Raw genomic sequence first — 72,089 nt, 5'->3', positions numbered from 1 at the left:
ACAACTCCTCACTTATGTCCACTTATTAAAAAATACATGAAGAGTCATGCTCTCCCCCATAATTAAGCATGTTAGACTAGATGAATTATTCTACAGCATTTGTAAAAACAAAGAAAGTAGATATTTCAAGAACATATTAAAATATTGGGCAAAGTTACCTGGTGATATACAGGCTATAATACTTCACTGTTGTACAAACACTGACAGAGACAGCACTCCTGTCCAAAGGAATCATTCAGTTTTAAATCCCATTCTACAGGGGTTTGTCATTCTCCTGTTTAGAAATTTGTCTACTGATGAGAAGTATTCAACTAGCTGTTTTGCTCCCATCAGAAGTATCAAAAACAAAAGTTGGATCATTAGGTCACACCAACATTTTTGTGCCAGCTGTCAACCTGGAATGAATCTTCCTAGCCAAAGGAGAAAATCATAGGACCAAGAATTTATACTAAGAACACTGTTATGAAACTTTACTCCACAAAAGCCTGGAGTTCTTTCCATCTAGGAGAAGGAGAACATACCAGTGCATGTTTGCAGGCTTGTAGCCTCAATACAACCACTGTTATGAAGCCAGATTTATTACTCAGAGTGTCAAAGAAATCTTTTTAAGACATAGTATCTGTTATAGAACTGTCTATTCCTTTTTATCATTATTATCACTGCAGAAATATGGACTGTAGCTAAGGCTACATTTCTTTCATGTTGACTTGCACAGTTGTCAAAAAGTACCGTTTAATGCACAGATGGCCTTGTACAAAAACTACCATACTCAACATAGAGGCATTCAGATTTATTTGGTAACTGAAATGTGGTAATCTGTGAAGTTATATGTTAAGATTAAAGTGAAGATGACCCAATAAACCACAGATTCTTCAAGTTCATTCTAAGTAGCATAGCTTTAAGAGAAGATGGGTCCAACTTTGAAACTGGCATACTTTCTGTTGGTTTAAACCTCATTTTTCAATAATTGAATCTGTCTACATTATTTTTAGACTAGTTTTGCAAATTTCATAGGAGCATATGAGAAATTATCATTTTTCTGAGGATATCAAGGCACCAACAACTTACAGCCAAGCTCCAGCAACTTTTCATATCTGAGATAAGAATGGCTTTCCAGGAGCACTACTACACCCATGGAGGATGTGGGGAGCTTCAGTAAGAAGCTGAACAGAATCTGAACAAGATCAGGTTTAGAAACCCTCCTTGGCTCACTTCCTGGAAGCTATCATGCCAGCACAACTGCAAACAGGTCATAAAATGTAGCCTCAGGACAGGAGTCATGCTAAAATTGTCCAAGAACTGCTTTTTAGTCAAGTGCCACCTGATTTCTCTCTGACCAAATGACTGTTTGTGTCCCTCTGGCAGCCATCACTTCCACCACAGCCAGTTTCAACAGAAAGTTGACAGAAAGGCTTAGATCTCTGATATAGCAAGTTCCCACTTTTTCACAGAAATTGCTAAACACAGAAGAGAGAAAAAATGGGAATTTCTGTGCCAGAGAGAAAAGCCTCAACTCTATTAACATAGAAGAATTCTTATAGAATTCATCCCTGAAGCACAAATACATAGGAATTAATGTAGTTTTATTATTATTATTTATTTATTTATTTATTTATTTATTCCCACACTCAGACTGCTCCTAACATGTGTATAGTGGGATGTTTGTATAGGTGTTCCTTACAAAAATATAAGGTTGGTGATTAGGCAAGCAGCTAGTCAGCTTGCCCAGCCTGCTGCAAGCTTGTAAAAAGCTGAGGGGCAGACACATTTGGGGCTAAATGCCTGCCCACCTATTTCACTGCATCTTCATGGCTTTAGACCGTCAGTGAATCTAGATAGAACTGAGTGGGATACAACTCAACCATTTGGAAACCAGGACTCTTCTGATGAACTGTGTAGCTTTCACGTATAGGCTTCAAAACATACTGACAAGGAACGGATGGGAGCTGCATTTCTCGACCTGAAAAGATCTGAAGCTTTGTTATGGCTTTGTCCCAGAGAAGAAAGACAAGGTGAAATCCCTTCTCTCAGCACACACACACATATTTCAAGGTTGTAGGAACAATTTCTGAAGTATAAGAACAGTTAAAATTTTATGTGATAGTACTTGTGTCTCATGGGTTGTTTAAGGAGAGGAAAAAAAAACATTTCAAATGCAAAATTTGACATGCAAAAAACACATGCAGAATGTAATGGAAATTTAGAAAACCAAGATGGCATTTCTGCATGGGAAAAAAAAAAAAAATAAAAAAATAAAACTGTCGTCAATAAATTCTGAAGTTCATCTAGACTTTCAGGAGCAAGTGCATTTCGCAGTACCTACAATAAGCCATAGTGCTGGAAATACAGGAGATATATCAGCAAGTGCAACCAGGTGCACTAAACCACAAGGTTAAAAAACCTTCAACACTAAGCACTACTAATACCTAGCTGATACCGCAGAAATCTGACGATAAGCAGCCAAGGCAGAGAGGTTTTAGGGTATAAAGTAATTAATCAGGAGAAAGAAAAAAAAAAAAAAAAAGAAACGGAGACAGGGCGCATTTCGCGCCCGTGCCTGTGGGTGGCACAGCAGGCGCAGGAACCCGGCTGACGGGTACATTCGGCTCCGGGGTCTGCGAATTTCTGGGGTCTGAGATTTCTGTGCCATTAAACGAAGAGGACAGCGAGACTTTGTGCGCAGCTGCGTTACCTGCGCCCCTCCGGAGGCCGCCCTGCAGCCCGAGCTGGGTCCGGGGGGTCTGGGGGTGGGAAGAGCATCCCTGGGACGAACGTGAGCCTGGGCAGGTGCATGAGCAAGCTTTGTGAAAACTTTCACAACAAGAATTCACAAGTAAGAGAAATTCACTGGGAGCCATGGCTAGGATGGGGGTCTTACATTTTACCATTTCAGTTCTTTAGGACAGTTTGGTTTTTACTCATTTTCCCTGCTTTGCATGAGGAAAGGTACTGCACATGGCAGAGTTGTTTTGTCATCCAGTAGCATCTTGCACCTGGAGTCTAAGACAAAAAAAAAAAAAAAAAAAAAAAGGGCTTATTGAGCATAGTTTCTTCTCTCAGACACTCCCAGTGATAAATTGCAGTAGACCATCCTCCAATTTAAAACCTGTACCAGATCCTGCCCCCACTTTTTCAGCTCCCAGGCTGTCCCACACTAAGAAGTACACTAAGAAGATAAAAAAGCTGCCTAAATTGTGGACTCAAAATGCTTCAAGTTCTGTTAACAGCTCTGGGTGCCTGCCATCCATTGCCCACAGATGCAGATGTCATGGTTTGGTACATAACTCCTTTGTTTACCAGCAGTCAGAGTAACCACCCCATCACTCTATATAGCACAATAGTTTGATTCTAGTTAAGCTTTCTCAAAAAAAAAAAAAAAAAAAAAAAAAAAAAAAGTACACAGGGTGGTACCTTTCTTCCCTGTAAGAACACACCCCACAGAACAGATCATAGCATGGTCAAGGGAGATACCAGAGCTAGAGGGAGTGTCTTTACAAACAAAACCAGTAGTTCTGTGGGAATTAAGGTGGAAGGAATTTCAGAAGGTCATCTAGGACAATTTCCTAGGTCATAACTTCAAATTTAGATTAGCTTGCTCAAAACTTACCCAGTTTTGAAAGGCTGCAAGGATGGAGATTTTACTGCCCCTTGGAGCTTTGCCAATGTTGAATCATTTTGATGGGGAAAAAGTTTTTCCTTACATTGGGTCAGAGAAGATACAGGAGTCATCATAGCAAACCTGAATTTGCAGGCTTAGAATTTTGTATTACCCATGTCAGAAGACCTAGACTGGAGCTATGCACAATCGTATACCTTAAGAAAAATATGCTGCATTTCTTCTACAGTTTCCTGCAGCCTTAAACAGCCCCATTGAGATATACTTCCAAAACTGATATTTGTTTAAACGCTGTGTAATGCTGGTGATACTCTAAGGAGAATAATATTTGCAAATGTACATGCAAAGGAACCAAATATTTGCACAGTAAAGCCATACTGCACGGTACCACTAAGCCCTCTGTTAGCTTTCACAAAGGGAAGTATACACACTCCTCTAGTAGGATGAGAGGGAAGTGTGCATCTGATTTCAGCTGAGTTGTGTCTGAGTTGCTTGACAGAAGCAAAGTTTCCCCAGTTAGGTCTGCCTGCTGGCATGTTGGGCAACACTGGGATGTACAGTTCTACTACAGTTCTAGCCTAAGCATCTTCACCAGCTACTTCTGTGCTGCTGTCGTCAGACGCTGTATCAACATAATTTGTCTCAGCCTCATAAACCTGCACAGTAGCTGCAATGTAACCTTACTCATTTTAAGCTTGATTTTTAAAGATGTTCATTCCTCATGAGCTGTCTGATAAGGCCATGACTAGTTTGAACACTGAAAATTTATCTGCTCACCACATTCTAGTTGTAGTCCTGCAAAAGCTCCTTTACACAGAGGTCTAGTGTAGTAATACACAGATCATTGCTATGATATGATATATTTACTCATAGCCTTGGGAAATTCATCATGTTTGCTTACTTTGGATCAGAACTCTGCTTTTGAAGTTAATCTGATCATACCAACTTACTGTGGCAGTCTCATAGGGGGTCGGTCTTAACTCCTTCCAGGTGAGACAGTGTTCATGAACTCACCTATTTCCAAGGCTTCCTTCAGTCTTCACATCCCCCAAAAGTACATTATTTGTGAGTTTGATGTCCAACAGAGCACCTCTCTTCATTGTCTCCTTTATTACTTGGGCAATCAGTGCTCTCCAGGAACCCCCTGCATTACTGGTGCCCTGCTGTGTTCCTCCAGCAGATATCAGCATGGAGGAAGTCCCCCCATGAGGACTAGGGCCAGTGGACATGAGACTGCTGCTAGCTGTCTGTAGAAGACTTCACTTCCTTATTCTTCCCGGTCAAGCAGCCTATCACAGACACACCCACAACAGTATCAGCCTTACCTGTATGCTCTTTAATCCTCAGTCATAAGCTCTCAGATAGTTTACCACCCATCCCCAGGCAGAGCTCCAGGCACTCCAACGGGTTTCTCACACAAAGGGCAGCTCCACCACTTCATCTTCCCAGCCTGAGGAGCCTGTATCTTTCCACTGCAACACTCCGGTCATGGGAGACATTGCACCACATCTCTGTGATCCCAGTGGGGTTACAGAACTGCAACTACACACAGATCTCTAACTCTCCATGCTTATTTCCTATGCTGCATGCATTAGCGTACAGGCACTTCAAACAGGCAACCCAGTATGCTGATTTCCCAGAAACGGTTCGTGGTGTTTTTTTTTTTTTGTTGTTTGTTTTGTTTTGTTGTTGTTGTTTTGTTTTGTTTTTTTTTTTTTTTGTTTTTTTTTTTTTTTTCCATAACAATACCTTGTCCACATTTGCTTACTCACATGCAAATGCTGTAGGTGACCCCACTTAAGACCCATTTTGTTGATTTTGTGTTCCTTTCTGTTATCATCACCACAGGCCCTTTGGTCATCAACCCTGCCTTCATTCCCTCATAGCGCTACTGGTAGCTTATCCCCCTTGCCCATCATTCCTAGTTAAAAGTCCATCTTACCAGGTCAGCCATCCTGCTGGAAAAGATTCTTTTTCTGCTTAGTGACACAGATCCCATATCTCCCAGGTACTCTTCAGACAGAGTCTCATGGTGATAGAAATCCAAACCCTGTTGCCAACCCTGCCTAATCAGGGGGTAGATGCAACAAAGCTCCAGGCACCCTTGGGTCAGGGACAGCTGACCAAGCCTCTTAGAAGCTGCTAGAACTTATAATAAAATGGATTTTCATTATGTGCCTTCAAAACAGTTTGATGCCATGAAATTTGTATTTCCTGATGGAATACTATTCTGCCAGGACAAAAAAAAAAAAAAAAAAAAAGCTCTATGAATTTCTTTGCAAGTATCAAAAGAAATATCAAAAGATTCATGAAGACTCCTAGAATGTTATTCATCTAACAGCCTTCAATATTACATCAATATTTCATTCAGAGACAACATCAATCAACACTTGATTTCTGGAGATCCTGTATATGATAAAATATTCTTTAGTGCATTGTTCAAAAAATGTTTTGCTGGTACTTTCTTGAAAGCTAGCCCACAGAAAAATTATGAACTGACATTTCTAAAGCAGGAATTTAAAATTTTGTGAGCAAAATCATCATTTTTTAATCTTTCCAAATATGTGCTCTGAAGATTGAGACACTAAACTACTAAGTAATTTTTTCCGTAGTGAGATCGTCTTTTGCTCCATGTGACTTAACAGCTCAAAAAATTTTGCCCTAAAAATGTTCTTGTGTGCTTAAAAATGTACTTTGACTTGCAAAAGATTTGGTTGTAGTGTTTCCACAATGTGTGATACTAGCCCTTTAAGACTTTGAACTTCCGTATCCCAGATAAGACTGCCATTCTTTCAATTTCTTGGTTGTACATAGCATATAAGCTGATCTCTAATTTTGGTCTCAAATGTTCCTTCCATCTTCTTGACTTGTACTCTACTGCACTACCTGACTCTAACCATACTTTGAGTACCTGAGCCCTGTTACGGCTCCATACACTTTCTCTATTCCAGCCTCAAGCTGCACTTTATACCCTGAAATCTGCTAATACACTACATAAGCCAAAGATATTGTATAACCATTGATAAAATGGGCAACCTGGAAACTGCCTTTGTTGGTTTTTTTTTTTTTTTTTTTTGTTTTGGTTTGGTTTGGTTTGGTTTGGTTTTTTGTTTTGTTTTTTTCCTTCATTTGGTTAGTTTGTTTTATTTTTGTTGTTATTTGTTTTCTCTCTGTGTGTGTGTATGCACGTGTGTGTGTGTGTGTGATAATATCAATTTTAAAGCTGTCAGGAACACAAAGGAGCAATTCAGAGAAGAAATTATAAATCTCTATGTTATCCAAGAATTATGCAATGAAAACAGAAGCTGTTGCAGATGCAAAGCAGTAACTCCTCTGACTTCTGAATACTTCCTTAATTTTTGCAAACATTAAGTGTTTAATTTTGTGTTTAATCCCCTTGCACTGGGCCATCTGGTTTGAACTGTAGCATTACATCAGTGCTAGAATTCACCTGATTTCCTTAAAGACCTCCAAACATTTCTGGAACTTTCAGCTACTAACAGACTCCACCAGCTAGCTTACAAGGGTCCTTGCTCTAACAGTTTGTTCTACACTTGTTTCATGCAGTGCCTGTTAGTCCTAAGGAATGGAAATACCTCCTTTTTTCAATGGGATCTTTTGCCAATGAGAGCTGGCTTGAGGCTACTTATTCAGACATGCAGCACCCACCTGACAGGACACACCTTTCCATTTTCTCCCTTCAGTGGCAGTGGTAGCTGACGCTGCAGCATGAAGTAAGTTGCAGTACTACAAAGGATGGTTGTGCTAATATTGAAAGAAAGAAGGGAGAGCCTTGTAAAGGACATGCTAAACAAGGCGAGCAGGTTGCTTCACTACAGTTTGTCACAACCCCAAACTCCCCAGCTGGAAAATGTCATTTTGTGCAGTTTTTTTCATTTTGAAATTAAATATTTCAGACACTGAGTATGAATATTGTGCCTCACTCAGTTCTAAAGTGTCTCATCTGCTCAAGCATAACACAGATCTTCTGGATCACAAAGAAGAGACCCAAACCCTCCTATGGCCCCTGCTGTGGAGAGTTTACAGTCAGTAATCAGGAAACGCTCTGCCTTTCACCTTGAGATAGGATACAAAGTTTGTTCTAAAGCCATGGACTGCAGAAGCCAGAGCACTCTAAGCCTTGAGATTGGCAAGAAGCAAAGCCAACTTCTGCCTATGTTTTCTCAGGAGCTTTCTGAAAGCAAAATGCCATTGAATGCTTTAGTTGCAAACCTATTATTTTTCTGTGAAAGCATGGTTCCTTGGAAAATACCAAGAGCTATCTTCTTACTATTTCCTCTACAGAGAAAGGTCAATCTTCCACACTTCAGGAAACTCTAGCTACACTGGCACAGGAATGGCAGACAGGAATGCTGCAGGCTCAAGTGTTTACATGGGTAAAAACTAATTTTGCAAAAATCAATGATTCCTTCTAAGGTTTCTTAGTACTATTGACAATCAATTGTAATGTCCTTGCCTGTGGACTCAAAACGTATTTCATTCAACCTAACAGAAACAAACTTTCCCTATACTCCACAACTGGCTCAGATAGATGTGAATTTGTACATTCCACAACCTACGTGCCTCCACAGCCTTAATTTCAAAGCTGATGTAAACCCAATATTCTCGCTTCAAATTAAGCCATTTTTTTTTCCCGCCCTTTTCCTTCTTTAAGCACTTTTGTACCTTTTCAACTTTTTTACTGACCATGTCTTGCCTAAAACATTCTTTCTTTAGGTGAAGAGGGCAAAGGGATCTAGTTGCTTTGTTAATTTCTTTTTCCTATTGCCAAAAAGGAAATGTTGAATTTTGCAGAAAGAGATAGGAAAATAAATTTAAAAAAGGGTAAAAATGGATAAGCTAGAGGACTGGAATTATAGAATTGTGGTGAAATTCAATAGTGTAAAGTAGGACAAACTTATGAAAACACTTAAGAAAATCCTAGTATGAATCAAGAAAAGCATTTCATGCAAATTGTAAAATACAAATTACTTTGCACTAGGTATCAGTATGCTTTCCTTTGAAATACTGTGTATGACTCTTATGCCAGTGTTTGAAGAAGATGAATTATAACTGTAACAGATGCAGAGCAAACACATGTAGGATGATCCAGGAAGGAGATGTTTTATCATATAAAGAGACTAAAAAAAAATGCCTACTTTATTTAGCCTGACAAAAGTGAAGTTGAAAAAGGAATATGATTGCTTCTTTTATTCCCCAGGAGGGAAAACACAAAGGAGGAGGTACATTTAAGCTAAAAGACAATGTTGACAGAAGAGCATATGGTCTGTTTATTTATATTCTCCAAGGAAGGATGTGGGCTGAAAATTTAGGAGAAATTTCTAACAATCCAAACTATGAAGTTCTAGAACAACCTTTCAGGAATACGGGGGCAAAAACACTATTTTTGGTACAAAACTTGACCAGTTCTGAAATTGCAGGATTTAATGGACTGCTTGCAATTCTGGGAATACAGATATGATGTTAAAGTAGTCATAGGAGGCCCTGGACTTGACATTGTATTGGAGTTTTTAAAAAGAGGGCTGGGGAGGAAGAGAAGAAAAAGAGGAGGAGAGAGAGGGGTGAGAATATGGAATGCTTTAAATTTTCAAAAGCGATGCTCTGAAAGTCACCAGTATTTCTTAGTGATGGGTTATTTTGTAAATAATGTTGCTCAGTAAGTTAAAATGTGTCAGAGAGCATAGATCAAGCTTTTTAATTACTGTTAGTATGGGCTATGTTTTTTTCTTTCTTTCTTTATTTATTTATTTATTTTTGACTGACTGACCAAGTGGAAAAACTGAAAATTGAAAAATTGAATATATCCTGTAACAGCAAATCTCAAGAATAACCTCATGCACTTTTACTGCACACTCCTAACACTGGAAATAACCTTCTGCAATCTAGCAGTGGATGGAAAGTAAGAGAAATGGTGGAGAGCCTTCAGCCAGGCCATCTTTTTCTTTACTCTCAGCTTTTTCCACTGTCATTCCCTTTCCATCTGCTTCTTTTTATCTCTTTTTTACACCTTTTTTCTTTATGGGGTTTGCTTTTTGGAATTTTCCTCTTTTGGTCTGCTTTTGCTGTTAAGAGATTGGGAGCAGGGAAAGATATCATAACTCATATGGTAAAAAGAGAGGATCATAAGACTAGAGAAGATGAATGTAGGCCTACAGGGTGTGTGGACTGTGTGTGAATGAGAAATTGCTGTAAACAACATTATTGGAAGCTACTCTAGAGCAGAGCTGAGAAACACTTGCAAGGTTTTTCCACACCATTTATCAGTCAAAGTTCACTGAATTTTTCCTGTTACTACCGATCTTGAAGCAATGTAATCACCAGAGCTAAACAAAGGTAAACAAGGTCCTATGCCAGAACTGCTACATTTTGGCTAAAAACATAGTAGGAAGCAAGCAAAGTATTCAGTCTCCAGTGTAGATTACAATGGAGCTCCGTAATGTGCAAGTATTTATTGTGTGACATTTCATAAACCATAAAGCGTGACTTGTCGAGGCGATCGGCTCCGGGGCAGAAACGTTCTTCAGCGGAGCAGGGGATCAGCACAGGCAGGGCTTTTTTTCCGGCATCAAGGCCACTCAAGGCAGCCAAGGGCCGGCAGCCCTCGGGAGCCGGAAATGCCCCTCTACCCTGACGTTCAAAGGCAGCACCTAGGGAGCGTGAGCAACCAGGACAAGCAAACAGGGCATGGTGCAGCGCGGCAGTTCGCACAGGCAGGGTGAGCAGGGAGGGCCCCCCACCCATAAGAACAAATCTTCTAATGGCTGTCTTTCCCTAGCTAAGCCGCAATAGTCTACACCAGTCAGAGAGCTCTCTCTAGGAAGTCTGTAACCACCCAGACTGACTGCCCGCTCAACAATGTGGCAGTTCAGGTCTCTGGATGCAGGGAGTGCCTGAGCCTGTTGCTGCCCTCTGAGGGTGGTGGAGACACCGTGTGTGTGAGGTGTGAGCAGGTGGATGACCTGGTCCGCCTGGTGGCAGGGTTCAAGGAGGAGGTGAAGAGGTTGAGAGGTGGAGAGGACCTGGGAGTATTGGTGGATAGTCAGCTGAATAGGAGCCAGCAGTGTGCTCAGGTGGCCAAGAAGGCCAACAGCATCCTGGCTTGACTAAGAAACAGTGTGGCCAGCAGGGCTAGGGAGGTGATCATCCCCCTGTACTCGGCTCTGGTGAGGCCGCACCTCGAGTACTGTGTTCAGTTTTGGGCCCCTCGCTACAAGAAGGACATCGAGGTGCTTGAGCGAGTCCAGAGAAGGGCGATGAAGCTGGTGAGGGGCCTGGAGAACAAGTCCTACGAGGAGCGGCTGAGGGAGCTGGGATTGTTCAGCCCAGAGAAAAGGAGGCTCAGGGACGACCTTATTGCTCTCTATAGGTACCTTAAAGGAGGCTGTAGAGAGGTGGAGGTTGGTCTATTCTCCCACGTACCTGGTGACAGGATGGGGGGGAATGGACTAAAGTTGCACCAGGGGTGTTTTAGGTTGGATCTTAGGAAGAACTTCTTTACTGAAAGGGTTGTTAGACATTGGAATGGGCTGCCCAGGGACGTGGTTCCGTCACCATCCCTGGAGGTTGTTAAAAGACCTTTAGATGTTGAGCTTAGTGATATGGTTTAGTGGAGGACTGGTTAGTGTTAGGTCAGAGGTTGGACTAGGTGATTTTGGAGGTCTCTTCCAACCTAGATGATTCTGTGATTCTGCAGTTTCATCATGATAAAGCATTTTGGACAAGAAAAGCAAGATATTTTGTACACACATAGTTGTGCCTGCAGACAAACACATTCCAGGTCATCATTATGTCGGTATTATAGTACCAGTATTACATTACTAATATATTATATTATCCTGTGCAAGGATATTGAGACAGCACAAATACAATAGGACATTGTTATCGGAAGCAGGTTTTCTGCAAACTTGAACAATTATTTGAGTACAGAACACAAAGGCTACTCTTCCCATGAACTTAAATAACACAAAGGACTGAGGAGTAACAACACTATGACCCTGCTTACTGAAGGAGAGGCTGCCAAGGCTTGTCCAGTCCTCAGACTCTGATTTTCCACGTAGGCACCAATGATGCTGCCTTGGGAGATCTGAAGGATATCAAGCATGATTGCATGGCTCAGGGGGTGATAGTCAAGGTCATGGGGATCCAGGTGGTATTCCTGTGGATTCTCTCAGTAAGGTGGAAGGCCTTGAGGAGGAGTAGACAGATCACAGAATCACAGAATCACAGAATCACAGAATTTCTAGGTTGGAAGAGACCTCAAGGTCATCGAGTCCAACCTCCAACCTAACGCTAACAGCCCTCCACTAAACCATATCCCTAAGCTCTACATCTAAACCTGCAGGTCAACAACTGTTTGTACATCTGGTATTTGCAGCAGGGTTTTGGCTTCAGGATCATTTTGTTTTGTTTTGTTTTGTTTTTCCAGCAAGGTCCTCTTTGAAAGAGCCAAGATCCATATGACCAAGAGAGGCAAAAGTATCTTCACCAACAGGCTGGCTAACCTGGTAAGAAGAGCTCTAAAGAATGAATGATTAAGTAGTCAACAACATGGGGCTGAAGTGGGGTCACCTTAAGCATATGCACTTGTCCTGGTTTCAGTTAGCACAGAATTAATTTTCTTCCTAGTAGCTGGTGGAATGCTGTGTTTTGGCTTAGAATGAGAAGAGTGCTGATAACACCCCGATGCTTTAATTGTTGCAGAGCAGTGCTTATACTAAGCCAAGGACATCTCAGCCTTTGCTCTGTCCTGCCAACGGGCAGGCTGGGGGTGCAGTAAGAGCTGGGAGGGGACAGACCCAGGACAGGTGACCCAAACTAGCCAAAGGGGTATTCCATACCATCTGACGTCATGCTAAACAATATATAGGGGTGGCTAGCCGGGGGGAGGGGGCCGGACTGCTCGGGGTTAGGCTGGGCATCGGTCAGCGGGTGGTGAGCAATTGCATTGTGCATCACTTGTTTGTACATACTATTATTACTTTCGTATTATCCCCATTGTATCATCATTATTATTATTGTTATTATTATTTTTGTTATTTTTTTTTTTTTCCTGTCTTATTAAACTGTCTTTATCTCAACTCACGGGCTTCACTTTCCATTTCTCTCCCCCGTCCCAGAGAGGGAGGGGGGAGGGTGAGCGAACGGCTGCGTGGTGTTTAGCTGCCGGTCGGGTTAAACCACGACAGTCTTTTTGGCGCCCAACGTGGGGCCCGAAAGGTTGAGATAACGGCAGATCTGATCAGAGTGTGTTAAACTAAAATTGGTGTAAGGATTAGACCTGCTTAATAGTCACTTGTCATGATGCTGATTGCTTTAATCACAACTCTGCTGCGCCTGTTTTCCAAATTGAGTATTATAGTACATTATTTTCCGTATTTGCTCTCTGTAGTGTTGTTTCTCCTCTCCGGGCCCTGGTTTCAGACCATTATGGTACTAAGTGTTATAGCAATGGCTTATGAGACGATAAGATATCTGGTCATGACTCTAACTTGGTATTTATACTCAGTAACATCGTGGACTCTGTACTTTGGAAACAGCATCTTGGGAACTATTAGCAATTATACCTATTGTTTTTCTCCATTAGAGAGTCAATCTGTGGAGGGGAAAGGGGAGGATATTTTTCCTTACTTGCTTACTCTCCCTTTCTCCTTCACCACCCCTGTATCCTCCTGGGTCACTCTGCCTTCCTCCTTCACCACCCTCTTATCCCCTGAGCTTGTTACAATAGCTCTCCAAGATATTGAATATTTCTGGAATACTCAGAATACCATAGTCTTGTTGTTCTGCCTCATGAATGCACTTCAGATTCTGCTTAAAGTTAAACAACTACTTATGAAGCTCATCCGGAGATCTGCCCGGAGGCAGTATAGTTGTGGGTGGCAGGGAGTATGGGTGGATATGGGCAGGCATCTAGAGCAGTTGGCACCCCCAGTGTGTTGGAAATTCACCCCTGAACAATGGCAAAATCCTCAAAAACTGGCAGAATGCTTGAAAAAAAGGTGTAATGATTCTGGCAGTTCCAAAGTAACACAAATCATTGTAACGTGCTGGGGCCTGGCTCATGCCTATCGAGCTGCCATTGATACTGCTGTCAACTTAGTGACAGCTCCTGCAGCCGCTCCAGTCCCAGCTCCTGCAGCCGCTCCAGTCCCAGCTCCTGCAGCCGCTCCAGCTCCAGCTCCTGCAGCCGCTCCAGTCCCAGCTCCTGCAGCCGCTCCAGTCCCAGCTCCTGCAGCTGCTCCAGTCCCAGTTCCTGCAGTCGCTCCAGTTCCAGCTCCGGCCGCTACTCCAGTCCCAGTTCCTGCAACTGCTCCAGCTCCAGCTCCTGAAGCCGCTCCAGCTCCAGCTCCTGCAGCTGCTCCAGTCCCAGTTCCTGCAGTCGCTCCAGTTCCAGCTCCGGCCGCTACTCCAGTCCCAGTTCCTGCAACTGCTCCAGTCCCAGCTTCTGAAGCCGCTCCAGCTCCAGCTCCTGAAGCCGCTCCAGCTCCAGCTCCTACTGCTGCTCCAGTCCCAGCTCCTGCAACTGCTCCAGCTCCAGCTCCAGCTCCTGTAGCCGCTACAGCTCCGGTTCCTGCAACTGCTCCAGCTCCTGTAGCCGCTCCAGCTCCTGTGGCCGTGTCAGAGAAACGAGCTGTAGCAGTGCAAGTTGACCCTGCAGAGGGCATTCCAACCCCTGTGGCAGACCCTGTAACAAAGTCAGAGAAACGAGCAGTAGCAGTGCAAGCTGCCCCTGTAGAGAAGGTGAAAATATGGTACAGAAATTCAAGTCGTTTAGAACGCAGAGAGTCTTCTGCCAATCCAGGTAAGGCTTCTGCCAAAACTAAGTATAGAGATGACGAAGATGATGACGACGCTGGGCCGTCAAGGATTCAGGAGGAGGAAGATGAGGATGCCGAAAGAGCAACAGTAACTACCCGAAGCCTAAACGAGCGCGAGCTACGAGATGTGCGAAAAGATTTTGGTCGCTGTATAGGTGAGCAGCTTGTCACCTGGCTGCTCCGGTGCTGGGACTCTGGAGCCAATTGTGTGGAATTAGACGGCAGGGAAGCCAAGCGGCTGGGATCCCTTGCTCGAGACGCCGGCATTGACAAAGCAATTGCAGATGGAGCACGACCCACCAGCCTCTGGAGGCGTCTCCTCTCAGCTGTGAGGGAAAGGTATCCCTTCAAGGAAGATATTTTATGTCTACCAGGCAAGTGGACCACTATGGAGAAGGGAATCCAGTACCTGAGGGAATTAGCCGTACGGGAAGTGATTTATGAGGATCCAGACCTCAATCAAACATCCACAGATCCAGATGAAGTCAAGTGTACACGACCCATGTGGCGGAAGTTTGTACGGAGTGCACCATCATCATATGCCAGCTCATTGGCAATAATGGCCTGGAAAGAGGATGAGGAACCCACAGTGGGTGAAGCGGCTAAACAACTCCGGCAGTACGAAGAAAGTCTCTCCTCTTCCTTACAGGCCTGCGTCTCAGCTGTGGAGAAACTTTCTGAAAAGGTTCACCAACTTGAAGAGAATCTATTGTCCTCCCCACCTGAACCAACCAGTGCCCACCGACCAAAGGAGAACACTTGGGAGAAACTTTCTGAAAAGGTTCACCAACTTGAAGAGAGATTATTCTCCTTCGCACCTGTACAAAGCAGTGTCTCAGCTGTCAGGGGTAGGCGTTCACCCACACAAGGAAGACGATATGGTGGGTACTCACCCCGTGCCACCCTGTGGTTTTACTTACGAGACCATGGAGAGGACATGAGAAAGTGGGATGGAAAATCTACCGCGACCCTAGAGGCACGGGTACGTGAGTTGCAAAAGAAAACAATCAGGAAAAAGGGATTCTCCAAAAAGTTTGCTGCTCCAACTTCCAGCAGACAGTCCTTCAAACACAGAAACGAGGAAGATTCTGACCAGGATTAGGGGGGCCCTGCCTCCAGCCAGGGGGAGGAAAGGGACAATCGAGTTTATTGGACTGTGTGGATTCGATGGCCTGGCACATCACGCGCACAGAAGTATAAGGCTTTAGTAGACACCGGTGCACAATGTACTATAATGCCATCGAGCTATAAAGGACCAGAGCCCATCTATATTTGTGGAGTGACAGGGGGATCTCAGCAGTTGACTGTATTGGAGGCTGAAGTGAGTCTGACTGGGAATGAGTGGGAAAAGCACCGCATTGTGACTGGTCCGGATGCTCCATGTATCCTTGGCATAGACTATCTTAGAAGAGGATACTGCAAGGACCCAAAAGGGTTCCGGTGGGCTTTTGGTATTGCTGCCTTAGAGACAGAGGGCATTAAACAATTATCTACCTTGCCTGGTCTCTCAGAGGACCCCTCTGTTGTGGGGTTGCTGAGGGTCGAAGAACAGCAAGTGCCAATTGCTACCACAACTGTGCACCGGCGGCAATATCGCACCAACCGAGACTCCCTGATTCCCATCCATAAGCTAATTCGTCAATTGGAGAGCCAAGGAGTGATCAGCAAGACTCATTCACCTTTCAATAGTCCCATATGGCCAGTGCGAAAGTCTAATGGCGAGTGGAGACTAACAGTGGACTATCGCGGCTTGAACGAAGTCACGCCACCACTGAGTGCTGCAGTGCCGGACATGCTGGAACTTCAGTATGAACTTGAATCGAAGGCAGCCAAGTGGTACGCCACAATTGATATCGCTAATGCATTTTTCTCCATCCCTCTAGCAGCAGAGTGCAGGCCACAATTTGCCTTCACTTGGAGGGGAGTCCAATATACTTGGAATAGGCTGCCCCAGGGGTGGAAACACAGCCCTACCATTTGCCATGGGCTGATCCAGTCTGCACTAGAGCAGGGGGAAGCTCCTGAACACCTGCAGTACATCGATGACATTATTGTGTGGGGTGACACAGCAGAGGAAGTTTTCGAGAAAGGGAAGAAAATAGTCCAAATCCTTCTGAAAGCCGGTTTTGCCATAAAACAAAATAAAGTCAAAGGACCTGCACGGGAGATCCAGTTTTTAGGAATAAAATGGCAAGATGGACGTCGTCAAATCCCAATGGATGTGATCAACAAAATAACAGCTATGTCTCCACCAACTAACAAAAAAGAAACACAGACTTTCCTAGGTGTTGTGGGGTTTTGGAGAATGCACATCCCAAATTACAGTCTGATTGTAAACCCACTCTACCAAGTAACTCGCAAGAAGAATGAGTTTGAATGGGGCCCTGAACAACGACAAGCCTTTGAACAAATCAAGCAGGAAATAGTCCATGCAGTAGCCCTTGGGCCAGTTCGAACAGGACCAGATGTAAAGAATGTGCTCTACACTGCAGCCGGGGAGAACGGCCCCACCTGGAGCCTCTGGCAGAAAGAACCTGGGGAAACTCGAGGTCGGCCTCTGGGGTTTTGGAGTCGGGGATACAGAGGATCTGAGGCCCGCTATACTCCAACTGAAAAGGAGATATTGGCAGCATATGAAGGAGTTCGATCTGCTTCGGAGGTGGTCGGTACTGAAGCGCAGCTCCTCCTAGCACCCCGATTACCGGTACTAGGTTGGATGTTCAAGGGAAGGGTCCCCTCTACGCATCATGCAACTGATGCTACATGGAGCAAGTGGGTTGCACTGATTACTCAGCGGGCTCGAATAGGAAACCCCAGTCGCCCAGGAATATTGGAAGTGATCATGGACTGGCCAGAAGGCAAATACTTTGGGATATCATCAGAGGAGGAGGTGGGTCGTGCTGAAGAAGCCCCACTGTACAACCAGTTGCCAGAGAATGAAAAGAAATATGCCCTGTTCACTGATGGGTCCTGTCGTATTGTGGGGAAGCATCGGAGATGGAAGGCTGCTGTATGGAGTCCTACGCGACGAGTTGCAGAAGCTGCTGAGGGAGAAGGTGAATCGAGTCAGTTTGCAGAAGTGAAAGCCATTCAGCTGGCTTTAGACATTGCTGAACGAGAAAAATGGCCAGTTCTCTATCTCTACACCGATTCATGGATGGTAGCAAATGCCCTGTGGGGATGGTTACAGCAATGGAAGCAAAACAACTGGCAGCGTAGGGGCAAACCTATCTGGGCTGCTGCATTGTGGCAAGATATTGCTGCTCGGGTAGAGAACCTGGCTGTGAAAGTACGCCACGTAGATGCTCATGTGCCCAAGAATCGGGCTACTGAAGAACATCAAAACAACCAACAGGTGGATCAGGCTGCTAAGATTGAAGTAGCTCAGGTGGACCTGGATTGGCAGCATAAAGGTGAATTATTTATAGCCCGATGGGCCCATGACACCTCAGGCCATCAAGGTAGAGATGCAACATACAGATGGGCTCGTGATCGAGGGGTGGACTTGACCATGGACGCTATAGCACAGGTTATTCATGACTGTGAAACATGTGCTGCAATCAAGCAAGCCAAACGGTCAAAGCCTCTTTGGTATGGAGGACGATGGCTGAAATATAAATATGGAGAGGCCTGGCAGATTGATTACATCACACTCCCTCAAACTCGCAATGGCAAGCGCCACGTACTTACAATGGTGGAAGCAACCACCGGATGGCTGGAAACATATCCTGTGCCTCATGCTACCGCCCGGAACACCATCCTGGGCCTTGAAAAGCAAGTCCTATGGCGACATGGCACCCCAGAAAGAATAGAATCAGATAATGGGACTCACTTCCGAAACAACCTTATAGACACTTGGGCCAAAGAACATGGTATTGAATGGGTGTATCACATCCCCTATCATGCACCAGCCTCCGGGAAAGTTGAACGATACAATGGCCTGTTAAAGACTACCTTGAAAGCAATGGGCGCTGGGACGTTCAAAAACTGGGATACGCATTTGGCAAAGGCCACCTGGTTAGTCAATACTAGGGGATCTACCAACCGAGCTGGACCTGCCCAATCAAACCTGTTACGTACTGTAGATGGGGATAAAGTTCCTGTAGTGCATGTAAAAAATATGCTGGGTAAAACAGTCTGGGCTACTCCTGCCTCAGGAAAAGGCAAACCTATTCGTGGAATTGTTTTCGCTCAGGGACCTGGATATACTTGGTGGGTGATGCAAAAGAACGGAGAGGTCCGGTGTGTACCTCAAGGAGATTTAATACTGGGTGAGAATAGCCCATGAACTGAATTGCACCATGTTAAATAGTATATTATACTGTATGTTATCACTACCATGATTACTATAGGTGACTAATTAGAATGTATGGAAAAGAGTGTAACCTGAGCATGACATAAATGGTATGGAATAAGGGGTGGATAGATGTCCTGGTTTCAGTTAGCACAGAATTAATTTTCTTCCTAGTAGCTGGTGGAATGCTGTGTTTTGGCTTAGAATGAGAAGAGTGCTGATAACACCCCGATGCTTTAATTGTTGCAGAGCAGTGCTTATACTAAGCCAAGGACATCTCAGCCTTTGCTCTGTCCTGCCAACGGGCAGGCTGGGGGTGCAGTAAGAGCTGGGAGGGGACAGACCCAGGACAGGTGACCCAAACTAGCCAAAGGGGTATTCCATACCATCTGACGTCATGCTAAACAATATATAGGGGTGGCTAGCCGGGGGGAGGGGGCCGGACTGCTCGGGGTTAGGCTGGGCATCGGTCAGCGGGTGGTGAGCAATTGCATTGTGCATCACTTGTTTGTACATACTATTATTACTTTCGTATTATCCCCATTGTATCATCATTATTATTATTGTTATTATTATTTTTGTTATTTTTTTTTTTTTTTTTCCTGTCTTATTAAACTGTCTTTATCTCAACTCACGGGCTTCACTTTCCATTTCTCTCCCCCGTCCCAGAGAGGGAGGGGGGAGGGTGAGCGAACGGCTGCGTGGTGTTTAGCTGCCGGTCGGGTTAAACCACGACAGCACTTAAATAAGGAAATGTCTATGTAACATCTATGGGAAAGCTCTCATACCTCTTCTGTGAAATCACCATGCCAGCACACTTCTATCATGTGCCAGTACATCAATGCATACAGCACAGGGAACAAAGAGGAAGCATTAGAGGTCCGTGTCCAATTACTGAGCTACAGAATCATTGGGATCACAGAGACATCATGAGATTGCTCACATAATTGAAATGTTGCAGGAGATGAATACAGGCCCTTTATGCAGGACAGACAGGGAAGGCGAGGAATATGTGTCCTTTATGTGAGAGTATATTGGGAATGCATGGAGCTCTGTCTAGGAAAGGATGATGAGCCAAACAACAGTTTATGGGTCAGGATTCTTGGGCAGACCAACATGGGTAACATTGTTTTGGTTGTCTGCTGCAGACTGCCTGATCAAGCAGAAGGAATATATGAGGTTTTCTTCAGACAAATGGAAGAAGCCCCATATTCACAGTCTCTGGTCCTCTTGGGGGAACTTTTACCACACCATAGCTGCTGGAAGGACAACACAACTGGGCATAAGTATTCCAGGAAGTTTCTAGAATGCGTCAGTGACAATTCAGTGACAATTACGTAACACAGGTGATTGAGGAAACAACAATGAGGAAAGGCACTCTTCCAGATCTCATACTTAAAAAAAGAGGAAGCAATGATCAGCAGTGTGAAGATTAGGGGCAGCCTTGTCTGCGTCCTGATAGAAAGGAGCAGAGCAAAAAAAGGTTTAAAACACTGTCCTTCAAGAGAGCAGGCTTTGGCCCCTTCAGGGATCCATTTGGAAAAATTCAATGGGATGTGAGCCTGGAGAGAAAAGGGGTCCAAGTGATCCAGTTTATATTCAAGAATCACCTACTTAAGGCAGCAGAAAGCCTGTACAGATGAATGAGGAATTCCTGACAAAACTACAAAGAAAAAATATATAAAGTGGAGGCAGGGATATGTGACTCCTGACAATATAAATTTAGTGCCCAAACACACAATGATGCAGGGGTCCTAGTGATAAAAGACATGGAAAAGGCCAAGGTATTCAACACCTTCTTTACCTCAGTCTTTACTGGTAAGACCGACTTTTAGGAATCCCAGGCCCCTAAAGTGAGAGGGAAAGTCTTGAGCAAGGAAGACTTCAACCCTTAGTGGACAAGGATCAAGTTAGAGAATATTTAAACAAACAGGACATACAAGACCATGGGACACAATGGGATACACCTACAACTGTTAAGAGATCAGTGAACACATTTAAATGTGAAGCCACTCTCAATTATATTTGAGAGATCATAGCATTTAGAAGAGGTTTCTAAGGACTGGAAGAAAGCAAATGTCATACATTTTCAAGGAGGATCTAGGGAACTACTGGTCAGTCAGTCTTACCTCAATCCCTGGAAAGGTCATAGAACCATAGAATCATTTAGGTGAGAAAAAATCTCTAAGATCATCTAGTCCAACCTTTAACATAGCAGTGCCAAGTCCACCATTAAACCGTGTCACTAAGCTCTACATCTACACCATTTTTGAAGATGTCAAAGAATGGTGACTCAACTACTTACCTGGGCAGCCTGTTCCAATACTTAACAAGCCTTTCAGTGAAGAAATTTTTCCTAATATCCTACCTAAACTGTCCCTGGTGCAACTTGAGGCCATTTCCTCTTGTCTTATCACCGGGTGCTTGGGAGAAGAGACCAATCCCCACCTTGCTACAGAATCATAGAGTATCCCAAGTTTGAAGGGACCCGCAAGGATTACTGAGTCCAACTCATGTGTCCCCAAAGGACCACCCAAAAAATCAGACCATGCATCTGAAAGCATTTTTCAAATGCTTCTTGAACTCTTGGTGTTGTGACCACTTCCCTGGGGAGACTGTTCCAGTGCCCAGCCACCCTCCTGGTGAAGAACTTTTTCCTGATGTTGAGACTGAACCACCCCTGTCATAGCCTCCTTTAAAGTAATTGTAAAGTACAATAAGGTCTCCCCTGCACCTTCTCTTCTCCAGCTAAACAACCCAACTCCCTCAGCTACTCATCATAAGACTTCTTCTCTAGATTCTTCACCAACTGAAGTGAACTTCTTCGGAAACAGGCCAGAAAAACGATGTCTTTCTTGTAGTGAGGAGCCCAAAACTGGACACGGTATTCAAAGTGCAGCCTCACCAGAGTCAAGTATAGAGGGACAATCACTTCCCTAGTCCTGCTGGCAATGTTATTTCTGATACAAGACAGGATGCCGTTGGTCTTCTTGGCCACCCGAGCACACTGCTCTCTCACATTCAGCCAGCTATCAACCAATACTCCCAAGTCCCTTTCTGCTGGACAGCTTTCCAGCCACTCTTACCCAAGTCTGTAGTGCAGCATGGGGTTGTTGTGCCCAAGGTGCAGGACCCAACACTTGACCTTGTTGAACCTCATATAGTTGGCCTTGGCCAACCTATCCAGATCCCTCTACAGAGTCTCCCTACCCTTAGGCAAGTCAATATTCATGCCCAACTTGGTGTCGTTTATGATTTTAGGAAGGTGTACTAAATCCCTTCATCCAGATCATTGATAAAGATATTGAAGAGAACTGACCCCAGTACTGAACCCTAGGGGACACCACTAGTGACCTGCCTCCAACTGGATTTAATTCTATTCACCATGACTCTCTGTTATGTGGAATTATTTGTGGAATTAGTTATTACATGCCATGGTGATGGAATAACTAATCCTGGGATCATTTCCAGGCACATGAAGAACAAGAAGATGAGCAGGATTAGTCAGCATGGATTTAAGAAGAGGAAATCATGCTTAAGCAACCTAATAGCCTTCAACAATGAGGATGAGTTGCTCTACAGATGGAGGAAATATAGTAGGTGTTATTTATCTTGACTTCAGGAAGGTTTTCTTCATAGCTAATGAATCCCAAGGTGTGTAATTAGGCAATGAGTTGGATTGAAAACTGGCTGAATGGACCGGCTCAAAGAGTTGTCATCAACAGCACAAGTCCAGCTAAAGGGCGGTCACTAGTGGTATACTGCAGGGTTTAACACTGTTTACGACCTTTGTTAATTACCTGGATGATGAGAAAGAGAACATCTTCAAGAAGTTTGCAAAACTGGGAGGAGATGATGATACATCATACATATAGCAATTGCCTTGCTACCAAGAAGGCTAAGAGTATTCTTGGCTGCACTATGCGAAGTATTACCAGCAGGTCAAAAGAGATGATCCTCCACTCTACTCAGCATTAGTGAGGCCACACCTGGAGCACTGTACCCAGTTCCAGGTCCCTCAGTACAAGAGAGACCTCGACATACAGGGAAGAGTCGAACCGATGCCTACCAAGACAATAAAAGGGGTGGAGCACCTCTCCTATGAGGAGAGGCTGAGAGACCTGGGACTGTTCAGCCTGGAGAAGAGGCTCAGGGTTGATCTTATCATTGCCTATAAACACCTGAAGGAATAATGCAAAGAGGATGGAGCCAGTTTTTTTTTCCGTGGTGCCCAGTGCCAGGACAAGAGGCAATGGGCACAAAATGGAACACAAGAGGTTCTGTCGAAACATCAGGAAGCACTTCTGCATTGTGTGAGTGATGGAGCACTGGAACAGGTTGCCCAGAGTGGTTGTAGAGTCTCCCTCCTTGGAGATCTTCAATAACCACTTGGACGTGGTCCTGGGCAATCTGCTCTAGGTGTCCTTGCTTTAGTAGGTGCACTGGAACAGACAATCTTGTGGAGTAATTGCCTAAAATAATTAGGAAAATAAAACTAATATTCATATTTTAAAGAAAATATACAGCACTGAAGAGGTTTTCAGGCTAGGGTGTAGCTGAATTACCTGAACGTTCCCTAGGCTTCCAACCTTAGATGCTATTGCGCTAGGGGAACCTGGTGTGCTGGCTCTAAGGAACAGTATGGAGCATAGAGCAGAGTGGAGACACTGTGACTAGGTTCTGTGACGAGATGAGGTCTCGACTGTTCTTGTGCACACCGAGACTGATAAATTGAACATTTGCTACCCTGAGCCAACAACCTGTCATGTTTTTGACAAAATGCTGTACTCTAGTGAACTTTTGCTCATTATAATATCATTATAATATTAAATCACACCCCCATCCCAAAAGTTACTCACCTCCAAGGTGCAACCACCCCTCACTAAGCTCGCGCTCTGAATTTCTCAGAGCCTATACCTTTAAACAAGGGCGAGAAAACTTTTAACCAATCATAACCAAGATATGCTTGACTAGAGTCACTCAAGCTCCACCTAAAAGGTAGAAAATAATATAAATTGGCTTAAAAGAAAGGGGATGTCAGGGAAGATACCATCCTGAGGGAAGATACCATCCTGACTTCTGGGATAAGTTGATGGGCTGAGCCTCTCTTCCCCCCTCATTGGGACACCTTTGGGTGAGATTTGAACACTTGGTTATACTGGGTGTCTCTGCAGAAGCCTAGAAATTTCCGTAGAGTCTTTGTGCCTTTTAACGTGTTAATAGCCAGGCTGTGTATATGTGTATCTCATGCATGCTAGCTTGATTTTCTAGACAGTGAATTTATCACCAGCAATCCAAAGAACCTGTGTACCTGTTGCTGTAATAAATTGCAGTTAATTGCATTGTTCCTAGCAGTGATAGTTCTAATTGAGTGTGACTAGAGTGAGGGCATGCTATGTTGATGGTGAGTCTGCAACTGTGATAGTTCAGTACCCTGAATCCAACCAGACCCATAACAGTTAATACATTATTGGTGAGTCTGTGACCATGATAGTTCAGTACCCTGAATCCAACCAGGCCCATAACGGTTAATCAGCTACACCCCTTAACGCAAAAAACCTCCAGAAGTCCCTGCCAACCTCAACTGTTCTGTGATTTTGTGATACGGTTGCAATGCTGTTCAAAGCATTACCAACCTCAACAGTTCTGTGATTCTGTTCTGTTCTGAATCCCTGCTGGTGATGTGGCAGAGCAAACAGTCTAAGAAAAAAAAGGATGTATTCCTGTTAGGACCACACAGTTTCTAGAGAGATACAGAGCTGGTCTCAGACATGCTGCCCCAAGAAATGTTTGCCATCCAACTTAGTGTTTCTGGGGATACAGCCTGAAAAGAGATGGAAAGGCCAAGCAGTCTCAATGTTTCCTTTCTGGATAGGTCACACTTTAGATGTCCCTTAGTGCATCACAAAACAAGGATGGTTTGAACAGTCAGGGAACTGAAGCTTTTAGAAAGCTGTGGGAGATACTGTCACGGAACAATGCAGGAACAAGCCATGATCCATTGCATGAAAGAAGCATTAAAGCATTTGCAGAGATCAAGAGCACCAAAAAGGAATGAGCTGGTTTATGTGTCACCAATCACCCTAAAGCAGCATAAAGGGTAATGTGGGACAGTCTGTCCAGGGAGAAGAGTCAGACTGAGAGATGAAAGAAGTAGTTGCTGAAGCAAAGTGATAAAACAAATACCTTCAAGCTGAAAAGATTTAAGGATTAAGTGTCTACACTGTTAATGAAAGCAAGTAAATCTCATTAAAACTATTGGCACTGCTTTAAAACAGGGAATATCAAACAATGTATTAATATTTCCAGTAAGGCAAAACATGCCCTGAACTATGGTGATTAAGAGTTACATTTTAAATAACTATTACAGTGTTAACTGTTAAAATTTTATCTTAATTCCCTGAAAGGATTTTAATGTCTCTGGCTAAATAGACCTTATTTCTTCAGCTGTCTGAACTGAATGGTTTAACTGCATTAGTAATAACTGTATGAGACACCAGAATACAGCCCAAAGATCCAGCAAATGCCCAGCAAGTTCTACAAACCAAAGATGTGTAAAGTGACAGAAATACCTCCCACTTCTTCATCTTCAGAGCTACACCCATATTCCATGCACAATGGAGAGGTATCACTGCCTCTTTCCTGTGCCACAAAACAAAACAAAACAAACAAAAAGAACAAACAAAATGAAACAAACAAACAAAAACCACCAAAAACAAACCAGCATCTTTTGTGACCTTCTAATTAGCCATGTTTGGCATACTGGTAGAGAAGAATTGCCCATCTCCTCAGGGAAGAGACAGAACCCTGCTTCAAACTCTCTTTCCTATCTGCAATGCAGCAATGCAACAAAGCAGTCCCTTTCCCCAGCACAGGTCTGAACTTGAATGTTGAGGTCTCAGGTGTCAAGACAGAAGTCAGCAGACCCACCATAAGCATAACATGGAAATGGAAATTTATGACAACACCCCAGTGCCTACAGTAACTGAGAATTAGCGGGGGGAGGGGTGGCAAAAAGTTGAGCAGATGAAGGGTTCAATGTCTTTATTTTTTTGTCTTTTTTTTTTTTTTTTTTAAGCACACTGGTGATTCACATGCTTGGGATTCAGACAGAGTGATGAAGACTTGACCTCTGAAAGCAGGTGACAAAGAGAAAACTAAGTGGAAACTGCCAGTATTTCCATAAAGAAAAGAGGGAAAAGTACTCTGTAGGAAACCCTTTGGAGATTTTTCCCATTTTCTAATGCTGTGCAGTAGAAAATCATTGCTTTGCTTCTTTGTTTGGGAGATTCAGATATGGAGTGCATGCATGTCTGTGCAAACAGTCCATACTCTGCAGTAAGAAAGAAGCCCTCTGAGCTGAAGTATAAAATTTGGAGACAAATGTAGAAAGGAAGTGAATATACCCACTACAAAAAACGTTTGTAGACTTTTTATAGGATTTATTGTGTGGGAGGCAGACCAGTTTTAAACATTACACTATGACTAAGGACAAGTACATTTCCTAACCTTATTTTATGTTCTTGAAGGACAGAGGCTGCAACTCAAATGCAGTAATAATGTGTAGAATAAATATGATATTTCATGTTTTTATATAATGTCTTCATGTTGTTATACAATAGCTTTATGTTTTTTTAACAAAGGACTTGCAAATCCCTTAGGGTCTTCAGGCCTTCAGAGTCAATGTCCACTCCTCTTGCTTCAACAGAAAAGAATTCAAAGATACTACTGCGATGCTCCAATTTCAATACTGACAAGCTCTTGCTATGTCACAAAAATATCACTGATTTAATGGTGCAGTGTACAGAAATACATATATACGTATATACATGCTTCCTGCTCCTGAATATGCCCCTGAAGATCATATTTTGGTTTTCTTCCTCTCTTAGGCATACCTGCAAAAGATTAGATTTTTAAGTCAGCTTTCCTGCAATCTGCTTAATGTTTTATTTATTTGTTTGTTTGTTTCTTTGTTTGTTTTAATTTTTTCATTAATGATTTTTTTTTCGTTTCCTTGTAACTCTGCTCTTCTCAGAATAAACACAGGCAAGAAAACAAATATGAAACTGTTCTTAAAGAATTATGCCTTTACCTGCCAAGATAACGTTAATGTGTGGGCAGGTCTGATGTTGAATTAAGGTATCCCTTTCTTTTGTGCCATGCTTTGTTCCTTCCATTACAGAAAACAATATGCTTTGCTCTGAAGACCCCATTCCAAGCCATTGCTTTCTCACACAGATCATTGACTGTGGATGAAAGTCATGCATGGGAAAAACATGGCATCCTGATGAATTACTGCAGTCAGGAAACAGCAACTGCCTTTCAGTCCTGATGAGCCAAGATTTTACAGGGCTTATGACCACCATATGTTCCTTGTATGGCTCCTCCTTTTGTCCCACCTTCCACGGAGAGAAAGAGAGAAAGGGAGCAAGACAAAGTCAATACATAAAAGCAACAGTCAAATATCCTGAAAGGGAGTACAGGATCAGGAAAAGGGTCACATGGAAAGTGTACAAACAAGTTAAAAATAATAGAGAATGCCAGAGAAAAGAATAATAGCCCCTTATTGAACATATTATCTCTCCTGATATCAATAAATAATAAAAATAGAAAATAGCAAAAGAATGGTCTGATCATAAAGGCAGGTGTGAACACATGAATATTTGTGTATCAGGTCCATTACTGTTAACACTTTATTTTGGGTTACATCTAGCAAACCATAAGGGCGGGATTTCCAAAGGCACCTAAGTTAAGACTTTCAAAAAAGAGAAACTGTCTCCATGGCAATAAGAAATATTTTCACAGGACCAAGGCATATGATTCACTCTACAGACTTGTTTAACTACATAATACAAAATAAACCTGTCTGAATTAACCCTGTACAGAAAACATGAGCATACAGAAAACATGAGCAATAGCAAATGTCACATTTAATAATGCATTCATCATATATTATAAAGCAAGAAAATTGACTGACTGGTGCTCAGGAAGAATAACGTGGGGGAGTCTCTATGCAGTATCTTACACACTTAAATAAAGAATATGTAAATGGTTTAATGTGGTTTATATTCCACATATACAACAAATATAACTCTATTCACAGCACTGTCAGAACAAGAACTAGGACAGTACATTTAAATCCTCAGAAACAAAAATCTCAAGCTAATGATAAATTACTATTCACCAAAACATTGAATTAATTCTGAGGGGAAAAAAATAACATTTACATATGCTCATTTTTTCCTTAAATTCAAAACAAATCTTCCTAATTAAACAAGCCCTTTTAAACTTTGCCCAAAGCTAGAACCTCCAGCTCCCAAGTGTTTGGTGTTCTCACTGCCCTCATGTTACCTTCTCTGGGAACATGAAGGTTTCACAATTGTTATAGACTGTACAGAACCAGAGAGACTTCTTTGCCACATCACAGCTTTCTGTCTAGTTCTCCACATGCACTGAAGTGCATCATAGTTTATATCAGACAACATATCTTGGCAAGGGAAAAAAAAAAAAAAAGAAAAAAAAAAGAAAAGAAAAAAAAGAAATAAAAGGAAAATTAATGATTTCTAGATAGAACAAGCAACAACCTTCTCTGCTAGTGGCCCTTTCATTCAGGCAAAATTGACTCTGTGAGCTGAATACATAAAACTTAAGACTATAAAACAATATTTGGCACAGTAGTTAACTAGGCTCCTAGGTGAGCATCAGTATGTTCACTGTACCCAAGAAAACAACTTTTATTAGTAAAACTGAGCCAAGGTCAGTGCTGCAAGATTTGTGCTACACTGCACAAGACTTTGGATCACAGACAGATGAACTCTGGAGATGTGTGATTTCAGCACACATGAAAGCAGAGCTGTGGCTCTGGAGGTGGTGAAGAAGGACATGACTGAATTACTTCTGAGCTAGCACAGAACAACTGAACACACCAGAGGATCTGACATTACCTTTTGTACCCATCCAAACACTCTTGCATAGGAAGCAATGGAGATTCTGGAAAGGGCAACAACAACAAAACAGACATAAAATTTAAAAATATTTTATTTGAGAGTGAATACACTCAACTCTTTGCAACACAAACAGTGGTTTTGCCATCAGGTGAACTAAGACAGAAGAATATGATGACAGCAGTTATCTTTCAAAACCTCTTTTTTTCTTTTTTTTTTTTTTTTTGATTGAACAAAGCACGTTTTTCTTTAGAACAAGAGAATTTCCAATAGAGTATTCAGGCCTGTGATAGTGTCACATCTGTAAAACCAAAGCTATAAAGTGAACACTGGCAATCAGTATGCCTCAACATTAGCACTTATCAATAGCTATGTAATAGGATTACTGTTAAAACTTGCATGTGTGAAGCATTTTAAATATATTAGACATTTCTCAAATATAGAAACAAAGAGGCAATTGATAACTTCAACCTTGAACATGTGTTTACTTTACATCATTTCACAGCTTTTTGATTGTTTTATTCTAGTCATGCTGGCCCCCAAAATTCTCTCATCTCTTTGCAAAAGCATAATACACAGAGTAAAAAGAATGATCCAGCATTTTTTTTTATCTTCTGCTATAAAACTTGCACCCTGCCATCCAAAAATTACCTTGTTAGGAAGAAGTCCTGGTGTTCCTGCAAGGAACAAAATCCTTCTTTCATCTCTACTACAGAGAGGGTTGCGAAACTGAAAGACAATATTACAGAAAATCCGCATGGACAATGAGGCAAATGTCACACATACTAAAAAAGGGAAAGAGAGAGGTGTACTGAAAGTAGCTAATTTGTTCTTTAGCCTTAAACAGATGCCCCTGTATTTCTCAGCAATCCTGGTAGGTAAGATCTTTTGTTTTAGCTGAATGTAACAGTGTAAAAGAAGTTATATGATTCTACAATTTAAGTTTAGTTTTCCAAATTGCAAATGCATGCAAATGCTTCACTGTGAAAGCAGACTGCTGAAAGACCAAGGGAAATACTGAGCACTTGCACAATGTCAGGAGGCCACAAGTTGGTCTGGCGTTTTATCACCTCATGTATTTTATAGAATCATAGAATGATTTGAATGATTTGGGTTGGAAGGGGCCTTAAAGATCATCCAGCTCCAACCCCCTGGCCATGGGATACCTCCCACTAGACCAGGTTGCTCAAAGCCTCATCCAGCTTGGCCATGAACACTTCCAGGGATGAGGCATCCACAACTTCTCTGGGCAACTTCTTCCAGGGCCTCATAGGAAAGAATTCCTTCCTAATATGCAATCTAAATCTACCTTTTTTTAGTTTAAAGCCATTACCCCTTGTCCTATCACTACACTTACTGACACAGAGTCAGCTCTCCTGACTCTGCCCTCACCAGCCCTCCTGTAGGCCCCCTTTTGGTACTGGAAGGCCTCTATAAGATCTCCCTGAAGCCCTCTCTTCTCAAGGCTGAACAACCCCGATTCTCTCAGCCTTTCTCCATAGGAGAGGTGCTCCAGCCCCTTGATAATCTTTGTAGCCCTCCTCTAGACTCCTTCTAATACTTCCGTGTCCTTCTTCTGCTGTGCACCCCAGAGCTGAATGCAGTGCTCCAGGTGGTGTCTCATGAGAGCAGAGCAAAGGGAGAGAACACCTCCCTCTCCTTGCTGGCCATGTTGCTTTTGATGCAGCCTGGGATACTGTTGGCTTTCTGGGCTGCAAGCACACATTGCTGGCTCATACTGAGCTTCTCAACAACCAATACCCCCAAGTCCTTCTCCTCAGGGCTGTTCTCAATCCATTCTCTTCCCAGCCTGTATTTGTATTAGTAGAAAACATTACTCCACAAGAGTGGCAGACCAGTCCTATTGCAGGGCAAGACCACAACCTGCCTGCAACGTTCATATTTGCTGCCCATTAGACAAATGATACCAGCAGCAACCAGGCCTGGATGTACACAGCCTCTCAAAATAAAGTTATCACACAATCAAGGGTCAGCACCAGTTAAACAGGCTCCTGGTAATAGATTATGCCTTTCCTTTAGCAACGTTCATAAAGGCATTTTTTACAGCAAGAAACATTGGGTTATATTTCAGATATGCTTAATACTCTGCAGATTTTTTCATGGTCCCTGAAAGATTGTTCATTATGCTTTGGGAAACACCTCATCTGTGGAGGCTTCAAGCAGACAGACCCTTTTACAGTTTCTATATAGGAAGAAAGTAGAAGCATGATATGAGAGAGATAATTTCTATCCCCAGTTGTTCATCCTGTTTCAAAAAGGAAGCCACTAAAAGATTTCTCTATGAAGGACCAAATGACAAAAGAATAGAAGGAGACACTATTCCGCTGGATGTTGGCTTGTGCCCTGCATCTCAGAACACTACCCGCTGCCCTGGATGGAGTAGTAAGAACAGCAGTGGAACAGGTAGAGCATTATCTGCTACGAACAGGAGGGTTGGATGCTGGAGACAGTGGACGGCAAAGGCAATCTCTACATGTGGACTGGCCTCTTTTCTTTTACAACATGCACATGCTACTGGGTAGCCAAAGAAGACACCTCAAAAGCCAGTGGTTCGCCCCTGCACAATGCTAGCTCTCTTTGAGACATTTTAAGCTTGACTCCCCTCTGTTCACCTTGTGCTACTTTTTGGTAGTGTTCTCCCTTTTGGTAACTGAGCTCTTGGGACTTGCAGATGAGTTGGAAAAAGCATGAAATTCACCATGCATGGTCTCAGTATTACAGAGCTCAAAACCAAAGGGAAAATGCTAAGTAGCTTCTGCATCTACTATTCCACACATTCAAAACTGCACACTACAAGGCTGTGTCCACAAGGTGTAAAATGTGTCAAATTAGGTGAGGTCTTCTCTTCATGTCCCTCACTGGAGATCGAAGTGTCCACATAAAGACAACAAAAATGTTTTTACAAATATATTAATGGTAAGACGAGGGCCAAGGAGAATCTCCATCCTTTACTGGATGTGGTGGGGAACATAACTGCTGAGGATAAGAAAAAGGCTGAGATTCTCAATACTTTCTTTACATCTGTCTTTAATAGTCAGACCAGTTATCCTTGGGGTCCTCAGCCTGGAAGTCTGGAATAGGGAGCAGGATAAACCCCCAACACTTCAGGAGGAGAGTTAGAAACCTGCTGCTCCACCTGGACTGCCACAATTCCATGGGGCCAGATGGGATCCACCCAAGGGTGCTGAGGGAGCTGATCAGGTAACCCACCTGGTAGATGAGGGAAAGGCTGTTGATGTAGTCTACCTAGATTTCAGCAAGGCCTTTGACACGGTCTCCCACAGTATTCTCCTTGAGAAGCTGGCAGCCCATAGCTTGGACAGGTACACTCTTTGCTGGGTTACAAACTGGCTGGAGAGCCAGACCCAAAGAGTGCTGGTGAATGGAGTGAAATCCAGCAGGAGACTGGTCACCAGTGGTGTTCTGCAGGGGGCAGTGTTGGGGCCCATCCTCTTTAATATTTTATTGATGATTTGGATGAGGGAATTGAGTGCACCCTCAGTAAGTTTGCAGATGACAGGAAGCTGGGGGGAAGTGTTGATCTGCCGGAGGGTAGGAAGGCCCTGCAGAGGGACCTGGACAGGACAGGTCGACAGGCAGAGGCCAATGGGATGAGGTTCAGCATGGCTAAGTGCTGGATCCTACACTTTGGCCAAAACAACCTCATGCAGCATTACAGGCTTGGGGTAGAGTGACTCGAAAGCTGTGCAGAGGAAAAGGATTTTGGGGGTGCTGATTGATGCTTGCCTGAACATGAGCCGGCAGTGTGCCCAGGTGGCCAAGACTTTCAGAATTTCAGTTCACTATCTTCCCAGCCACTGAGAAGGAAAATAGAAACTCTTGCTGTTCAGTTACCTTCCAGTTGCCTTGGATCTTTGCAGTACTCCACCAGAGCAAATAAGATTCATTTAGATGAATCTTGATAATCCCATTGCAGCCAACACACTCATCTGATGATAATAGCTGAAGATTGATACAGTGGTGCTGGGCCATGCCAGGCCTTTGTCAGCAAGCCTGCCAGTTTTCAATCTCTGAATCATAGCTCCTAACAACTGTATCACTTATCCAAAATACTAATATGATTTTGTATGTGGAGAGATCTCTGTTTCAAGCAAATTGTTTGATTTGGTGATTTGTTTTCTCTAGAAAATAATGAATTTTCAGGTGTATCACAAAATCGTCTGCTCCCTTACTGCCAAAGTATGTGAACACAAACTTACTTGAATTTCAAGCTGCATGGAATTGCCAAATTACAAAATAATTGTTCATCTTTTGTTCAAAATTACCATACAAATAATGGCAATGAACATTCCCGTTTACTTCCTTAAAATTCTACCTATAGCTGCCAGAATAAGGGAAATGAAGTAGAGTATCTCTTGTTCCCTTGTTTTAGAAAAGTCTGCCATCCTTTGCAGTCCCTTCAAAGGCTTGAAAACCCATCCAAGAAGCAGTGGTGAAAATCATTTTAAGGTTGCAGAAAATCAATCCTTTCATTCCAAAATAAACTGTTTTATGAGAACAATGATAAATTAAGGCTCATTCCAAAATAAACTGTTTTATGAGAACAATGATAAATTAAGGCTATTACATGTTTGCCTCCACATTACACACCCATTGTACACACAGTCTTAAGACAGATTAAAAGGAAGGAAGATTACACAAGGAAGATACCTTGAAGTAAGATACACTTTAGACTAGTGAGTAACCACATATTTGCCCAAGTAGGAGGAAAATCATCCCTTGGAGGCAGAGATGTAGGTTCCTTCACAGTGTAGTTCAGGATCTCATAGACAGATGTCCCAGAACTGACACACTGAAACTTCCTTCTTTGCTTATCTCACAGCAGAAAGTGTGTGTCATCATCACCTTGTTTAAAGAGCTTTTCCCTTGCAACCCTAAAGGCATGCTATTGATTGGGGGTGGAGTGGGCAGGATGTTTAACCACAGATATTCAATAAACACTGATTATTGCAGTTTTAATCTGTTCTGTAGCTTCTTCTGAAGGTCAGCAGCAGTCTCAGTGTGCTGAGAAGCACGCGAGGCTTGTGAGGTCCCAGGAGGTATCTGAGGGGGTTCCTGAGTCCCAACACTCTTGTACTGTGTGTGCCTCGATGGTCTCTCTGGCATGTTGCAGTCTGTGCAAACCTACTGAGAAGCTCAAGGTCTTCAGGAAATAATCAGTGCTTGTAGGCTGTGCTCTGAGATTCTTGGTAGAATAGTAGTTGAGACCAGGCATGTGCTGTGCTCTGCAGCAGCCAGGAACCTAGCCATGCCATCCGTGGACAAGTGGAGGCCATCCAGACAGAGCTTCAGGGAGGCTGCTGTCCAGGTGGAGATTTTGCAGCCCACACTCTTGGGTGGAGGAGTATGGGGTGCTCCACCTGTGCAAGGTGTGATCTAGTGGAGTTATGTAGGCAGCAGGTGGAGTAGCTGCTGGAGGAAGTTGGCAGGTTATGTTGCTTTAGGAAACGGGAACAAGAAATAGAGTAATACTTGTAGCACTGCATGGATAATTGCTAGAGCCCTGATCTCCAAGGACTAGAAGACAAAGAACATCAACGAGACAGGCAGCACCTTGGAAGAGAAGGTGTGGTGTGGTCAGACACACAGAAATTCAAGTCCAAAGGAGATGCAGAGGCAAACTTGGATGGCTCCAGTGTGTGATAGCTATCAGATGAAGTTTCCTTGCATCACAGGTTTGCGCATATTTATCACAGTCTTTTTCAATATGGCTGTCAGTGTAGCACTCTAATATTGTACCTCTTTTTCTGGAAATATGCTGAATTGACAACATCTTTGCAAAGTTACCTGTATAAAACGAGTATTTTCTCTTTATCAAACTACTGTCTTCCCTCAAGATAATGTTTGCCATTAAACCATATGTTTCTAATTTTAAATACTGATGATAATTGCTTAAATAACATTTATACAAAGCCCTAGTGCAATCCTTATCAGGAGTGAGGGACAGGACATTACCCTGTCCTACCCTGTGTAGTTGACGAACTCCTTAATTTGTTGGCAATCTTCAGGCTTGTGCTTTGGTTACTGAGAGATTCTGGGTGGCTGTCTGTGAGCAGCTCTGCCTCTCTCTGCTGGCAATCATTCATATCCCCCCATACCTGTCAAACTGGTGGATGTCCTCAACTCATCTGCCTCTCTCAGCAGAAGGAAAAGCTCAGACTCACAGTCTGCTGAAGATTTCAAAGAACATGCATTCACAGGATACTTAGCAGAGAAAAAAAAAAAAAGTGGGGGGGGGGAGGGGGACAGAAAACACAAAGTGCTGGAAGATATGTGCAGGAAAACAAATAGATGTATGGCAGCTTAAATAGGATGAATAAAGCCCAGGAATATCAAATCAAACCAACAAACAAAGTGAGCTATTTCTGTCTTGTGCAGGAATGGAAAAGTTGTGTTCTGACTGGGACATGCATAGTGGTGAACTAGTGAAATGTGTAGTAAATTACCTTTCTGAAAATACAAATTCTTTTGGTAAAGTTTCTCATACTTAATGAGGCTACTTTTGCTTTTGACAGATACATTTCTCACAGATAAAATTTAATTTATCATCTAGTTAAAGATTGATCATTGATTCTGACTGGATTGCTCTTGATGCAAGAAGAGTATTATACTGCAATGGTAACACATGTGCTTGTTTCAAAAGGACTAGTTCTGCAGTGAGAGTGGGAAAAGGAAGAAATAATTTTAGGTGGGAAAAATCAGTCAAAAACATAAATGAAAACAAATATAAATGTTATTTTCACAGTTCCCCACAACATTGTTGGTCAGAACTAAACAAATCCCCTGGTGCAAGCTGAAAAGATGTTCTGTTCTCTGATTTATTTTCCATTTAAAGAGATTGTTGGTTAGTAGTCCATTAAATAGCTCCTGCCTCTAGACTGATTCTTCTCCCCGTTCCACCAAATATTGCAGAAAAACTTATTATCCCTTTCTAGATCTTCCTCCAAAGCTGTATTTATATCAAAATATGCAGTAAGGTCAAGATTGCTTAAGCACAAAACCAAGGAGAAAAGCTTTATTCTGTACGTGCTGCTATGGCTTACTTCACAGTGGTATGAATCTCAGTCATTTTGTTGATATTTGCTTTGAATTAAAGTTTCCCTTTCCTTTGCATCTGAACACTCATTAAAAACTTCTATGTTATTATTTATTACTTGTTTTCCTCTGTTTAACACATGACTCACGTGTCATTCTGCAGAAGCTGAGGTGACTTTCTGCATTTCTGAACATTCAGCTAATGACTGGTTACCAGATCAAGAAGAGATCCCATTCACTTACTCATTGGACTTCTGTGGCAAAGTTTTGGTAGCAGGGGGGACTGCAGGAGGGGTCCCTATAGGAAAAGCTGAGAAGCTGCCCCATGTTAGAGAACAGCCAGTTCCAGCTGGCTCCAAAAGGGACCCACCACTGGCCGAAGCTGAGCCAATATGTGACACTTCTTATACTTCTGTGAGACCATGTTTAAGTAAGGGAAAAATGGCTGTTAAACATCAGCTTGGAGAGAGAACTGAGAACATGTGAGAAAACCAGGCCTGCAGGCACCAAGATCAGTGCAGCAGGAGGGCAGGAGGTGCTCCAGACACTGGAGACAAAGTTCTCCCGCAGCCTGTGGAGAGGCTCCTGGTGGAGCAGGCTGTCCCCTTGCAGCCCATGGGTCCCACATGGAGCAGATCTCTGGGCCAGCCTGTGGAAGGGAGCCCATGCAGGAGCAGGGGGTCTGGTGGGAGCTTAGCTAGCCATTGCACTGAAACCACCACAGCTAGGTTCCTTCTCATGACACACCATGACATACAGTTTCTACACCTACTCTTGACTTGCTGAGAAATCATGCGTTAGTACTACCCTCATGCAAAAGTATTCAAAGTATATCAAAGTATTATTAGTGAGAGCAATGTATTACTGCTGTAGCACCAAAAACAAACAAACAAACAAACAAACAACAACAAAAAACACTAAGTTGTTCTTTATGTCTCACCAAGCATCACCAGAACGCACTAGTCAGAAAATTGAGTTATTCTCTTGTGGCTACTGTCTTTCCTGTCTGCTAAATTAGCCAAACAGTTTTATTTGTGAATGGGCTTCAAAAAAACAAGACAACGCACACTTGAGAGAAACCAATATATTAGTGTATTTGAAGTGTTTCGTTTTTTTGTTGATTCTTGTATATAACTGTTGGCCATACATTAAGAAACAGAATATCCAGACTTTCTGGAACATTTTGATGTTTTCCAAACTCTAATTTCAGAACAAAATTGTTCAAATGCCTATTACATTTTGGTTGTATTAAAGTGGCATATTAAGATGAAGAAATGGTTAAGTGAACACTTTTTATTTACTATCACCACCAGCAGCAAGCCAGATTATATTCTCAGTAGTGCTGGCAAAATTTCCACAATCTTCACTGTGCTTTCCAAATTGCTAAATCCTTTGGCTTTGGTCAGACACACTGTTGAAGATGCAGAAAACCAGCAGAGCACATATAAAACATTTTCTTTGGTGTCTGGCTTTGACACAAAACATGGGAGTAAGAGTTAATTTCAGTAGGTTAAATCCAATCTGGATAAAATGTATCACTTTTAAAAATCAATTTTCAAGGGAAAAAAAAAATGAAGCCAACAAAGATTTTCTTTTAAGAGTTTCTCCAATTCCAGACCTGAATATCAGGGATAGATGGTTCACACCAAGTTTACAGAGAAATCGGAAAACGGAAGTCATATCAATTCATGAGATTATATTCAAACAAACTCTGAACACATTTTCTAATCAAATAAAATGCTTGGCACTTTTTTGATAATGAAATTACTTCAGGCTGAAACTGTGTATAGTTTCAGTGAGTTTGTTTTGCAGGAGTTCCCTTTAACAAATAAGCGTAGGTCCTAGGAGTGGTTACTCTAAGTAGGACAGCCAGTTCCTCCTACCCCTATTTCTATACTAGAGAAGAGGAATTCTTATTGAGTCTACCTGGAGTTTGCCTCTCATTAGCAACTCTGACTGTATTTTACTTGTTTTTTTTCAACAGGCATACACTACTGCACTGGCCTTATATTAGTTTGCAGAAACTACTGAATTAAATCCCCCTTAATCCACGCTGTTAGCTGGCTCACATAAATCAGCTTCATGAAGGTATTCATAAAACAGCCTTAGTGTAGCACACTGCTGAAAATAATAAACTTTACTGAGAAAATGATTCATGTCCAGGTAAATTATACAGAAAGAAAATGCACTTCATTTCACCAACTAGCATGAACACATCATGACAAGAAGTATTGCATTATCTGCATCACCCAAGAAAAATTGTCCAATTCAGCCTAAGATAAACTCATAAACTGTGATTAAGCAAGAAGCCTTAGACCCATATTTTTTATTTCTGAATATTCATAAGTTACAAAGTGAGAGACCTTGCACCTGCTCTACATTAATGAGCAGAGGTAAGCACTTCAAAATGACATCATAAATAACTCAGGTGGGCTGAAACACTTTTAGGAGTAACTGCTTCTCTCCAGTGATGACGAAACAGAGCAAAGACAATTCCAGTCCTAGCCAAAGAAACTCATGGGTAGGAGTGGGATTGGCAAGGACACTTGGCAAGGGATGCCAAGAACACAGAGAGATGAATATGTACCTTTGCATCAGTAGACGACAGCTATTATAGTAAGTAACACATTGTAAAAACCCTTTCTATCAAACTCTTCAGTTCAGTCCTTTCAGTGCTGTGTTATGAACATAGCAATTTCCAAAGAAAAAGATCCTCAGTTGAACACTGTCACTGCTGTATCCTGTGTTCCACATCTTTGGTCTTTCCCCAGTCCTTTACTGTGTGTTGAATATTCCACCTTTGTCCCGTGCAGGTCTGCATTACAAGTCTGTATGTACCTGTATTGTCTGCTGTGATTTCAAGGCATCTTTTAGTGTTTCTGTTGATTACAGCTGATCCCTACAAAAGGAAAAAAAGAAAATATGAGAGAAGATGTGGGCATTTAAATTTAGTGCTTAGTCAGAAAGTAATTGTCTTGGCCTCTACAAATGAGTCTGACAAACACTGCTAGGTGACAGATATAAAAGAAAAATTTTACACTTGCCTCATGCTAATGACACATGACAGTTTTTGGTACCCTTCAATGCCTATTAAATATATTTAGAGATTTATTTTGTGTCTGCTTTTCAGAGTTTTTCATTCTTGTTTGTTTTTGTTTTTCCTTTTACACTTCAAATAAACATTTTATTACATTATAAAATAATAGAATCATAATCATAGAATCATAGAATCATAGAATCATAGAATCACAGAACAGTTTGGATTGGAAGGGGCCTTAAAGACCATCCAGTTCCAACCCCCTGGCCATGGGCAGGAACACCTCTCACTAGACCAGGTTCCTAAAAGCCCCATCCAGCCTGGCCTTGAACACTTCCAGGGATGGGGCATCCACAGCTCCTCCGGGCAGCCTGTTTCAGTGCTTCACCACCCTCATGGGAAAGAATTCCTTCCTAATATGTAATCTAAATCTACCTTCCTAATATGTAACCTAAATCTACCTCACAAGAGCACAGCAGAGGGGGAGAATCACCTCCCTCAGCCTGCTGGCCACACTTCTTTTGATGCAGCCCAGGATAAGGTTGGCTTTCTAGGCTACAAGGGCATATTGACAGCTCATGTTGAGCTTGTCATTAACTAACACCCCCAGGTCCTTTTCCTCAGGGCTGCTTTCAATTCATTCTCCTCCCAGCCTGTATTTGTGCTTGGGATTGCCCTGACCCAGATGCAATACCTTATGGTTGGCCTTTTTGAACCTCATGATGTAGATACAAGCCCACTTCTCAAGCCTGTCCAAGTCCTTTGGCATGCCATCCCTTCCTTCTAGCATGTCAGCTGTGCCACTCAGCTTGGTGTCATCAGCAAACTTGCTGAGGGTGCATTCAATCCCACTGTCCATGTCACTGATAAAGGTGTTAAACAGTGTCAGTCCCAATACCTGCCCCTCAGGGACACCAGTCATGACTGATCTCCACCTGGACATTGAGCCATTGACCACAACTCTGAGTGTGACCATCCTATGAATTCCTTACCCAATGAGTGGTCCATCCACCAAATCCGTATCTTTCCAGTATAAAGACAAGGATATCATGCAGGGCAGTGTCAAATGCTTTGCACAAATCCACACAAATTATATCTGTTGCTCTTCCCCTATCCACCAATGCTGTAACCCCATTGCAAAAGGCCACAAGTTTTGTCAAGCACAATCTTCCTTTAATGAGGCCATGTTGGCTATTACCAATCACCTCCTTATTTTCCATGTGCCTTAGTATAGTTTCCAGGAGGATCTGCTCCATGATCTTGCCAGGCACAGAGGTGGGACTGACTGGCCTGTAGTTCTCTGGATCTTCCCTTTTAAAAAGAGAATTTTTTAATATTTTTTTTTTAAGATAAAAAGTCTTTTTAAAAATGGGGGTTATGAAGTTCCCTCTTCCGGTCAGCAGGAACTTCAACAGACTGCCAATTCTTAACACTGTATCCTGTTTCTAAATAACTCGTAACACTGCATCCTATTTCTCAATAAAACTAATAACAGATAAAAGAATAGTCGTCCCTTATCTCTAAGTTAGTATTTCAGTTTTAACTGTTGTGAATGGAGTGGGATGTGATTAAGTCATCTCATTACACTGGAAACAAGGATGTTGACAAGTAGCTGGGCTCCAGACCAACAGGATCTTAACTGGCTACTGTTTGCCAGTTGTTTCACTATGATAATGCTCGACACATACGAGGAACTGAAAGTTTACTTTTAAGGTGGATCTTAATCTTCCAGAAACACACCTGCACTTTTTTCTAAGTTTTATGGTTACAGCCCAGACTAAAGATAAAAGAAATTCCATATTCGAATTTCTGGAGAACATGTAGATCTATATTATTTGTTATACTTCACTGGAACTTTATTATTTGTTATACTTAACTGGAACTTACTTTGTCTTTCACCAGTTCAACTTTATTCTCTACCACTCTTACTGGATTTGTCTCCTGTTTAATTTTTCACTGAGAGGGATATATAGTAGACATTGCCCATACATTATATGTAAAATTAATTAACTACTAATTACATAAGCTAATAAGGTTTGAACTGCCTGACAAGGGTGAAGATGCATGGCTTCCTTTCCCACCTCTCCCTCCATCATTGCTGTTGCTGCCAGTTTATCCTCCCCCAGCACCATGACATACCATGGCTGTATCTCTCCTAGACTAGTTGACTAAGCAGAAGGAAGAGGTACTGAATACAGAAGATGAAAATATCACTGAGGCTCTTAAGCGTGTCAGCATCAGCTAGCATAAATACTGCACAAATGGAGACAACTGAACTTTTCATAGCATGAAGACTCTAATGGCCAGCTGTAACCAGAGCACTGAAAGGATGAACCTAGCCTGATCTCTGGCTAGGACTTCCATGCTCAGACACTGTTACAGATGAAAGTACTGGAGAGGGTGCAGGATGTGGTGTCTTCTCCCTTAAGACCAACACGTCCCATGAGAAGACTGGGAAGACAGATGGTGGATAGTGGAGAGGGTTCATGATGCACAGTCAGACCAAAAGCAATAGAGACTCCCGGGCTTGCATATTTCCTACCTTTCAGCTGAGCTGTGAGCAAGTGAATGTTTTTAGTCTTCTCAGTTAAAAATTAAAAACCTTTATTCTTTAACCTTTGTGTAACAGGCTTAAGCCATCTGATTCCACCCAGGCAGACGAGACAGATGGACAAATGTAAGTGACTATGGTTCAGATAACAAGTGAGGACTGGTTAAATTCTGGTAACTCAGTCAGCATCTGTTGTGTGACCATTCACACACCCCTGAGGACTCAATCAACTTCACCTTAGCTCTTGTAGTGACACCTGCAAGTCTTGAAATTGAGGCAACACTATTCAGAGGCAAGCTGCTTTGCAATGAATGTGTTTAAGGGTTCCTCATAATGGGAAAGCTTATCAAAATGTGGGGGCATAGAAATGCAACCTACCTGCTTAAAATCCCAGTGCAAGTTCAGACCTTTACTCACAGCTATGTCACATTGCTCTAAAATTGGCAGGTCCCCTCTCCCAGGGTCTGTTACACATCGATCAACTGCATTTAGTCGGGCACGTAAACCTCCTATGTACATTTCTCCTGTGCTGTGATAAAACAGGTGCTGAAAGGCAAGGTGACACCACTGACAGTGAATTAAAGTACTAAGGAAATCTCATCAGCACATTGATAGAATACAGTTCCCAAACTGATATTGAGCGACATCAGCTGTACAGTACCAGTACTCACTGATCTCTCAGTAATTAAACTAGGACAAATGTGACACCATACAATATCTTTCTCCTGTGATAATGAAAAAAAGCCAGATGCTTACTCCTGAATGGTAACCCTCAGCTTCCTACCCATGGAGAGACTATGCAGTGAGGTGTGTGGAAGAGCTCCATCTCTCTCCCTTTTAATGCACTGATCTTCTGTCAATTAACAGGATCAGTATCAACATAAGGTCTCACATTTTTCAGTAAGGCTAAATCAAAAACCTTTAATGCACTCAGATATCTGCATGAGCCTGCTCTGCTACCAGTTGGATTGGGGATCAGAATTTAATGAAATAAAGTTTAATATTTTCCTTTCAAAAGCATAGAGAGAATAGTCCTGAAGTACCTTTTTCATGCCCCTTTGAGAGCTGAAAAGGAACAGTTAGCAATACCTCACATGTGAATATCTGTTCACTTGTTTGCATTACCTGTGGTGAGTATGCATGACAGGGATACATAACTGGTGTGTTTCCAGGGACTGGACCTTGATCAATACAGATGTCTTCTTTCAATGTGTTTTTCATCTACAGAATAAAATACAAAATTTACCATGAGGAACAGCAATTCTATTTTTGACCTCATCACTAATTTTAAAAACTATCCTAAGAGTAATGTTACTTTATTCAGAGCTCAGTATTGAATCCCGAAGTGGGAAATGTAATATGGTTTTAGGAAAAAAAAAAAAAAACAACACAAAAACAAAAACAAAAACTTTGAATTACTATTGTAGAAATTATTAATAAAAGTAAAAATCAAAAGCAAAATCTAAGGTACTTCAAAGGCTTATTAACATTGTGTAATGTTGCTCCATCTCAGAAATCATCAGGCAGCTCCAAACAGGTGTGTACCACTGCCCAGCTCCAGCCTGGGTCTAGAAACTGTCTAGCTATATTAAGAAGCCACTGCAGCCAGGATGCTTAGTTCTCCCTTTTGCAAAGAGGGAGAACTACTGCAATTATATATATTGCTGTTCTCTAGAACTATTGCTAAAATATTTTCAATTCATACTTTCATGTTTTTCAAATTATCCTGCTAACTGCTGCAGAAAAAAATCCATACAATCCAATCCTTACTGTTCTACTTCATGGAAAAATGCAGGTACTTACAAGAAGTTGTTGATCTATTTTTGTTGATCAGTTGGTAAATTTTGCATATAGTAGAACAATGCATATTAAGCACTTTCCAAAATTACTTTTGTGTTCCCATCAGTACATATACAATAACCACAGTTTAGAAATTCTAGTTTGACAACTAATATGAAAAAAGATGTTTGAAAGCTTTAGTGTCTAGAAAGACATGCTAAAAGACTTTTTAAAGTTTCTAGGGAAACATATTACAATCAGAAAAACAATGTTTGCAACACTTCTTCCTAACACTAGAGTTAATGTGTTGTTCCATACTTGAAATAGATTCAGTACTTACTGTTCCATAGCCAACAATGTTGGGAAGAAATCTTAAATTAGGGTAAACATTTTTTATGTACCAGTCAAAGCCTTTACAGTTCAGTTTTTTCCTTAGCTCTTTTCTGGAAGAAACATCTCCATAGTCTATTCCAGAATTCTGCAAGAACACCATACTTAATTTCAGAATATAAAAGTCATCTGAGAAACCAGGAAAAACACAGACTTATTTCTCCATATTTTCTACTAATGACATATAAATTACATTCAAAAGGACATTTAAAAAAAAATCCATGCACGTTTTTAAGCTTCAGAAATTCAGAACTTGTTTTGACTAGAAGTACCAATACACTGATGAAAAACAAACATGTTATGATTTCATACATATAAAGAATATCAAAGTAGTGAAGTTTGACAGAGATAAGTCCTACACAAGAATTTATATCCAGTCTTTCAGCAGTTTTCTAAAATGCAGTCTGAGGCCTGAATCAGTTAGCTAAAGAATTTCAACATCCCAGAGAAAAGTGATTATTAAAAAAGAACAATTTTCACACAGGTTTCATTCACTGTGAAAACTGTTATGTATGTTACAACTAAAAGCTTACTTTTTGATGACTACCATATTCAGATGAAAAAATCCATATTTTTATTGTAAAGGTTAATTAATGGGAAAGGGAAATTAATTATTCTGAAGCTTTAATTTATAGTATATGACTATATATTTTGATTTGTTTCTTTAATATAAGGAAAATACAAGTAGATGGGAAGCTATTCTTCCTTTGTTAAAGATTCATAAACCCACTAAGGGCAGACTGGGAAAATTCATACAGTTCTTGTTATTAACCAAAGATGTACAGACTCAAATGACTTGACAATTATATACGTATATATATATATAAAATGAACAAATAAATGAAACATAATTAAAGGACAGATTATTATTAAAGGAAAAATAGCAGCGTAAAAATGTTTTTCATGAACAGAAGGAAAAAAAAATTGAACAGTAAATGACTTCACAAAGTGAGAGGGAACCAGAAAGTTCAAATAAAGAATCAAACAGGGACCTACTTTTATAAGACTTACTTCATAGATCTCAATGAGTGTTAAGAACATCAAGCCAAATGAGAAGTCAATATACTATGATTAACATGAATGAACCACTTTATGAGTGGTGCCTGATGTAATTCTCACTGCTTTCTTAGCAAAAGAGGAACAAGTCTATGATCATGGCTCTTAAATGTCATCCATACCAATAATTAGCACCATATCAATATTAATAACTTTTTTTTTTTTTATTAACCACTCTTATAACCATGATAGCTTGTCTCTTCTCCTGTGGCCATATGCTCTTATTTGACCACTTTTAAACCCTCGTTATCAGTTTGAAACATAGGAAAACATTGCCACCTCAATTGGAAGATTCCATGCAAAGTAGACCATGTACTTGTATTCATCCATCCATACTTCCGCTACTCGCAAGGCATTGCGTTTCAATGCAATACTCAAGTCTGGCAAGTAAGGCTTGTGAGCTCTTTCCAAATGAGCAATTCTCGAACAGGGCAGTACTTCTATTTTACCTCCACACTGCCAGGCCTGGATCAAGAAGAGAGAATGTCAGGTAAAGTTGCCTATTTCTTCAAGCTGTATGCATTTTTGTTAAAATGTTCCAATTTTTGATCTCCCTATTCTTTCACCAGATGAACTGCCATGACCTCAACATTCCAAGTTATATTTCTTGAGTGAATAAGAATTTTTTAATACCTCTCATTTCTACTGTGTGTAGCCCTATCACAAGTCCAGGAGAGCAAAGGAATGTTCTTTCTTTCTTTTATTTTGCCATCATCATCAACAGAACTGCTCACAAGTTTCCTGTTGCAAGGCACTCAGAACCACTTCAATACTCTAAGGAAAACTGGTATATGCCTCCAAACAGTCTCATTAGAAGCTAGACTGCTAAAGACTGTGGTGGATGTGGGTCTGAATCAGGAACTCTCAGGAGCAGTGACATTGCCTGGAACATCCTGAGAACAAAATTCATCCTGCAAAATCTTATATGTTAGGAAGAATTAAAGGGGAAGAAAAAAATCCAGTGGGTTCCTGGAAAATATGTGCATGGCATTCAAAGAGGTACCTAAGCAGGCTACAGCCAACACTTCAAAAGTACCAAAGTATCCAGAGCAAACATACCCAGCCTTACTATATATGAACCAGTGAAAGTTTGGAAGCTCCTCAAGAGGCCAGAAGCTATGCTAATCTAAACTCAAGCTTACTAATTAAGATTCAGAACTAAACATAAAAAGAACTGTAAGAACATGAGAAAATGTCCATACTGGACCGAAGGTCCATCTAACCTATTCTGTATACAGGAAAAACTACAAACTTACTCCTGGAAAAGTGTAAGAACAAGCCAAATACATGTTACCGCTCACAGTCCTCACTTATTTTCAGGCCAGGGGACTTTGTGCTTATTTCTGTGATTCACTGGTGTTTACTAACTCTGACTAGGTTTTTCTTCAATAACTCTTCAGTACTCTCATGAATGACTGAAAATTTTTAAGAGCCACCAAACTGTTTGGAAGGAGATCCACAGATCTTCAGCTGGGATAGTCAAGTTACTCCTCTCTCTTGTTCATTTTGAACCTGGTTACTACTGTCTTTCAAAGCCCCCTAGCTTTCATATTTCTTTAGAAAGATAAGCACTATGGTGTTTTTTAATCTTCTCAGGTTTCCTAGAATATCTCCATCCACCATTACTTTTCAAAAATACTTCCTAATGGAATTTTTAGTTCTGTAACATGTTCCCTAATAGCTGAAGACACTCCAGATAACAATATTGGGGAGGGGGGGGAAGTCATACATTCTTGATTTGAAGACATCTGAAGTTGAAGAATACATTACTTTCTAGGGGACATGGACCTTTCTGTTGTTGTTTTAAGAATTAAAGTTGTGCTCTTGCAGTGGAAAAATCCACTAACCTTGCATATTCAAAAGTGATTGCACAGACATAGCAGTGGGGACTATGTTAAGCAGATAAGGGGACAGTGGAAGGTCCCACTGTCCCAAAATAAGGAGGATGACTTAAAAAAAAAAAAAAAAAAAAAAAAAAAAACAAGACAAGCAGTTGCAGAATCATCAAGAACAAGAAGCTACAAAATCATGGGCCCCTCCAGTTCAAAAAAAAAAAAAAAAAAAGTAGAAATAGATGAAATTAAGGTTGGTCAAATAAAATTGCACATACAGGGCATTGTAACAAGCAGTGCGTAGTTCATGAACCTGTAGCACTCAGCCAATGAGGAAACAAGGAAGGAATCAAGCGTCAGGTAATAGGGAATACAGGCCTTTGATACACTTCCGCTGTGCGCTCCTGCTTGCCGAACACCCACCATTGCAATCATGAATGAAAATGCTACTTCACTGAGATCCTCTCCTGAGCCTTTGTTATTGGCTGCAGATTGTTTCTCACAAACTGGGGGCTCGCCCAGGATCCAGTTGCCTTCAGGAAAGCTTTATTACCACTACAGCAGGAAGCCATGCCCCACTGATTTCAGCAGTCCTGTGCCTTAATGACGGTGGTTCTGCAGAGAGCTGACAAAGGAACTGCGACTGGTTAAAAAGGCAGGATCGGTGAAGAATTGGGGAAGAAAGGAAGGTAGGCACTCCAATTTCAAAAATTGACCAGGTAACTCTGTGCACACACCAAGGTAAGAAATACTAAGTTTGCCTTGGGGATTGGGTAAGACTTGCGTGAAGTGTGATTGAGACGTACGATACGAAGCAAGTGTGAAGCCCCAATCCGCAGTTCTGTAGCTCCACAAAGGGTATGGCCAGAGACAAACAAAGTGAGAGTTAAAAGAGAGAAAGGGTCTTGTGGAAATCTAGTATACAGTACCGCCGTGCACGGTAAAGTGCTCAGCAGTACACTTCCATTTTCTAGAACTGGCACATTAGTGTGTGGTACCCTACAGGAGGAAAAATTTCTGCAGCAGCACACTGAGAACGGCTAGGAAAAATAGGAAATAAGGGTTCCAGGAGACAGGGAGATATCCCTAGGACAGTGCCTACCAATAGTCCTCCAGGAAGAATGGTAAGAAATTGGAAAAAAATAATCCCAAAACTAGAGGAAATAATAAAATGTTTAAATACTGTGTATTAATCTAAACAAAGGAATCAATTGACAGAACAGCAGTATTTTGGCCTAAATATGTGTCTGATGAAAATTGGTTTTGCCAGGCTTTGAATTTATACAAATGATAAGACTTTTTCGGAGGAGGAATTGTTACGCTGCTTGCTGTGTGCAGCGGGTAAGTCAGTTTTTATTGAAAAAGGGCCATGACCAGGAGAAAGAGGAGTCAGAGGGAAGGACGGGTTGATGGGAAACCTTGGATAATTTACACCCTCACCTTCTTACCCCCCCAATCCTAATCCTGTCCCTAGAGAAAAAGTGCACTCTAGTCTCTGTCAAGAATTAGAACAACATAGAAGAGAGATCGAGAATTTCCACTTCCCTGATACTAACACTACTAACACTCCTATGTATTGTCTTAGGGAGGTCCCAGTGGGACAAGGACAAATAGGTTATGTGACCCCCCCCCCACCCCCCCCCCACACACACACACCACCAGCAGAGAGATTAGGAATTTTAAGAAGGAAATGAAGTCTTTAACTGAGGACTCTACAGGACTAGCAGAACAGTTACAATAGTTTCTAGGGTCTAATTTATATTTGGGGCAGGGGGGAGAATATTGATCTTGAGTATGTTACTCACTAGAGAAGAGAAGGGGAATGATTAGGCAGGCAGCTATGCAAGAATGGGAAAGAAGAACCAAACCTCCAGGACAAGGAGTAATTCCAGAAGAGAAGAAATATCTGTTTGCCGACCCCAACTGGAATAATATCCCACAACACAGAAATCATATGGGAGACTTAAGGGATATAATAATAATGGGAATTAAGGAAGCAGGAATAAGAGAGCACTTGGGGATGAATCCCGAGGACCCAGCAGCCCAAGGGTTTCTGAAAGTTCATCTTGTGCCTAAAGTCTGGCTGGATATACAGAAAAAGCTCCAGAAGGTAGAAGGATGGAACAGTCGCTGGATGGAACCCTCCTGTGGGAGGCCCAGAAGGTGTTTGTCAGGAGGGTAGATAAGACAGAAAAGCAGAGAGCGAAACTAATGGTCTTCACAGTGGACCAGTTAGTGAGGCAGAGGGTTGGAGATAGAGGAAGAAAAGTTTCAGGGGAGTCGGTCCCAGGAAGGAAGGGAGAGGAAGAGAGAAAAAAGAATGGCAGGCAAGGAAAGCTACCTGTTTTACAGCCTAAATCCTAGCAGGGACAGGCTTTGAGAAGATGTTTAAGTGTGGCTGGGCCAGTCACTTCAAACAGGAGTGTCCAGAAAGGAAGAAGGAGGAGAGATTGCTTGCTGTTATAAATTCAGAGTAGGGGAGTCAGGGCTTCTCAGAAAGCTGGTCCACATCGAGAGGCCTTGATAAATATAATGGTGGGACCTAATGAAGAAGTTGTATTTAAAGTAGATACTGGCTGTTGTTTTACCCAGCTGGGCAGCTGAGCTCTGCTACAACTGCATCACTCCCCCTTCTCAAAGGGAAACAGGAAGAAAATACAGTGGAAAGCTCTCAAGGATTGAGATAAGGGAGATCACTCAACAATTATCATAATGGGCAACACAGAATAGGGAGATTAATAAAATTTATTACCTATTGCTGATGGGCTGGAGCAGTGCGAAACAAAAAAAGAAAAAGAAAAAAAAAAAAAAAGAAAAAAAAAAAGAAACAAGCTGGGGGCGCATTCTTGCCATCCACCCTCTTCCACCTCCTCCCCTACCCCAGGCTGGCATGGGGGGGCCAGAGTCAGGGCTGTGGTTGGTCTGTAACACTTCCTCTGCAGCTCGTTCAGGGTTGCTCTCTCTTGTTCTCTGCCGTGGGGTCCCTCCCACCGGGTGCTGGTCCTGTGAGGCCTTCTCCATGGGTGGCAGCTTTTTGTGAGCTGCTCCTGGTATGGGTCCATGCTGCAGAATCCATCCATCAGGAGCAAACTGCTCCAACACGGGTCCGCCATGGGTGGCAGCTCCCCCAGGCCCCCTGCTCCTGCGTGGGCTCCTCTCCACGGCTGCAGCTCCGGCCCAGCGCCAGCTCCTGCAGGGGCTCTCCATGGGCCGCAGCCTCCTCCAGGCCACATCCCCCTGCTCCACCGGGGGCTCCTCCACCCATGGGGGGGCTGCAGCGTGGAGATCTGCTCCATGTGGGACCCATGGGCTGCAGGGGACAGCCTGTTCCACCAGGGGCCTCTCCACAGGCTGCAGGGGAACTGCTGCTGTGGTGCCTGGAGCACCACCCTCCCTCCTTCTGCACTGACCTTGGGGGCTGCAGGGCTGGTTCTCACTCCTCACTCTCCCAGCAGCTGTTGTAAAGCAATTCGTTTGTTTGTTTCCCCCCTCCTTTCTTAAATCTGCTCTCACAGGAGCGCAAACAACATCGCTTGTCAGCTCAGCTCTGGCCAGAAGCAGGTCCCTTTGGAGCCTGATGAAACTGGCTCTGATCTGACATGGGGCAGCTTTTGGATTCTTCTCACACAGGCCACCCCTGCAGCCCCCCGCTACTAAAACCTTGCTACATAAACCCAGTACACTGGGGCAGCTAGGTCATCACTGGCCCATAAAGTATCAGAGCTTAAATTAACTAATGAAACCCAAAAGGTGACAGGGGCAGAAGGGACTGGGATAACAGTGCCACTTTTTGGGGACACCAAGATGAGATTAAGGTATAAAACGACCACTGGGCAATTATTGTATGTACCCAAGGCAGGGACTAACTTGTTGAGAAAAGATTTGATGATGAAATTGGGCATTCAAATAGTAAGTTTTTAGACTGGAATAACAGTATCAATTAAGTTATTGACAGAGGTTGATGAAAAAAAAGAGAGACCCTGTGGTATGAGTCAAGGAAGGAAATAGAGGAAGGCTTAATATCACTCCCTGAAGACAGGTATGCGGGGAGGATATAAGGCAAAAAATCAGAAGCAATACCTTATCTTAATAGAAGGACAAATTGGTATTAAACAAAAGGGCTGATTAATGATGGGTTATTGGAGCCATTCTTGTCTCCCCTTAACACTCCTACCCTGATGGTAAGGAAGGCTGACTGTACAGATCTAAGAAAGATCAACGAGATAATGCAAAAGTGGCACCTGTGATTCCAAATCCATACACACTGATGAGCAAGATCCCACATGACTGTAAGTGGTTTAGTGTGATAGATTTCAAAGATGCCTTCTGAGCCTGTCCATTGGACCCCAAGAGTAGAGATATACTTGCCTTCAAGTGGAAAGACCCTGAAATGGAGCAGGAGCAACAATACAGATGGACAGTTATACTTCAGGGGTTTACAGAGTCACCAAATTTATTTGGGAAACTTCTAGAGCAGACTTTGGAGCAATTTCAACCACCAGAAGGGATGCTAATGTTACAATATGTGGATGATCTTCTATTGTCAGGACAGGAGAAATATTAACTGTTTTACATCAAGGGAGTCATTGGGGAGTTCAAGCAACGTGTAGCACTGTGCTATGGAAATATGTATGTGAGGGAATATATACTCTGGCTAACCAAGTATGCAGGGTAAATAAACATGACAATTATTGGCAGCCAGCTTAAAGGGGGGCAAGAACCAGGAATTTGACCCTTCAAAAGTGTACAGGTAGATTTTAAAGAACTCCCTAGAGTAGGTAAATTTAAATACATATTAGTCTTGGTCGATCATTTGTCAGGATGGGTGGAAGCTTTCCCTTCAGTATCTGCTACACTGTGAATGCGGTAGCTAATGTAATTCTAGAACAGATAATCTCCAGGTATGGAATTATTTAAAATATTGACTCTGATCAAGAAAGTCACTTTACATCACAAATATTTCAAGGGCTAATGTGGACTGTAGGAATTACAAGGGAATTTCACACTCCTTGGCATCCTTCCTCTTCTGGAAGGGTGGAGCGGATGAATCAGACAGTAAAGAAGTAAGTACTGATAGTACTGGAAACTTTGACATTGGGGAAAATTTGATTTTGTTGTTGCCTGGTTGGGGTTGGCTCAAGCAACTATTTGTTAGTACTATAGTAATAATGGCAAATGTTGGAAAAACTTGAGTGGAAGATGTGAAGAGGTGCAAAAACAATAGGGATAAGAATTTTTTTTTTTTCCCCAAAAATTGCATACTAATTTTCACTGCTTCTTTCAGAAAAAGGTTAAAAAATGGCTTACCCTCAGGCCAAGTTCAACATTTTCTCCTCCATATATATGCATTCCACCATCTAGTACACCAATCTCACCCAGAAATTTTCTGTCTGCAGCAAGAATCCCCATTATAGATGGGCTCCTGTAGTATAAAACAAGCACAGTTGGAAAGAAGCAACAGTGATTAAAACAAAATAAATTCAACTGGCCATCAATCAAAGCTTGAACTTCCAAAAATATCCAAAGGAGAGTAACAGGTTAACTTCAAAACAAAATGTGGATCAGCAGAGAGGAATCCGGAAGAAAACAAATAATTTTGATCAATGGTCTAAAAAACATGATCTAGTATTGTTTAAAGAATTAGTTCTATTTTGAGGAGAGATGTAGTGGCAGTTAAAACAAGAAGAAAGAAATCAAGTTAAACTGGAGTGAGGAAGAGTAAGGTTAGACGTTACACTAGAAAAACTTACACAGTAAGACACATTGCTAAGGGGGATCATGAAATTGCTATCAACTGTGGTTTTGAAACAGATGAGACAATTGTGTGGCAGGAACAATTTCACTGCAGATGAATCCAACTTAGAGACTAGGGAAAAGGGGACCGAAGGTGAATTTGGTCCTCTTTTGATATTCCCATCCACTGTGACCAAACCCATTTCCATTTTCTCCCATCCAAAAACTGTGGACCTCCTCTCCGAGCTCCCCAACAGCAAACCATTCTTTAAGCTACCAAAGAGGAAATTGTAATTACTCTGTAGTTGTGACCAGGGAATGATCTGACACGGAGTGCAAGAGGGCCTGACAGTAGAATGAGTTCAATTGAATGGAAGTAGGAATGACATAAAGGAGGGAAGATTCCCTTGTCATTAAGAAAAGAAACAATGCTCAGGAACCATTTTTGGCAAACAGCACATGTACAGGGAGATGAACCAAACACCAGGTTAAGGTGCATGGTGATAGCACTCCTATGGCTCGTGCTGGTGAAGGTATATGTAAGGAATTGTCTTGTGTTGCATCTTTGGAGACTCTTTGTAAATCCATTTAGGGCAGTAGGACTTTTTTCCAACGCGTTGTTCATGGAATCTTTTCATATTTAAACAGAAGCATGTTTAATTTGCCTCAAGCAGTACAACAAAAAATCCCCAGTGCTACAGTTGGCTTTCTTTCTTTCCATTCTCCTGTCAAACAATTACTGTTTACTATAGAATGTTTTTAACACATTACAGAAACCAGTTTCACCTATAGCTTTTTGTCTAGGTATCTGTGCAGTTTTATCTCCAACATTTAGTTAGAAGGCATAGTAGCATACAAATATCTGCCATGATTGTATCTTATCTGTTACCAGTTGTTTTTTTCTTTTAATATTGTGTGGCGGAAGGTTGTTAAGAGCTAAGGGACTATCAAGATCACTCAAAATCCTTGTAGAACAAGGAGACAGATGTACTCAAGTATATAAGGAACTGGCTGGATGATCACACTCAAAGAGTTGCACTCAACAGCTCGATGTTCAGGTGGAGATGAATGGTGTTCCACAGGGGTCAGTATTAGGACCGACTCTGTTTAACATCTTTGTCGGTGACATGGGCAGTGAGATTGAGTGCACCCTCAGCAAGTTTGCTGATGACATTAAAGCTGTGTAGTGTGATCAACACACCGGAGGGAAGGGATGCTATCCAGAGGGACCTGACAGGCCTCATGAGGTTGTGCAATGCCAAGTACATGGTCTTGCATCTGGGTCAGGGCGATGCCAAGCACAAATACAGGCTGAGTGGAGAATGGACGGATGGGATCCACCCAAGGGTGCTGAGGGAGTTGGTGGATGTGATTGCTGGGCTGCTTTCCATCATCTGTCAGTGGTCATGGTCATCCGGAGAGGTCCCACATGACTGAACACTTGCTAATGTGATGCCCATCTATAAGAAGGGTCGTAAGGAGGACCCAGGGAACTACAGGCCTGTCAGCCTGACCTCAGTGCCAGGAAAGGTGATGGAACAGGTCATCCTGAATGGAATCACACAGCATGTGCAAGACAACTAGGGGATCAGACCCAGCCAGCATCGGTTCATGAAAAGCATGTCCTGCCTGACCAACCACATCTCCTTCTATGACTGGGTGACCTGCCTGGTGCATGAGGGAAAGGCTGTTGATGTAGTCTACTTAGACTCCAGCCAGGCCTTTGACACAGTCTCCTATAGTATTCTCTTGGAGAAGCTGGCAGCCCATGGCTTGGACAGGTACACTCTTTGCTGGGTTACAAACTGGCTGGACAGCTAGGCCCAGAGAGTAGTGGTGAATGGAGTTAAAGCCAGTGGGAGACCAGTCACTAGTGGTGTTCCCCAGGGGTCAGTGTTGAGGCCCATCCTCTTTAATATCTTTATTGATGACTTGGATGAGGGAATTGAGTGCACCCTCAGTGAGTTTGCAGACGACACCAAGTTGGGGGAAGTGTTTATCTGCCAGAAGATAGGAAGGCCCTGCAGAGGGACCTGGACAGGATGGGTCAGTGGGCAGAGGCCAGTGGGATGAGGTTCAACATGGCTATGTGCAGGGTCCTGCTCTTTGGCCAAAACAACCACATGCAGCACTACAGACATGGGGGAGAGTGGCTTGAAAGCTGTGCAGAGGAAAAGGATCTGGGGGTGGTGATTGATGCCTGTCTGAACATGAGTCAGCAGTGTGCCCAGGCAGCCAAGAAGGCCAACAGCATCCTGGCTTGTATCAGGAATAGTGTAGCCAGCAGGACCAGGGAGGTGATCGTCCCCCTGTATTCTGCTCTGGTGAGGCCACACCTCAAGTACTGTGTTCAGTTTTGGGCCCCTCAGTGCAAGAAAGACATCGAGGCCCTGGGGCATGTCCAGAGAAAGGCTACAAAGCTGGTGAAGGTCCTGGAATACAAGTCCTGTGAGGAGTGGCTGAGGGAACTGGGGTTGTTTAGTCTGGAGAAGAGAAGGCTCAGAGGAGATCTTGTTGCCCTCTACAACTATCTGAAAGGAAGATGTGGGGAGCTCAGGCTCAGTTTCTTCTTGCAGATAACTATTGATAGAATTAGAGGGAATGGCCTCAAGTTGTGCCAGGTTTAGGTTAGAAATTAGGAGATATTTCTTCTCAAAAAGAGTTGTCAGGCATTGGAATGGGTTGCCCAGGAAAGTGGAGGCATCACGGTCCCTGGGAGTGTTTAAGGAAAGGTTGGATCTGGTGCTTAGGGACATGGTTTAGTGGGTGATATCGGCAGTAGGGGGACAGTTAGACCAGATGATCTTGGAGGTCTATTCCAACCTTTATGATTCTATGATTCTATGATTCTATGAACGTAGCCCTGAGATGGACTTGCGGGTGCTGGCTGCTCAGAAGCTCAACATGAGCCAGAAATATGTGCTTTCAGCCACAAATCACAGGGATGGAGCACCTCTCCTATGAAGACGGGCTGAAGGATTTAGGGTTGTCCATCCTGGAGAAGAGAAGACTCCAGGGAGACCTTATAGCAGCCTTCCAGTACATAAAGGTGGGCAAGGAAAGATGGGGAGTGACTCTTTGTCAAGGAGTGTGGTGATAGTACAAGGAGTAATGTCTTAAAATTGAAAGAAAGAAGATTTAGATTACATATGAGGATGAAATTCTTTACTCACTGGGTGGTGAGGGACTGGAACAGGTTGCCCAGAGAAACTGTGGATGCCCCATCCCTGGAAGTGTTCAAGGCCAGTCTGGATGGGGCTTTGAGCAACCTAGTCTAGGGGAAGGTGTTCCTGCCCATGGTAGGAGGGTTGAAATTAGATGATGATTAAGGTCCCTTCCAACCCAAACCATTCTGCGGTTCTATTATTCATCGCAAGCTGGTTGCTGATACCACAGTACTTGTGACCATCTTCTGTTGAATACATAAACTAATCTGAGTGTTTAAGGAAGATGTGAGAAACACAAGGAAATAGACTGGAGCCTAGCAGTAAGAGTAGGTATAACAGCTATATGCATTGTGTTCATGTCTTTTTCTTGGTTTTGTGTGATGCGTGAACAGTAGGGGTTGAAAAATGTTGCCGAAGATTATTTTTATTGTGCATCACTCCAACAACTCCAAAGAAAGAAATAAATTGAATCTATATGAGTCTTCACAGTGCAGATATGTGCTTGTCTGGCAAACTGGTATACTGAGACTTTTAGGTCTGCTGAAGAATCCTCAGTTACAAACCAACTATCTAGTTACAATGTGCTTTATAAGTTTCTATCCCACCACCCATGAAACAACTGTCTCAAATGCTGTTTGTACTTACCGGACTGGAGCTGTTTCATCTTTAAGAGCATACCATTCATCTGGTAAAGGTTCATAAAGGCACCAGAGTGCCCAGTCAAATCCATCTGCAGCCACTGAATACCGAAGAAGCTCAAAGTCATCAAAACGAATATTGTCAAATACTGGTGATATTATAACAGTGCGATCTTCTTTTATTCGAGACAAAATAGGTTCAGCCCTACCAAAATGAATGAACAGTCTATTCAGCTTGAAAAAGATGAAATCTGTTGAACAGAACTACATTTTACAACTTATTTCAATAAAACTGGGTTAATTAATTTATTTAAGCCATTGAGTTTGGCCTCCAGGAAAAGTTATGTACCAGTCTTGGAGCACTACTAACAGGATTTTCTAATTTTCTAATGCTGTGGCTCAGTTCTCCCTTACATTAGGCAACTTCTGAATTTGACTGTCACTAATTATAATAAACATAAGTTCCACACAACTTGCTGGGTTTACTGCTATCCTGGACTGCATCTTACAGGTTCTAGAGAGTATTTACTATCTCCATAAAGAAACAAAAAAAGAAGAGAAAAAGAAGAGAAAAAGACCCTGAGAGATGCTGTAAACCACTGATCATTCCCCCTCCTTCCCTGTGCCTTGATGGCATAGCTGCTGTATGATGGAAGGGCTGACCAATCAATGAACCACTACAGTGGAAGAAATCTCACAGAAGATAGGCAAGGACTGACGTAAAGCTCAGAGAAGAATATAGGGAGTGACCACAGTGATTGCAAAGGCAATTAAACTTATCTCAACATCAAGGACCTTTGTATGGATGAGTTTTGTTGTAGATAAATAGCAGTATCAGTAGAGTGGGGTAACTGGTTATGTACATGTCCTTCCTAAAATAATAGTAGGAAGTATTATCTTCCCAAGCCAGCCAGATCAATATCAGGGAAGCGCATATGTGGCTCAGGCCAACATAGAAAGTGAAAATTGAACACCCAGCAAAATTAACTTTGAAGAGAGTAACTGACTTGAGTTGTCTTCAACACAGGAATTCTTTCCAAGCAGATGGGGCCCTCTAGCATATTGATGGTGGGCATATAGGGATCAGTAATGTGAATCATGTTCATATTGTGATTCAACTGAAACTGAATTTGAAGTTCAATTGAAATTACTATATTATGCTTGTGTTGTGACTTCAGTATAGTGCAGTATCACTTTTCTAAACAAAATTCTGTGTAAGGCCAAAAACATTCAAATAAGTAAATTCAGAATTAAAACATTAAACACGTCTCATGTCTAGTATCTAAAAGAACCTGGTCAGAGACTTTTATAATCTGACAAAGAGACAGCCTTTTTACTGGGTCTCAATTACTGCTAGACCTGGAAGAACTGACCTTATTTTTCCCTCCATACTCTTGCACCCCAACCTGTCCAAAAGAGTTCTTAAAGCCATGACTAGAGGCCTTCAATATTACCTTTAAGACTGTAAGAGATAGAGAATATCAGTTAGCATGTTATCAAGGGAGAAAGAAAGATCTGGACCAAAGCCATTTTGGCCCATGAAGGACTGAGAGAAAAACCTTTTTACCAGGAAATGAAGCAACATGGACAAGAGTCACCCAGTGTTTCTCTCCCTCTTAAAAACAGATGACTTGTTGGCTGTTAATTAACATGTGGCAGACCAGAAAGGAGAGCCATATACAGATGTTTGTCCCAGCTGCACACTTGAACTCCTTGTCCACCACTATCTCCCCATGTCAGAAACCCCTCACTCTTAGTAGTCTTACCAAGCCATGTTCACTTCAATATGGGCATCCAAAATTGCAACAACATCTGCTGTTGATGCCTCCCAGCCAGAAATCCGGGCTTGTGTTAGTCCTTGTCTTCTCTCATGTCTGACAATTTTCAGCAGTCCAGGATGTTTTGCATTGTAATTTTTTATCTGTGTTTCCAAAGGTCCTTTCAGATCATCTAAAAACGTCCCACACATTTCAATGATTTTTAAAAATAATAACAGGGGTCATCAATATTTAAAAATGGAGAAGATCATGTACATAACAGCTTTTTAGCTTCTCACAGTTCCAGATGGAACTGATTTGTTCTTTACAGTAGAATACCTAAATTATTCAGGTACTAATGATTACAAGAGGCTTATTTTAAAATGTAGTTTTAATTCCAGGAGTATGATTATGTACATAAATTTAATTTATATAGAGTGGTATTGTATGGTTTCTAAATTTTACACAAATGCATCAGTATGTACAAACTTTATTAGACGCATGCTATAAAAGCAAGTAATTAGCTGTCTTGGTGCAGTAATTTATGTGTGTATCGTATTGCTTGTGGAAAGGAAAAGAGAAAATAAACAGTCCTGAAAATGTGAAATGGTCCTGCAAAAGGTGTAGGCATGCCAACTCCCTTACCAAAGAAAAAAATACATGTGTATATAGTGTTAGAGAGAAGGGATGGAAAATTTGGAACCTCTTAGCATTGTTTTTGAAATTCATTTGAATTCTTGCTGCATCCAAACTGGCATGTTTTTCTAGCAGTTACAAACCTTAAAACTGAGAAATCACACACAACTCATTAGGCAAGGAAGAAAAAGTACCCCTAAGACAAGGGGCATAACCATTTCTTATAGATAATCTTGCAATGCCTTGCTCGATTCAATTTTAAGAGCAATGATGCATTCTCTGCTTCCCTTAGGACTATTTTCCATAACTCAGTATACCACTCTTCAAGGAGTTATTTCAGATGCCTACAGAAATAGCTATTTTAACATACTCTTTTTTTTTTTTTTTTTTTTTTTTTTTTGTAATTTGTCTTATGAGCCCACAATAACAAATTTTTAACTTCAATTTTTAACCTTTTTCAAATACTTGCAGAGCATCATGCTGTTCCTTATTAGTTGACATTTTCCAGACTACTAAGGAGGTGTTTTTTTTCTCACATACTCAATTTCTGTCTTAATTTTGAGCAGCCTACCCTGTGTGTATACTAACGGCCACCAACATTCATTTGACACAATAGCAGCATACATTTGCAAGACTTCTGCCTTCCCTGGGTCACTTACCATTTGAACTGTAATCATCTACTAGGATGATTTCTTTCAATAAATGAGCAGGTGTTCGATTAATTACACTAGTAATTGCACGTAAGATGATTGACAGTGCTTCATTCATAAATATAAGTACAACACTAATTGTTGGAAGGTCTTTGGGATATGTCTTCTCTTTACAGCTGTAATAGAAGAACAATTTTAATACAGTTTCTGAAGAAAATTAGAGAAACACATCTGCAGGAAGTCAGACCTGCGATATTGGACTTAACCATAAGAATGAAAAAAGGAAGACCCAAATCCAAGATTCATTATTTGTTTCAGCCACATAGTGCTAACTGCTCATTCCCGCTAGAGGAAACAACAGAGCATATCTGCATTCTCAAACTGATGGTTTAATCCCCTTAAAAACATGTTCATGAGACTAACACAAAGTCCTTCTTCTAAGATGTTGGAGGGGAAAATACAGTCTGCATGAACTGTGTAGTTATGTAATACAGTCCTCTGAGAGCCAGGCTCGTGCTCTAATGAGACCTCTGAAATGGTAGTCATGCATTTTTGTTGCAGTTTCCTTAGCTTTATTGTCCATTAGTACAAAAACCTGGGTGAAAAACATCTTCAAAAGGAGGTCTTCACAAGTATGTCTTCCTAGCAAAACAGAAGAGTACCAGGCACTGCACCTGATTTTAGGACCACACAGACCAATCACGAGCTTGCTTTGCTGCAGCACAGCTTTGCAGTGGTTGCTCCAGCTAGTTCTCCCCAGAACAATCCCCAAGCAGGGTGAGCATTGTTCATATTGGGGCTGCCTCAAAAAGATCTGTGGTTGGCACAACACTGAATGAGGCCTGGCTCCCTTGTCCTTCTCTCCACCACTTGCATGGCAGCTTTTTCCGCTTATACAATTCCACACATCCACAATCCGAGCACTCCAAGAGACACTGCACAGAAAGACCCCCAAAACTCACTTGAGAAGCTACCACACAATCCTCACACTACTTCAGCCACTGTTAACTGAGAAACACATGTGAAACTGACATTATGCATCAGAGTTAAAGCTTGATGCAAGACTCAGAGGACACCCACAATCAAGGGCAACAGTCTGCCCTAGATGGAACCAGTTCCAAGCAACAGGATCAGGAACCAGTCGCACTATTCACCTTGAGAAAAGGGATTTGTCCTTCTCTTACACAGGAGCTTAGGGGAACCCCATTTACCTCCTTAGAGAATCATTCCTGTCTATGTCATTACTGGTGGCTGTTAGACTAACCTGATCTTGAAATCTTCCAGAGGGCTGCCAGTAAGACAACTCCCTTTTAACCAACAACGTGACATGGTTAACTCAGGCCCAGTTTGCAACCCATTTTACATGTCACATTATTTGAAACTGTCTGTCAGATTTCATACAAGGATCTATAGGTACTAAGATGTAGACTTTCAGTATATTTGTGACGTTCTTCCACATTTATACCAGTTAACTCCAGTGAAGTTTAATATTAGATTTTGCAACAAATCATGTATCTTATCATACGATGCAGAAAAATGTGTTTCCTTTTTGAACAGATACTCATTCCTAATAAGGTTTCTAATGGTTACTTACACCAGCTCCCATAGTACCACTGGTCTGCTTAAAATATATATTATTTACTGAGTTCAAGAACCAACTAATTTCTAGAAAAATACCTTACAATAACTTATTCCAAAGCAATGCAGATTCTTTTCTCCGTAATTTCATGTCACCTTGTGAATGTTGAGAGAGCTTATACTGTACCTGGGAGATCTGGTGTCTGTGATAGGTCGGTCCAGAGGCAGATGATCACTGATATATACATTATACCCATATTTTAAGAACAGCTCCTGTGCAACAGTTTGTTCCTCTTCACTTAAATCTGCACCCCAGCGTTTGAACAGAGCTGAGTCTGGGTACAGCAAATGATGTACTATCTTCTTTTCCTCTTTCATATTATCAGCTCGGCGTACTTCAGTCTTGGAGATATTTTGCAGCTTCTGATCATGTTCTATTTGTTTTACTTTCTCATGGACCTTCTCCAGTGATTTAGCTGATTGAAAATGAAAGAGGATTGATTATAACAGCAGTTGAGAACACTGTCCGTTTGTATTGATTTTACATGGCAAGGTTTTGATAACAGTGTTAAATCAGTTAAACCTGCCGGTGATAAAGCAGCACAGCCCTTTCTGGCTACCAACATGTAGTTTGTAAGGAACTTGAGGTTAGGACAGTAACTGGGAGAGTTTAACAGGCAAACCACAGAGAGGATATTGCCAAAGAGTGTAATAACTGTGGTGAATTTGTGTTGTAATATGGTAAAGGGACAAGAGGTAGACTGTGTGTACTTGTCCACCTCTGTAGGTGTTGTGATGATGTTATGTTCACTTTGGTGTGGATAACTCTTTTTGTTGATTTCTGTGAAGCGTGTGAAGATTGTGTGATGAATGTATATATTCATCATAATTTTTAAATAATTTTTTTACAGATGCAAGAGGTAAAATGTACTGTGCTTACATGGCAAGGTTTTGGTAGCTTAGGGCTACTGAGGTGTCTTCTGTGAGAAGAGTCCAGAAGCCGCCCCGTGTTAGATAAAAGCAAGTTCCAGCTGGCTACAAAAGGGACCCGCCACTGGCCAGAGCTGAATCAGTGAGCTCAGCTCAATGATGGTTGCACCTCAGTGAGAACAGATTTAAGAAAGGGAAACTTCTGCACAACAGCAGCTGGGAGAGAGGAGTGAGAAAATGCAAGAGAAAACAACCCTAAAGACATAAAGGTCAGTGAAGAAGGAGGGAGGTCCATAACACTCTCTATACAAAGCATTATGTACTGACTGCAGCCCCCATTCCCCATTCCCCTGCCTTGCTCTGGGGGAGGTTGTAGAAGAGGGTGGATGGGGTGGAAGGTGTTTGTAGTTTGGTTTTAGTTATCACTGCTCTGTTATTAGTAGGCAATATATTACATTTATTTCCCCTTTGCTGAGTGTGTTTTGTGCATGATGGTAATCAGTGACTTATCTCTGTGTCCATATCACAACCCACGAGGGTCTTTTTTGATCATATTTTCTCCCCCTGTCCTTCTGAGGAAGTGGAGTGAGAGTGAGCTGCATGGTGGTGCTGAGCTTCCTACCAATATGAAACCACCACCCCATTATAAGTAAGCCAAATGTGTCTCATGGTACTATAGGTGAAGTGATCCATGAAGTTACAGCTAAAATGATATTCACATGAGAGTAGCATCAGACCCTCCCTTCTACATAAGATCATTTTTGAAACATTACATTCCACATATCCTGCATCAGATTCTATACAAACACAGAGCAAGATACACAGTTCAAGAAATCTGGAAGTAGGGAAAATGCATAATTTTTTTAATGAGGTCCAAACCATTTTTATGCAATTATGCTTGGCTTATATTAATGTATTAAGAATCCATAACAAGGTTCTTACCTAAGTCCAGCTGTTTATACCATACTGATTTTGAGGACAAAGACTGTAAATGAACTGTAAATGAACCCTTTGTCACCTCCATTAATAAGCTTACCCAAAGAAGTTGCATTCTGCTCTGTCAGAAACCTTTGAACTAAGCAGATCCTTCTCTGTCAAGGTTTCCCTACGTTTACAATATAGGGCTGTGCCATAAAGATAAGGCACAGATAACCTGGGTGAGTCAGGTTACTTAGCAAATATTGGTCTTGAAGACAAATACAATCAACAAACCCTTTGCTGTATCTTTTGAAAAGCATACTGAATGCTTTGACCTCTGCTCCATCAAAAACCTTTGAACTGAGTGGATCCCTAATCTCTCAAGTTTTGCTGGTGTTTTGTTTTGTTTTTTTTAAGGGTTTTAATATTACACTGTGACATAAGGAAAAGGCACAAGTAACCTGTGTGAGTTGAAGCTTTTTACAGTGGGATGACTGTCTTGATGAATGAGGGGTGAGGAGTGAATGTTGTTTAAACTCAGGTAAGGCTTTTGACAACATGTCTTTAAAAACACCCTCATGCAGAAGCTGAGGACATATGCACTAGATAAGTGGATAGCAATGGGGGTTGAACTGACAGGCTCAGAAGGTTGTGTTCAGTGGCAGAAAGTCAAAATGGACACCAGTGTAGTACTATTTAACATGGTTAGATAGTACTAAACATAGATAGTACTATCCCACCTTGACAATGGGGCGGATTGCATACCAGTAAAGACTGCACATGATACCAAAATGGGAAGAGGGGCTGATACATCAGAGAGCCATCCTGCCAGTCAGAGTGATCTGAACAGGATGGAGAAATGAGCCAAGAAGAGCATCATAAAGTTCAACAAAGCCAAGTGCAAAGAGAATAAATCAGTACTAGCTGAAAAACAGCTTTGTAGAAAAGGATCTGGGGGTCCTGGTGGACAAGTTGAACACGAGCCAGCAAAGTGCCACTGTGGCAAAGAATGTCAATGTTATCCTGGGCTAAATTAGGAAAAGCAGTGACAGCAGGTCAAAGTAGGTGATTCTTCCCTCTACTCGGGACTGATGAGACCACATGTGTAGGGCTGTGTTCAGTACTGGGATTCCCAAAACAAGAGACATGGACACACTGAAACAAATCCTACAAGGAGCCAGTAAGATGACTAAAAAAATAGAGCATATGTATTACAAGGAGAAGCTAAGAGAGCTGGAGAAGAGAAGGCTTGACTGAATTGATGAATATAAATATTTGATGCAAGGGACTAACAAAGACAAAGTCAGTCTTCTCCTAGTACACAGTGAAAGGACACGATGGTGGGCACAAACTGAAATACATGGAATTCTATTTAAACATTTTTAAAATAGTGTTGGGTTTTTTTGCCTGCTAGAGTGACTGAAAATGAGAATGATTAATCTAGACAGGTTTCCAAGTCTCCTTTATTGGAAACTACAAACCCTGACTGGACAATGTCCTGGGCAGCCTGCTCTAGCTAATCATGCTTTCAGCCCAGAAATTAAACCAGACCATCTCCAGAGGTGCATTCCAACCTCAATTAATCTGTGGTTCTATGGCTAAGTGTTGAAGTGAAGGCTTCAGTTCAATTCTTTCAAATGGCCCTAAAATCATCTACAAAAATATATGTAACTATTGGTGTCCATAAGAATAAGTGTCAACGATAACATGGCATTATGGGATATTAATGTTTGGGATATGGGATATTAAATCTGACCAAGCTGTATGTGACACATTCCTCACTAAATTCCAAGGTGCCCCACGTACCATTTGAAACAGCTAGTTTCAGGCTTGATGACTGGGACGTTCTAAATTTCTTCTTCTGTTTTACCTAGCATGAAATCTAGCTGTAATGTGAGGAGACATAGACAACATGACTGTTCAAACAATGGCAGCCAGCATGGTTCTGGCTGCTTTACCCCTCTTACCACTGCCATGAGGTGATAATGTTATCTATAGGTTTATGCCCAGTGCACATGGCCAATAAGCACACAGAGTTGGAATCCACATAAAGGTCTTTTAATTACATTAGTTAATTAAATAATTCTGCAGAATCAGGTGCTTGGCGATCTTTTGCAAAGATCCCACATTTCCATATATTTGCATTTTGGTGTGTGTTTTTGAATATGTTAATGACCCTTAATCACAGAATGTTAGGGATTGGAAGGGATTTTGAAAGATCATCTAGTCCAATCCCCCTGCTGGATCAGGAACACCAAAATCATGTCACACAGGAATGCATCCAGGTGGGTTTTGAAAGTCTCCAGAGAAGGAAACTCCAAAATCCCCCTGGGCAGACTATTCCAGTGCTCTGTCACTCTCACTGTAAAAAAGTTTTGTCTCATATTTAAGTGGAACCTCCTACGTTCCAGCTTGCACCCACTGCCCCTTGTCCTATCATTGGGTGTCACCGAGAAGAGCCTGGTTCCTTACTCCTGACACTCACCCTTTACATATTTATAAACATTAATAAGGTCACCCCTCAGTCTCCTCTTCTCCAAGCTAGAGACCCAACTCCCTCAGCCTTTCCTCATAAGGGAGATGCTTCACTCCCTTAATCGTCCTTGTGGCTCTGTGCTGGACTCTCACAAGCAGTTCCCTGTCCTTCTTGAACTGAGGGGCCCAGAACTGGACACAATATTCTAGATGTGGTCTCACTTGGGCAGAGTAGAGGGGTAAGAGAACCTCTCTCGACCTATTAACCACACCCCTTCTGATACACCCCAGGATGCCATTGGCCTTCTTGGCCACACGGGCACAGTGCTGGTTCATGGTCATCCCGTTGTCCACCTGGACCCCCAGGTCCCTCTCCCCTTCACTGCTCTCCAGCAGGGCAGTCCTCAACTTATACTGGTGTCTGGGGTTGTTCTTGCCCAGATGCAGGACTCTACATTTGCCCTCATTATATTTCATTAAATTCTCCCTGACCAAGTCTCCAACCTGTCTAGTCCCACTGGATGGCAGCACAGCCTTCTGGCATGTCAGCCATTCCTCCCAGTTTAGTGTCATTAGTAAACTTGCTGGCGACGCACTCCATTCTCTCATTCAAGTCATTGATGAATATATTGAACAACACTGGTCCCAGTACCAACCCTTGAGGGACTCCACTAGATACAGGACTCCAATTCAACTCTATCCCATTAACCACAACCCTCTGGCTTCCTCCCTCCAGCCAGTCTACAGTCCACCTCATTACGCGATCATCTAGACCACACTTCCTCAGTTTAGCTGTGAGGATGCTGTGAGAGACAGTGTCAAAGGCTTTACTGAAATCAAGATACACCACATCCACTGCCTTTGCATCATGTATCCACCCGGTTATATCCTCATAAAAGGCTATCAGGTTGGTCCAGCATCACTTTCTCTTGGTGAATCCATGTTGACTGCCCCTAACGACCCTTTTATCCTTGATATGTCTAGAGACAATGCCAAGGATAAGTTGTTCCATCACCTTTCCAGGGATGGATGTGAGGCTGACCAGTCTATAGTTACCCGAGTCCTCCTTCTTGCCCTTTATGAAGACTGGAGTGACATTTGCTTTTCTTCAGTCCTCAGGCACTTCTCCCAGTGCCCGTGACTTACCAAAGATGATGGAGAGTAGTTTAGCAATGACTTCCGCCAGCTCCCGCACATGCATCTCATCAGGACCCATGAACTTATGGATGTCCAGCTTGCTTAATCGGTCCTTAACACAGCCCTCATCAACCAAGGCAAACTCCTCCTTTATTCTGATTTTATCTGAGGTTTCAGGGGTATGGGTCTCCTTAGGAGAGCCTCTGGCATTATAGACAAAGAAGGCATTCATTAACTCTGCCTTCTCTTTATCTTCTGTCTCCAGGGCACTCACCTCATTCATTAGTGGGACTACATTGCCTCTAGTGTTAGTTTTATCCACAATGTGTTTGAAGAAGCCCTTTCTGTTGTCCCAGATGCCTCTTTCATGGTTTAATTCTAAGGAGCCTTTAGCTTTCCTAGTTGCTTCCTTACATTCTCTGACAACAGCCTTATATTCTTCCCAAGTGGCCAGACCCTCCTTCCAAAATCTATAGACTCTCCTTGTCCACTTGAGTTTGCCCAGCAATTCCCTGTTTAACCATGCAGGTCTCATGGTTCTCTTTGCTACTTCCTACCTGTTGGGATGCTCTGTTCTGGAACTTGGAAGAAGCAGTCCTTGAATGCTAACCAGCTGTCTTGGGCTCCTTTTCCTTCAAGTACCTTGTCCCATGGGATTTCCCTATTTCCCCTAGCATATGCTTGAAAAGGCCAAAGTCAGCCCTACTGAAGTCCAGGGTTGCAATTCTGCTTGGTACTCTGTTCCTGCCACATGAGATCCCAAACTCCACCATCTCATGGTCACTGCAACCAAGGCTGCCCTCAATCTTCACCACTTCAATACAATGAAGAAACCTCCTGGACTGCGGATGGATGGCTGAGTAGGCCTTCCAGCAAATGTCAGGGTAGTTAAAAGCCCCCCATGATCACCAGGGCCTGTGATCGCGATGCTGCTATCAGCTGCCTGTAGAAGGCCTCATCAACTTCCTCATCCTGATCTCGTGGCCTGTAATAGACACCCACAACCCACAACAGTATCCCCCATGCTGGCCTGCCCCTTAATTCTCACCCACAGACTCTCAACTTACTTCTCATCTGCCCCTGGACAGTACTCAATACAATGTAGTTGCTCTTTCACGTAAAGAGCCACTCTGCCACCTCGCTTTGCTGGCCTGTCTTTCCTGAGAAGGACATACCTGTCCATGACCACATTCCAGTCATGTGAGCTGTCCCACCATGTCTCTGTAATTACCACTAGATGATAGTATCCTGACTGAAAATGGATTTCTAACTCCTCCTGCTTATTCCCCATGCTACATGCACTGGTGTACAGACACTTCAGAGAGCAAGCTGAGCATGCCGATTTCACCCTAGGGGGGTGGAAGGTCTACCGGTCTTCACCACTGCTAGAGCACTGCCCCACTGGTGCAAGCCCAGCTACAACCCTCTCCTCCTTTGGATCTTCTTTAAAGCTTTCCAAATGAGCCCTGCTAATTCCTGTCCCGGAACTCTTTTGCCCCTGTGAGATAAACCTTTCCCATGTATTCTTGCCAGGCCTGGTGTCTTATAAAACCAGCCATTATCAAAGAACCCAAAGGCCTGCCTGTAGCACCAGTCACACAGACAACCATTTATGGACTGGATCCTTCTATTCCGTCCCACATCATCACCCCGGAATGGAAGGAGGGAAGAGAAAATGACTTGTGCTCCAGACTCTTTCACCAACTGTCCTAAGACCTTGAAAATCTTTTTTCATTCCCCTCAGATGACAGGATGCAGATTCCTCCCCACCTATCTGGAAGATCAGTAGCAGGTTGTAGTCTGTTGAGCACACCAGGTTGGGGAGTGTCCTGGTGATATCCCTGAGCCGGGCTCCAGGTAGACTGCAGGCTTCCCTTCAGTGAGGGTCAACTTTGCATATCAGGCCCTCCGTTCCTCTCAGAAGGGAGTCTTCTACTACAATTACCCTTCTTTCTTTCTTTTTGGAGGCAGTCTTGAGGCGTGGTGTCAACTGCCTCTTCCTGTGTGACCTTGTAGGCAGGCCTTTCACCACATCCTTGCCTATCTCTCCTTCAAGATCCAGGGCCTACAGACTTATTGTGGAGGGACACCTGGGGAAGCGAGGTAGGGAGAGAGGGGGGTTATCTGCAGCACTGAACTGGGACTCGCTTCCAACCCTCCTTGTCTTCTTGGTTCCCTCCCTCTGTCTGACAGTGACAGCATAGGGGCTTCATCACCCTCTGGGGGGCATCCCCCCAGCACCCTTCTCTCTGTCACACCAGGGAGTTACTCCCCCAGTCAATCTCCTGGTCACACGCCCTGATGCTCCTTAGTCTTTCTACCTCCTCCTTGAGCTCAGCCACCATGGTGAGCGGACCTTCCACCTGAGAACAGGTCTCCCCGCTGCTCTGCTCCCCTGGCAGTGGCAGGCTCAGGCACTCCCTGCAGCCGGAGACCTGAGCAGCCACGTCTCTGGGCAGGCCCTCTGTCTGGGTCACCACAGCCTTTTTGGAGACAGCTCTCTGCCTAGTGGACACCATGGTAGCTGGATGATCTCACAGACTGCCAAAAAGTTGGTGCTGAGCCCTGTGCCCTGCCGCACCAGCGGCACACCAGTGTGCACCGCGCCACTGCCAGCCCCTCCCTGCTCGCAGTGTGCACCTGCAGCCATTGCCCTCATCACTGGGTGGCGTCAGGGGTGCAGCTGCTGTTGCCCTGGCAGCATCTGCTCCCTGTCAGCCTCTCCCTGAGAGCCAGCGGGTACAACCTGGTCACACTGCTGTCCCAGGCCTCCCCTGGTGAAGCAAGGGCCTGAGGTACCCCTGTAACGCAATGTTGGGCGCTGTGGCTGCAGGGACTCCAAGGTGGCCGGTGCCGACTACTCAAATAATGTATGGCAGTTATTAATGTATGCCCTGTAATGGACAAAAGGTTACCATAGGTCAGTCTGGAATCTTCCTTTAGTTGTTTTCCTCCTTCCTGTTTTCTAGCTTTCATCTCTTCTGTCTCGTACTTCTGCTTGCTAAAGGCTACCAGTTTCCCTGTATTTTCCAAGGTTTCCTTGTTTTCTTCAGCTTAAGACTACAATGAGATTCAAATTAAATAAAAAAAAAAAAAAAAAAAAAAAAAAAGTAGGAAATCAAAAGCAGTCCAAACAAAATAGAGATCTGAAATCTTCAGCCCTGAATTGGATGAAATTGACAAGGTTTTGGTAGTGGAGGCGGCTATAAGGGAAGCTTCTGTGACGAGACCAGGAGCTGACACCATGTCATCTGGTTCTAGCTGGCTCTGAAAGGGGCCTGCTACTGCCCAAAGATCAGCAAATAAATGCTGGTTGCACCTCAGTGAAAGCATAGTTAATAAAAGGAAAAACACTGCAGAGCAGCAGCTGGGAGAGAGGAGTGAGAAAATTTGGGAGAAACAACTCTGGAGACTCCCAAGGTCAGTGAGGAAGGAGAGGGAGGAGGTGCCTGGAGAAGATGCTTATGGTTCGAAGTTCTCCTGCGGCCTGTAGAAAGGCCCCTGGTGGAGCAGGCTGTCCCCCTGCAGCCCATGGGTCCCACATGGAGCAGATCTCCACGCTGCAGCCCGTGGAGGAGCCCCTGGTGGAGCAAGTGGATGTGGCCTGGAGGAGGCCGTGGCCCATGGAGAGCCCCCACAGGAGCAGGCCCTGGGCTGGAGCTGCAGCCTGTGGAGAGGAGCCCACACAGGAGCAGAATCACACAGAATCACAGAACCATCATGATCTAGGTTGGAAGAGACCTCCAAAATCACCTAGTCCAACCTCTGACCTAACACTAACCAGTCCTCCACTAAACCATATCACTAAGCTCAACATCTAAACATCTTTTAAAGACCTCCAGGGATGGTGACTCCACCACTTCCCTGGGCAGCCCATTCCAATGCCTAACAACCCTCTCAGCTAAGAAGTTTTTCCTAATATCCAACCTAAAACACCCCTGGTGCAACTTTAGCCCATTCCCCCTCATCCTGTCACCAGGCACGTGGAAGAATAAACCAACCCCCACCTCGCTACAGCCTCCTTTAATGTACCTATAGAGAGCGATAAGGTTGCCCTTGAGCCTCCTTTTCTCCGGGCTGAACAATCCCAGATCCCTCAGCTGCTCCTCATAAGACTTGTTCTCCAGACCCCTCACCAGCTTCGTCGCCCTTCTCTGGACACGCTCAAGCACCTTGATGTCCTTCTTGTAGCGAGGGGCCTAAAACTCAACAGTACTCGAGGTGCAGCCTCACCAGAGCCAAGTACAGGGGGACGATCACCTCCCTAGCCCTGCTGGTCACACTGTTTCTTAATCAAGCCAGGATGCTGTTGGCCTTCTTGGCCACCTGAGCACACTGCTGGCTCATATTCAGCCGACTATCAACCAATACTCCCAGGTCCTTCTCTGCCAGGCAGCTTTCCAACCACTCATCTCCCAGCCTGTAGCGCTGCTTGGGGTTGTTGTGCCCCAGGTGCAGGACCTGGCACTTGCAGGGGGCCTGGGGGGACCCGCCACCCGTGGGGGACCCATGCTGGAGCAGTTTGCTCCTGGGGGACGGACCCTGTGGTATGGACGCATATTGGAGCAGTTATTGAAGAGCTGCTGCCTGTGGGAAGCCCACACAGGATCATTTTGAGATAGATGGCCTCCAGTGGGATCCCACATTGAAGCAGAAGAGAGTGACCATGAAGGAAAAGTGGATACAAAGTATCAGGGACTGACCGCAGCCCCCTTTCCCCATTTCCCTGTACCACTCAGGCGGATGAGGCAGAAGAGGATGGATGAGAGTTGTTTTTTTGTTTGCTTTTAGTTTCTTACTGTTGTTGGTAGGCAATACATTAATCTCCCTTTTGCTGAGTGTGTTTTGCCCATGACAGTAATTAGTGAGTTATCTCACTGTTCTTGTCTTGATTCATGAGCTTTTTCCTTCCTTGTCTTTCCGAGGTGGAGTGAGAGCAGCTGAGTGGGCACATAGAAGCCAGACAAACTTAACCTACTACAAGCTGTCATTCAGATGGCTCTGTTGTGCCCACCTCCCAGCAGTCCAACAACAAATATCTGAAAACACAGTTCTTCAAAATTCACAAACTCTTCTGTGAGAAAGAAGAGGCCATCATCAATTAATATCCCTCATGTATAAGTACATCAGCTGGGATGCTGTTGGTCTTGTACTGTAATACTATAAGCAAGAAATAACCCTGACCACAAATTTTAGCAAATGCTGCTTTGAAATATACTCCAATTTACCAGGTGATGTAAAGTTCATCTTCCTGGTTCGTCACTTGAGATTAGTATACTGGTACAATTGCTTTATAACTGATTAACACTTCAGGGCAAGAAGCTGTCTAATATGCAAAAATAAAGAACACAGTGATGACTGTGAAAGACTTCAATGTGTTGCATGTAAATTGAGAAGCTATCACATCTTTTTCAACACTGCAAGAAAGAAAAATTTAAACGTCCAGGGAAATCCAGGTAAATATTATCTATGTTACCTATTTTTCTGTCCTTCAGAAAATCTAGCTACGTAACTCTAACAAAGTTAAGCAGCATAGCATTTTACTTACATAGGTTATAAATGTTCCAGTCCAAACGATCTAGTCTCTCAAGGATGAGATTTCCATTTAGAGATCGAGGATTAACTTCCAAAGAATCATGTCTTCCCTGTCTTTGATCTTGCAGTAAGTGCACAAGATAACACACAAAACCTGCATTCATGATTAACAGTGCAACTTTATGCGGTCTTCTCCATGGTGCCATTGTAAGTGTAGAGAAACTCTGCGTTCTGCTGGTGGAATTTTGTACCTGGTTCTGGGTCTGCACCGAGTCTTCCTCTTAGATTTCCTGTTTCAAATGCCTCTAAGTCAAATAGAAACAAGGACTGCTCAGAAGTAATTAACCAATTCTAATGAGTCACAGAACTGATAATAATAAAGTACAGCTTAAGGGTGTTCTCTCGTTCATGCTGTTATGCAACTGTACACATAATCACTGTCAGAGAGAGAATGCAGTTCACTAAGTGCTTACCAGAAAGGATGCTGTCCGAAAAGGGCTGTTGCATATATGTCAAAGTCT

At 42.7% G+C, this 72,089-nt stretch overlaps 1 protein-coding gene across 1 annotated transcript; it reads right to left on the bottom strand.

Annotated features, from left to right (window-relative positions):
- Nucleotides 1-38,497: 38,497 nt before the first annotated feature.
- GALNT8 (polypeptide N-acetylgalactosaminyltransferase 8) lies at nt 38,498-66,568 on the bottom strand (the record flags this gene model as incomplete). The annotated part of the gene is made up of 11 exons (XM_084300929.1): nt 38,498-38,668; nt 41,736-41,903; nt 42,483-42,578; nt 43,477-43,614; nt 44,862-45,047; nt 51,722-51,836; nt 55,960-56,157; nt 57,719-57,902; nt 59,005-59,171; nt 60,761-61,049; nt 66,043-66,568. 11 exons carry the CDS (start codon nt 66,566-66,568, stop codon nt 38,498-38,500), a joined length of 2,238 nt encoding a protein of 745 aa, XP_084157055.1.
- Between the last annotated feature and the right edge of the window lie 5,521 nt (nt 66,569-72,089).

Source organism: Netta rufina (genome assembly GCF_964035555.1).
Source record: "Netta rufina genome assembly, chromosome: 1".
Classification (NCBI taxonomy): Eukaryota; Metazoa; Chordata; class Aves; order Anseriformes; family Anatidae; genus Netta; species Netta rufina.
This window is presented reverse-complemented; position numbering and strand designations above follow the sequence as displayed.